This window comes from Bos indicus x Bos taurus, chromosome 22 (genome assembly GCF_003369695.1).
Source record: "Bos indicus x Bos taurus breed Angus x Brahman F1 hybrid chromosome 22, Bos_hybrid_MaternalHap_v2.0, whole genome shotgun sequence".
In the NCBI taxonomy this organism is placed as follows: Eukaryota; Metazoa; Chordata; class Mammalia; order Artiodactyla; family Bovidae; genus Bos; species Bos indicus x Bos taurus.
This window is the reverse complement of record NC_040097.1, coordinates 37,572,930-37,640,405: the sequence shown is the minus strand read 5'-3', so window position 1 is coordinate 37,640,405 and position 67,476 is coordinate 37,572,930. Positions and strand designations below refer to the sequence as shown.

The 67,476-nt window shown below is 42.0% G+C and overlaps 1 protein-coding gene across 1 annotated transcript; it reads left to right on the top strand.

Annotated features, from left to right (window-relative positions):
• Positions 1-16,351: 16,351 nt before the first annotated feature.
• Positions 16,352-53,908, top strand: IL5RA (interleukin 5 receptor subunit alpha). Its single transcript, XM_027523555.1, has 11 exons — positions 16,352-16,496; positions 20,489-20,573; positions 22,294-22,439; positions 23,409-23,547; positions 27,427-27,580; positions 27,655-27,842; positions 30,326-30,471; positions 33,571-33,709; positions 47,928-48,024; positions 49,356-49,440; positions 52,846-53,908. Exons 1-11 carry the CDS (start codon positions 16,458-16,460, stop codon positions 52,924-52,926), a joined length of 1,299 nt encoding a protein of 432 aa, XP_027379356.1. The 5' UTR covers positions 16,352-16,457; the 3' UTR covers positions 52,927-53,908.
• The last annotated feature ends 13,568 nt before the right edge of the window (positions 53,909-67,476 follow it).

Below are 67,476 nucleotides of genomic sequence, written 5' to 3'. Positions count from 1 at the left end.
AGAGAGAAAAATATCATATATCACTTATATGAGAAATGTAAAACAAAAATGGTACAAATGAACCTATTTACAAAGCAGAAATTGAGTCACAGATGTAGATAACAAACTTAAAGTTACCAAGGGAAAAAGGGGCTGGGATAAACTGGGAAATTGGGATGAACATATATACAGTATTGTATTTAAAACAGATAACTAATAGGAACCTACGTATAGCACGGGGAACTCTACTGAATACTCTTTAATAATCTGTTAGGAACAGAATCTTAAAAAGAGTGAATATATGTGTATGTATAACTGATTCACTTCACTGCAAAGTAAAAATGAAAATAAAACTAACTCAACTATACTCCAATTAAAAAAAATAAACAGAAGAACTAAAACAGGATAGATAGTAAAGCTGCAGGATATAAAATCAACACACAGAAATCCCTTGCATTCCTATACACTAATAATGAGAAAACAGAAAGAGAAATTAAGGAAACAATTCCATTCACCATTGCAATGGAAAGAATAAAATACTTAGGAATATATCTACCTAAAGAAACTAAAGACCTATATATAGAAAACTATAAAACACTGGTGAAAGAAATCAAAGAGGACACTAATAGATGGAGAAATATACCATGTTCATGGATTGGAAGAACCAATATAGTGAAAATGAGTATACTACCCAAAGCAATTTATAGATTCAATGCAATCCCTATCAAGCTACCAACAGTATTCTTCACAGAGCTAGAACAAATAATTTCACAATTTGTATGGAAATACAAAAAACCTCGAATAGCCAAAGCTACCTTGAGAAAGAAGAATGGAACTGGGGGAATCAACCTACCTGACTTCAGGCTCTACTACAAAGCCACAGTTATCAAGACAGTATGGTACTGGCACAAAGACAGAAATACAGATCAATGGAACAAAATAGAAAGCCCAGAGATAAATCCACGCACATATGGACACCTTATCTTTGACAAAGGAGGCAAGAATATACAATGGATTAAAGACAATCTCTTTAACAAGTGGTGCTGGGAAATCTGGTCAACCACTTGTAAAAGAATGAAACTAGACCACTTTCTAACACCATACACAAAAATAAACTCAAAATGGATTAAAGATCTCAATGTAAGACCAGAAACTATAAAACTCCTAGAGGAGAACATAGGCAAAACACTCTCTGACATACATCACAGCAGGATCCTCTATGACCCACCTCCCAGAATATTGGAAATAAAAGCAAAAATAAACAAATGGGGCCTAATTAACCTTAAAAGCTTCTGCACATCAAAGGAAACTATTAGCAAGGTGAAAAGACAGCCTTCAGAATGGGAGAAAATAATAGCAAATGAAGCAACTGACAAACAATTAATCTCAAAAATATACAAGCAACTCCTGCAGGTCAACTCCAGAAAAATAAATGACCCAATCAAAAAATGGGCCAAAGAACTAAATAGACATTTCTCCAAAGAAGACATACAGATGGCTAACAAACACATGAAAAGATGCTCAACATCACTCATTATCAGAGAAATGCAAATCAAAACCACTATGAGGTACCATTTCACACCAGTCAGAATGGCTGCGATCCAAAAGTCTACAAGCAATAAATGCTGGAGAGGGTGTGGAGAAAAGGGAACCCTCTTACACTGTTGGTGGGAATGCAAACTAGTATAGCCACTATGGAGAACACCAGAAGGGAAAGAGACACGTGTACCCCAATGTTCATCGCAGCACTGTTTATAATAGCCAGGACATGGAAGCAACCTAGATGTCCATCAGCAGATGAATGGATAAGAAAGCAGTGGTACATATACACAATGGAGTATTACTCAGCCATTAATAAGAATACATTTGAATCAATTCTAATGAGGTGGATGAAACTGGAGCCTATTATACAGAGTGAAGTAAGCCAGAAGGAAAAACACCAATACAGTATACTAACGCATATATATGGAATTTAGAAAGATGGTAACTATAACCCGGTGTACGAGACAGCAAAAGAGACACTGGTGTATAGAACAGTCTTGTGGACTCTGTGGGAGAGGGAGAGGGTGAAAAGATTTGGGAGAATGGCATTGAAACATGTAAAATATCATGTATGAAACGAGATGCTGCACCATACTGGATGCTTGGGGCTAGAGCACTGGGACGACCCAGAGGGATGGTATGGGGAGGGAGGAGGGAGGAGGGTTCAGGATGGGGAACACATGTTTACCTGTGGTGGATTCATTTTGATATTTGGCAAAACTAATACAATTATGTAAAGTTTAAAAATAAAATAAAATTAAAAAAATAATAAAAAATAAAATAAAATAAAACAGGATAGAAAACTATTGAGACAGAAAACAGGTCAGCTGTTTTCTGGAGATGGAGGGAGGGAGTTACTACAAAGGAGCAGGAGAGAATCTGGGAGGGCAGGTTACGGAAGGGTTCTGTGTCTTGATAATGATGGCAATCGCATGACTATGTCTTTGTCAAAACTCAGAACAGTACACTAAAAAGGGTAAACTGTATGTAAGTTATACCTTAATAAACTCAACCAAAATATTCTCTTCCCACAAATTAGCAAAAAACAGCTAGACCATGAAGTTTTTTAAGTATATATTTTAAAAGACTCTCAAGTAATGCTTAGTCAAACGAATTCAATTATTAAAGCATTTACATGTAAAGGTAGAAGAAAGAACTTTGAGGCTAAAACTAGAAGGGGAAGAACTTTATACATGAAATGCCCCTCCTTGGTACAGTGAAGATGACCATAGGCCTACAGAATTCCTTCCTCTTCCACACAGTATGTTTGCTACTATCTCGTAATATAAGCTGGTCCTAAGAGACGTCAAACTTCAGCTGCCAAGGAACTGACATTTACCATTCTGCAACCCGTAGGAAATTTTCTCTTTGTGTAGTATATCGCGCAGTCATGTTTGTGTGTGCTCAGTCGTGTCCTACTCTTTGCAACCCTATGGACTGCAGCCTGCCAGGCTCCTCTCTGCATAAGATTTTACAAGCAAGAATACTGGAATGGGTTGCCATTTTCTTCTCCAAGGGATCCTCCCGACCCAGTGATCAAACTCACATCTCCCATACTGCCTGCACTGCAATGGATTCTTTACCACTGAGCCACCAGAGAAACTGCAATATAACCGAAAGCAAATATTATGAACAGAGAGTATTGTTAGAGGAGGGCAGGTTTCTATCATATTTATAAAAGCACCACATCCACGAGTAGGCAACATATTATTAAAAGTAAATGTTAAGAATATGAGATAAGAACAAATATGTATCAGTAATTATCATATGTACCAACATTAGGTCTTAACAGTTAGCAATTCTTGTCTGAAAACTCACTAATGCTGGTTAGACTATAAGTTTAGTGTTGTTAAAGATTCCCTCAAAAGTGGACAGCTTCCATCTTTCTTCACAAGAAATCACATCTTTGATCCAGTTTATATATTTCAGTGCCAAAATTTGGCTCCCAAGTGTGTAGCTGTCTCTTCACTCATCTAAGTTATGATTGTGTTCTTCTGAAACTAGAGATTCATTTCTGCAAAGTAGAGAAAGAAGCAATTGAGTATGTATAGCACGTGATGGAATTCCAACTGAGTTATTTCAAATCCTGAAAGATGATGTTGTTAAAGTGCTGCACTCAGCAAATTTGGAAAACTCAGCAGTTGGCCACAGGACTGGAAAAGGTCAGTACTCATTCCAATCCCAAAGAAAGGCAATGCCAAAGAATGCTCAAACTACCGCACAATTGCACTCATCTCACATGCTAGCCAAGTAATGCTCAAGAGTCTCCAAGCTAGGCTTCAGCAGTATGTGAACCAAGAACTTCCAGATGTTCAAGCTGGATTTCAAAAAGGCAGAGATCAAATTGCCAACATCCACTGGATCATAGGAAAAACAAAATAATTTGTTGGGAAAGGAGTATGTCAAGGCTGTATATTGTCACCCTGCTTATTTAACTTATATGCAGAGTACATCATGAGAAATGCTGGACTGGATGAAGCTCAAGCTGCAATCAAGATTGCAGGGAGAAATATCAATAACCTCAGATATGCAGATGACACATTCCTTATGGCAGAAAGTGAAGAGGAACTAAAGAGTCTCTTGGAAGGTGAAAGAGGAGAGTGAAAAAGTTGGCTTAAAGCTCAACATTCAGAAAACGAAGATCATGGCATCCGGTCCCATCACTTCATGGGAAATAGATGGGGAAACAGTGGAAATAGTGTCAGACTTTGTTTTTTTGGGCTCCAAAATCACTGCAGATGGTTACTGCAGCCATGAAATTAAGAGACGCTTACTCCTTGGAAGGAAAGTTATGACCAACCTAGATAGCATATTCAAAAGCAGAGACATTACTTTGCCAACAAAGGTTCGTCTAGTCAAGGCTATGGTTTTTCCTGTGGTCACGTATGGATGTGAGAGTTGGACTGTGAAGAAGGCTGAGTGCCGAAGAATTGATGCTTTTGAACTGTGGTGTTGGAGAAGATTCTTGAGAGTCCCTTGGACGGCAAGGAGATCCAACCAGTCCATTCTGAAGAGATCAGCCCTGGGATTTCTTTGGAAGGAATGATGCTAAAGCTGAAACTCCAGTTCTTTGGCCACCTCATGCGAAGAATTGACTCACTGGAAAAGATTCGGATGCTGGGAGGGACTGGGGGCAGGAGGAGAAGGGGACGACAGAGGATGAGATGGCTGGATGGCATCACTGACTCGGTGGACGTGAGTCTGAGTGAACTCCGGGAGTTGGTGATGGACAGGGAGGCCTGGCCTGCTGCGATTCATGGGGTCGCAAAGAGTCGGACACGACTGAGCGACTAAATTGAACTGAACTGATGAGCCAATGACTCATCCTATCTGTGAGCCGGCTGGGGATGCTGCAGTGAACAGCGAGGTGTTAAGAGATTTAGAGGCATGCAGACACACACAGGGAAGAAGGCCATATAATGATGAAGCTAAGAGACTGGACTGATGCTGCTATGAGCCAAAGCATGCTAAGGATCACTGGCAACAACCAGAAGCTAGGAAATGATGGCAAATGGATCCACTTTTTGGAGAGCGAACCTGACCCCGCCCTACCGGAAGTTGTCATGCAAAGGAAAGCTCTGGCCACGCCTAGAGTTCAGCACCATCGACACGAACAGCGACACCACCCAATTTAGTCCCCTGACTCCGCTGCAGAGATTTTCACCTGACAAAGGAATTAGCCAATCCCAACTGGTTCCAATGGAGAAGGCAATGGCACCTCACTCCGGTACTCATGCCTGGAAAATCCCATGGATGTATATGTACCACAGCTTTCTTATCCATTCATCTGCTGATGGACATCTAGGTTGCTTCCATGTCTTGGCTATTATAAACAGTGCTGCGATGAACATTGGGGTACACGTGTCTCTTTCCCTTCTGGTTTCCTCAGTGTGTATGCCCAGCAGTGGGGTTGCTGGATCATAAGGCAGTTCCATTTCCAGGTTTTTAAGGAATCTCCACACTGTTCTCCATAGTGGCTGTACTAGTTTGCATTCCCACCAACAGTGTAAGAGGGTTCCCTTTTCTCCACACCCTCTCCAGCATTTATTATTTGTAGACTTTTGGATCGCAGCCATTCTGACTGGTGTGAAATGGTACCTCATAGTGGTTTTGATTTGCATTTCTCTGATAATGAGTGATGTTGAGCATCTTTTCATGTGTTTGTTAGCCATCTGTATGTCTTTTTTGGAGAAATGTCTATTTAGTTCTTTGGCCCATTTTTTGATTGGGTCGTTTATTTTTCTGGAGTTGAGCTGTAGGAGTTGCTTGTATATTTTTGAGATTAGTTGTTTGTCGGTTGCTTCATTTGCTATTATTTTCTCCCATTCTGAAGGCTGTCTTTTCACCTTGCTAATAGTTTCCTTTGATGTGCAGAAGCTTTTAAGGTTAATTAGGTCCCATTTGTTTATTTTTGCTTTTATTTCCAATATTCTGGGAGGTGGGTCATAGAGGATCCTGCTGTGATGTATGTCGGAGAGTGTTTTGCCTATGTTCTCCTCTAGGAGTTTTATAGTTTCTGGTCTTACGTTTAGATCTTTAATCCATTTTGAGTTTATTTTTGTGTATGGTGTTAGAAAGTGGTCCAGTTTCATTCTTTTACAAGTGGTTGACCAGATTTCCCAGCGGATGAAACTGGAGCCTATTATACAGAGTGAAGTAAGCCAGAAGGAAAAACATAAATACAGTATTCTAACGCATATATATGGAATTTAGAAAGATGGTAACAATAACCCTGTGTACGAGACAGCAAAAGAGACACTGATGTACAGAACAGTCTTATGGACTCTGTGGGAGAGGGAGAGGGTGGGAAGATTTGGGAGAATGACATTGTAACATGTAAAATATCATGTAAGAAACGAGTTGCCAGTCCAGGTTCGATGCACGATACTGGATGCTTGGGGCTAGTGCACTGGGACGACCCAGAGGGATGGTATGGGGAGGGAGGAGGGAGGAGGGTTCAGGATGGGGAACACATGTATACCTGTGGTGGATTCATTTTGATGTTTGGCAAAACTAATACAATTATGTAAAGTTTAAAAATAAAATAAAATTTAAAAAAAAAAAAAAAAAAGAAAATCCCATGGATGGAGGAGCCTGGTGGGCTGTACTCCATGGGGTCGCTAAGAGTCGGGCACGACTGAGCGACTTCCCTTTCCCTTTATGAGCCAATGACATTTGTGAATACTCACAATAATAAGTTCATCTAATGATTTATATTGTGCTTAGGACAGTGTTAGGCATTGTATTAATATATCAACCTTTACAAACTGCTAATGAGGACACTGAAGCACAGAGAGGTTAATTTGGCCAAGGTCACACAGGTGGTAAGTGGCAGAAGCAGAATGCGAACCCAGACATCTGACCTTGAAACCACCACTGTCTTCTGATAAACCTGGGAAAACAGACAGGGACCAGGTCCAGCACAAGGCTGGGACCTGACAGGATGACATTTGGATTTCTTTTAGAAGGTAATACAAAGAAATTAGGGGTTTTCTCCATAGGGCTTTTTATAGCCCCATTTGTGTTTTCACGTGATGCGTCTTGCAGCAACATGGAGAATGGCAGGAAGGGCCTGATGCATAAATTTATTACCTCATGGTTCTAGAGGTCGGAAGTATAACACGGGTGCACAGGGCTAAATTCCTTCTGGAGACATTCCAACTGCTAGTGGTGCCCTCCCTCCATCTTTACAGCACACCAACATAATGCAGTCTTTCCCCTCTCTGCTCCTGCCACCTTACGAAAGCCCTGTGATGACACTGGCCCCTGGATGGCCCAGGATCAGCTTCCTATCAAATACCCTCACCCTATTCTTACCCGCCATGTAAGGTGGTGCACCGATGGGCTCTGGGAACATCTGCGGACATCTTCAGGGCACCATGTATCACAGCCTACTGCAACCCCACATGCGTGCTTTAGTGACTGGGGGATGGGAAGATGCAGGAAACCCAGGGATTGTTATGTCACAAAACAACTGACTGGCCAACATGTGACGTTAGTGGCATGGACCTCAATGTTGAATATATTCCCCTCCCCCCTTTTTTTTTCCTTTCCTGGATTTTAGGCAGGTGGTTTGATTTCAAGTAAAAACACAAGGTTTAATGGAGGCAGAACTATTAAATGGCACCATGACGCCCTTCAGATCACAGTTCTGTTATTTCCCCTGCCAGGACCTTTTAGCAAAAGCCTTCCTAAACAGATCACAGCTCCCAGGAGCATTTGCATTTTATATTAGAACAGAGAAGGGAGACTAAGAATTCACATAAAGATATGAATTTATAATGACAGCAGACTCGACCTCCTTGGGGAGATATCTGAAGCAATATTTAGACAAAGTCAGATAATTATGACAAAATTTTAATATTCTGCAACTTTGGGGTGGTAGTGATTATCTTACTCAAACCTGTCCCTCATATTTTTACTTTTTTGTTTTTGAGTAATTTGTTTAAAAGAACACGTTCTGTTTCAAGTATGTATTCTTTCTTTTAAACAACAAAAAGTACCTGTTTGAATAAAAAGCCATTCACCCATTTTGTTCTCATAAAAGTTTAATAGAAGCCAACTAAAGTTTAAGATCTCCCAGAGGACAAATAAAGATATTTCTCAGCAAATGTAGAATTGCGATTTTCTCTGGTGCTGGGGGATTTTACACACAAACACAATTTTATTTTACATTTAAAAGAGGTGAGTAAATAGACAAATCAATTTTAACTGTTCTGAAATTTCATACTGGGTCATTAATTTTAAAAGATGGGACTTTGGTAATAGTTAAAAGAACAGAGGCCCAAGGGTAAAGACTGAGAATGTGAAGTGAAAGTCACTCAGTCGTGTCTGACTCTTTGCCACCCCATGGACTATACAGTCCATGGAATTCTCTAGGCCAGAATACTGGAGTGGGCAGCCTTTCCCTTCTCCAGGGGATGTTCCCAACCCAGGGATCGAACTCAGGTCTCCCGCATTACAGGCGGATTCTTTACTAACTGAGCTATCAGTTCAGTTCAGTTCAGTCTCTCAGTCGTGTCCGACTTTGCAATCCCCATCGCAGCACGCCAGGCCTCCCTGTCTATCACCAACTTCCGGAGTTCACTCAAACTCACGTCCATCGAGTCGGTGATGCCATCCAGCCATCTCATCCTGTCGTCCCCTTCTCCTCCTGCCCCCAATCCCTCCCAGCATCAGAGTCTTTTCCAATGAGTCAACTCTTCGCATGAGGTGGCCAAAGTACTGGAGTTTCAGCTTTAGCATCATTCCTTCCAAAGAACTGAGCTATCAGGGAAGCCCTAAAGACTGAGAATAATCACCTTCAAAATTCTGACTTATCAGTAGCCTCAGATGAGAACCAAGACGGATCTAAACCAGGTTCCTTCGGATATTCTACACTATATTCTTCATAGGAATTCATCTGGAATTCCCTGCTGTAATAACACCAACCCCCTCTTCTTCTTTCCTTAACACTGCTTACCCTAATGGATTCTGATAAAACCAAGCCAGATAAAATAAAGACCCGTCCTCACATCTAGTTGTAGAAACAAAGATGTAATACTCTGTACAAAAATAAAATTGGCACGTGAATGCAGCACTTAAACATACACTCAGAATAGAGTAGAATCAGAGACAGGTTTTCCCATAGGAGTTCAGACAACCTCAAATAATTAAAAGTTTCTCAAGGGGAATCTTCCCTTCATACCTTCCGCGCCTGCCAACATTCAATAAAATATTTACCCCCAGTAAAGTATGTATTTTACTGTTTCTTTTAAGATAACTATCAATTATAAAGCTCTGCCATCCTGGGAAAAATGGCTTTGGAAAACATTATAAAGAAACTCTGCTAAGTAAGGTCTTTAAGCCTCAGTTTACTCACATATAAAATAAGTTTATGGGTTATTGTATGACAATGTATATCAAGCAATTGACAGTTTCAAGCACAAAGGAGGTTCCTTCCAGGCTAAAACAGAATGCTGATTTACATTAATGAATTAATGAAGTAAGTTTAGCTTTTAGTTAGTTTTTTTACACTCTAGTTAATTTCCTGTATCTGGCTTTGAGAGCAAAGAACTGGTCCCTGCAAAATCTTTTTGCACTATATACTTACAGTAAATGATTGCATTGTTTACTTTCAACTTATACACTGTTAAATGTCAATTATATCTCAGTAAAACTGGAAACAATAAATTAATAAAATAAAACTGATCACTGAGTAGAGAAATGAAAAAGCTTAAGTTACTCAGACTCCTTGCTGAATAAACACATGCTTTTAATTTTAGCTATAGACAGTAAGGGGCTTCCCTGGTGGCTCAGCTGGTAAAGAATCTGCCTGCAATACAGGAAACCTGGGTTGGGAAGATACCCTGGAGGGCATGGCAACCCACTCTAGTATTTTTGCCTGGAGAATCCCAATGGACAGAGGAGCCTGGCAAACTGCAGTTCGCAAAGAGTCGGACACAACTGAGCAACTAAGCACAGCAGCACAGACTGTAAACTGATTGATCTTATACTGGGGTTGTTCAATTAATACCTGGGATACTATTTAAATCCTGTTGGCTCATTTATTTTTTTTTAAATAGCAGCTTTACTGAGACATAGTTCACATGTCATAAAATATACCTACCACTTTTAGTATAGTCACTGAATTGGCAATCATCAATATAATCAATATTAGAACATTTTATCACATTCATTACCTCAAAAGAACCCTCAAACAGAAGTAGAGAACAATTGCAGGGGAAAGTGGAAGCAGGTGGGAGGAATTGAGAGCATGGGATTGACATATATACACTGCTGAAGCTATGTAGAAAACAGACAATTAATGAGCACATACTGCACAGCTCAGGGAACCCTACCAAATTATCTACGGTGACAGGCATGAATGGGAAGGCAATCCGAAAGGGAGAGGATATGTGTATACATACGACTGATTCATTGTGCTGCACGGTAGAAACTAACACAGCAGTGTAATACAACTATGCTCCAATCAAAAATAATGTTAACAGAAACCTCAAACCCATTAGCAATCACTTACCATTTTGCCCAAATTCTCACCATCCAGCCCTAGGAAACCACTAATCCACTTTCTATTCCCATAGATCTGCCTATTCTAAATGTTTAATATAAGTGGAACTATACAAAGTCAGTTTTGTGAACTGGTTGTTTTCACTTAGCTTTATGTTTTCATGACTCATCCATGTTATACCATGCCTAAGAACTTCATTCCTTTTTAAGGTTTCATAACATTCCTCACGGAGATTCTCAATCCATTCATCAGTTGACGGGTATCTTCTGTTGTTTCACTTTTTGGCTGTTATGAAGAATACTGCTATGAACAGTCATGTAAACATTTCTGTGTGGCTGTCTGTTTTCAGTTCTCTTGGGTGTTTGCTAAAGACTGGAATTGCTGGGTCATATAGCAACTCTGTGTTTAACATTTTTGAGAAACCACTAGACTCTTTTTCAAAGTGATTGCACCATTTTACGTTCCCACCGACAGTCTCTGAGGGTTCCAACTTCTCCACATCCTCACCAATACTACTTACTGCCTTTCTTTTTCATTTTAGCCACCCCAGTGGGTATGAAGAGGTATTTCATTGTGGTTTTAATTTGTGATAATGATGTCAAGCAGTTTTTCATGTGCATATTGGCTTTTGGTATCTACTTTGATTTGGGTATGTGTATGTACATAAATATGTGTGTGTGTATGTAAATATGTGTGTGTATGTAAATATGTGTGTGTATGTAAATATGTGTGTGTATATATATATATATATATATATATATATATGTTACTTTCTGCTATACAGCAAAGTGAGCATATATATTACTTCTCAGGTTCTTTTCCATTATAGGTTATTACAAGATACTGAATATAGTTCCCTGTGCTACATAGTAGGACCTTCCTGTTTATCTATTTATCCCAAACTCTTAATTTATCCCTCCTTCCCTTCCTCTTTGGTAGCCATAAGTTTGTTTTCTATATCTTTGAGTTTATTCCTGTTTTGTAAATACGATCATTTGTATTATTTTTTTTTAGATTCCATACACAAGTGATATCATGTGACATTGTCTTTCTGTCTGACATAGTATGTCATCTAATATGCTAATCTCTACATCCATCCATGTCGAGTTAATTTTTGTATATGCTGTGAGCTATAACGGTTGAATATAATTCTTTTGCATATGTTTCTGCATTATTTATTGAACAGTGATTTTTTTTTCCTCCACTGAATTGTCTTGACTCCTGTGTCAAAAAATCAGTTGACCATAAATGTGAGGGTTTATTTCTGGACTCTCAATTCGATTCCATTTATCTCTATTTCTCTAATATTAAAAAAAAAAAATTATTCCTGCATTTGTGTAGAGTAAACATTTGCATAAATAGAAGCATAAGAAGAAATTAAAGGACCTCCCTGGTGGTCCAGTGGCTAAGACTCCAAGCTCCCAATGCAGGAGGCCTGTGTTCGATCCCTGGTCAAAGAACTAGATGCTATATGTCAAAACTAAGAACTTGTATACCCCAAGTAAAGATGCCGCTGGCTTCAACTAAAAGATTCTGCATGCCACAACTAAAGATTGAAGATTCCAAGTGCCACAGCAAAGATCCAGCACGGCCAAATAAATTAAACCAACAACAAATATTTTAGAAAAAGAAATGTAAAGGAAAGATCAATCCCACTGTGGTAGAACAAGCTACTGGTTCCAATTTGCACTCCTCTCCTGTGGTTATAAACGTGCACACCCTTGTCTTATCAAGATGGGGGGAGTGACTCAGGGCTTGGCCACGCAATGTGTCCTGACTCTTGGGATGTCAGTGAATGTGACACAAGTGGACCCTTCAAATGCTCGTGTCCAGTTCATCTTACTTTCTTACACTTTTGGGATCACATGAAAAGAATATACCTTCTGTGTCCACTGGTTTCAAGTGAACAACAGATGCTTGGAATAAACCTGAACCCACTCCGTGATCTGGAATCCAGCCAAATTAGGCAGACCCTGGACAAAACTCTGAAGCTTGGGCAAGAAATAAATGCTTATCACTGTTTCCCACTATGGTGTTTGTGGTTGGTTGCTCTATAGCGATAGCTAACTAAAACACCTACCACTTAGAGATAACCATGCCTATCATTTTGGTCTTTTATAGAATATGAGATTATGAAAAAAAAAAGTATGTATACATACATACACACAAATATGTGTGTATATATATTTGCACTCCTGTTGTTTTTATTTAGCATTTTTCCATAGTACTCTGTGTTTAACAGTTCTTGATAAACACTCCTTTTATTATCAACCTATTTCAATCTTGAAAAAATTATATATTCCTCTTAACCATTTCCACACTACTTTTACTATTTTAAGTCAAAGTACAATGCATTGTGTTTACTTCCCCTCTCTCAGATAAATCTTGGTCTGTATTTCACATTTTCCACAGAATGGATTCCTACAGGTAAAATCTTTAGCAAGTGCCTTTAAAAAGGGTTCAAGGAAGAACCACATAATCCTAATTTCCATGGCATTACTATTCAAATTTTCAACTATACTCTGGCTAAACCTGGATTATTTTGCTGCTTAGGAAATACAGGTCAAGAAGGAAGGGACATATGCACATCTATGGCTGATTCATGTTGTTGTGTGGCAGAAACCAACACAACATTGTAAAGCAAGTATCCTCCAATTAAAACTAAACAGCAAAAAAAAAAAAAAATTCAGGCCAATTTTTGTTTCACTTTTTGAAAAACCATTTATGTGAATTCTTCCAACATGTTCCATTATACTATCTTTGGACATCGGCAGTTTATTCTAAAGAAGACTGTTCTTGCCACAAAAAATAAACTACGCAAAGCTGTGCCTCTTACTTTCCTTGGATTTATTTGGAAATAGGGCATGGGAACAAAATGCAAGCTTATTTCTTTGGGTTTTTAATATTGGCATGGCTGATAAAGTGTCATATACCTTGAAAGATGGTATCCAGGGGAAGAGCCAGGTCTGATTTCCTCTATATCTGTAACAGCTTCTGGCATGTTGCATAGATGGATTTAATAAATATTTCTTGAATAAATGCATGTAAGAAACATAGAAAATGTTAAAACAGCCTTTCTGGCCAGCAATTATTGCCCTCACAATGATTGGTAACTAGTTTTCAGGTTTCGAGGATGACAAATACGCTGCAACCAAAATTAGATGCAGGACTCTAAAAAGTAGGTCAGACGGCTGATACTGTATCTAAACTTCTCTGGGTCCATCTTAGCAAATAAATGGATCTCTCTCAGTTCCCAGTTCAACTTTTCCTTTCCCCAAGGAAAATCACGTTTATTCAGATCATCTAGTAACAACTGATCCGGTTCTTTTTTGGCAACTGCTAAAATGATTACTTTGGGAGTCCCAGTGGCTGTCCTTGCAGAAGACATTCACTGACTTGCAGGAAGTCTCACTGGGGTGCCTGTTATTTTTCATCTTGTAAACTGAACCCCTCATCTCACCTGGCCATTGCCTCTCTCGCATCAGTTCTGTGGGGACCTGGGCCCCTCTGTTCCCACTTCTCAGGGGCTACTCTCACCCCCATGGGCTAAGCCTGGAGATACCCTTTAAAAGAGAAAGACTTCCACCTGCCTCAGGCACTTAATAACGTTAAGTGACATTTTCATCTATTCAAACCCTGGGAAACATATTTTTAAAAGTCGGGTTTGCAAGTCACTCACCTGGAAATTCCCTAGACAGAAATGGAACAAAGGACAGGAGAACCCAACTAGGTTTACTTAAATTGAAGGTACTGAGGGGAGGCCAGCTAGGTGCTGCACGAGGAACCGGGAGATGAGAGACAGCAGGTCTTGGGTGTGCACAGAAAAACACGGCCACTGTCCCCACGTGCAGGGAGATCCAGACTCGCCAAGGCCAGCAATCGTGACACCGAAACTGCGTCTCCCTCCTCTGCCCCGCCCCCAGCACACACCCATCTATCTGAGGGCGCAGGACCTGCTAATACAGCAGAGAAGGTTTAAGGAACCTCTGAAAACTAAAAATTGCTGCTCAGCTTGTAGGGAGCGGTAGATTCCCCATTTTTCTGTTACATCGTGTGTCTGGTACTGTATGACAGTGGCACAAAAAATCCTCCAGCTGAACAAAGCACATGAAGAAAACAGAAATTCTGGAAAGTACCCAGGAAAAATGTATTACCTTGCCACCCAGGAGCCAGTGTTCACTGAAACTCCTGAACAGAGCAAAGCATCTAGAAAGACAGTGAAAATGCAGATGAGACAGTTATCAGATAGTGGCTATCAGGAACAGAGAGGGCCTTCACTCAACAGCAGTTTAGTCCTCAGGAGTTTCGTTATAGGATTAAGGCTCATCCAGAACTACCTGCTCACAGATGCTCCTTGATATTTGCTTAGAGGAGCCCTGCTGCCCTCCCATCGTCAAGGGAACTGGCTGTGAGTTTGTAACCATTATAGCTGCGATGATGAAACAGTGAAGAAGATCTGCCTCTAAGTCAAAAGTATACAGAGATAAGGTTCATTTTCAGTGCCCTGCAGCAGCTTCTGATGGCAAGGCCACTGCACTTCTCCGTAAGTGGGGATCCAGAACTGATTCATCTCAGAGTGAGCAGATGCCTCTTTTTTCTCTCTAATACCACCCTGGGCTCCACCTCCTAATAATTTCATTACATGGCAGGGATGGGGGCAGGTGGGGAATAGAAAAAATGAGAGAATGACTGGTAAATATATGGCAAACTTTTACATGAAGAAATGGGGAAAACAAAACCCCTTAGAACTCTATGATTAGCAGGAATGGAACTAATAACGTTACTATAGACATGTTATCAGGCCAGTCATGTCCACTCTGTGTATAATATTCTATTCCTTTGTGTTGGGCTACGTAACTGAGGTGTGTAGTCTGTGTGAAGGTGAGTCACACTGGAATAAAAGCTATGTTTTTTGCTGATTCTTGTTTAAGACGCTTGTTACCCGCTGTTGCAGATACTTCCGAGCTTAAAATTAGAACACAGACTCTGCCAAGTTTTCTGGGGAAATATATGAGTTTAAAAAATAGGGTACAGGATAAAATAACTTGATGAGGAAGTCTGAATTAATAAGAAAGTTACAAATGCAGAAACAAAAAGAGGAGATGGCTGCCCTGGCTCTAACTGAAGGCATTCTGCTTTCTGTTTCTTTTCAGGGTTCTGGGATTTTGAAAAAAAAATTGTTTGATTGTATATAAAATCTCCAAAAACTTGCTGAAATATCTCACTCGGTTTCAGGTTCACTATTTTATTAAATATTCACCCCAATCAGTGTAAACATGTTTCCATATATACAGAAAAATTGGATGGAATGAAAAAAAAAAAAGAGAAAGGAAGACATGGGAAAAAAATCAGATTCTCTTAATACTCTATGAGCCTACAACTCATTAACACATGAAAAGTGACTTTTTATAGCCATATTGATTAATGTATTTGATACCCAATTTAATGAATCATCAGGTTGAAAACTGAATTACCCGGTACAATTTCTAATATTTCTCGTGAAAGGGTATGCCTTCTTTCATAGTTACTGAAAAATATGTTAATATATGTAGCTATTTGTTAACTGTTTGCATTTCAAACATAATAAAGTTTGGCAAATCAAATCACCTCATTTGTTTCCATTACTTGAAATGCTGCTTGGGGAAATTTTTAGGCAAGGTACCAAGAGTATCACATCTCCCCCTAGACAGCCCAGGTTTGCTTCGTGCTCCCTGCCTGCTGTGCTCTAATCTAACTTGTCCCTCTGCTAGGTTTTTCCCTACAGAGCTCGACTTGTTAAGGGCTGTGCATTAATTTGCCTTTATTTTGTGTAGAGCCAGGCATATGCAGCATCTGCCCCGGGCCTGAAGCTGTGTTAGGTGCTGCGGCTGCAGCCAAGAGCACTGACAACATGGAGGTGGTCCTGGCTGTCGGCTGCTGAGCATGGATGGTCATCAGAAATGAGAGGATCAACCGAAGGAGACAGGTATGCCTGGGAACAGGGGAGTGTGGATGTGGGATGACATGGCATCAAGTGCAATTAGCTGGAAGACATTTAACCATTAGGAGATTTGGGCAGCAAACTCTTTCTGCCAGCATTTCCCAAATACTCAGGGTGGCAGCACCATTTCCACCTTGGCTAACAAGGCTTTATGATTGTGGCAACAGTTTGAATCACTGAGTTATATTTATGGACTATTTCAGAAAATTAATCAGAAGTCCTGTAGTAAGGCAGAAAAAAAGGTTGCATGCCTTATATATGCTCCTAATGACTCATATTTTTAGGACTATGCACAATTTTTCACTTGGGGGTAATGCAACATACCTAGCTAAACATGTTATTTGCATTTTACACCTTGGTTTATTTATTTATTCTTCATCCCCCAAGAGATATGTTTTATTGCTGATTACACTGTACAGGAAAAAAAAAGGAAGTAAAAAGTAAACTCTACTTTTGAGGGTTTAACGGACCATGAATCCTCTCAGTTGCTTTTCAATGTCTGTGCACTGAAGTTGAGTTTTAATTAGTTGTCACCACAGCTGACTCAAAAAGTTTCTTTAAAAAGGGTAAATACAACTTTGGTTATAAAACAAACGACCTCGGCAGCAAAATAATCTGGAAAGAGAGTGGGGAAAACGTTAAGTCTGAACTTCAGTAGAACTTGACCAATTCTCAGGAACACTGGGGAAATTCATCTACAATTGTCAGGACTTCACCCCGCTTTCTAGAAACATCTGTACTGTGAGCGATGGTGCTCCTGTTTACTCCCAAATTTCAAAGAATATAACAACTACCAGATGCCAGATTCTCAGAGAGCACTCGAGGAATTTTAGAGCAAGCCAATGAAATACGACAAGAACAGGTGGCCCATGGTCTTTCTAAGAGACTGAGCATGCATTTCTGATAATAGTATTGACAGGTAGGCAACCCATGTTTGCTTCATGCTGAATTTGAATCTACTTTAAACATTTAATGGTTTTCTGCTGGATTTTAGTATCCATGAGAAGAATGGATAACAAGTTATTCTGAACAAGTTATTTCTATACATTTTAATGTAGTGAAACAGCCTACTGTACAACAAAATATTACCCAGCTGACATCTATGTAACAGTATATCACTGCATCAAAGAGATGACCCCAAAAGATTCAAGTTCGTTTTCCAGAAGGAGTGACTGCTCTGCCACGGACCAGAAATATTAAGAAGACATGAGCAAAGGCTGAAGGTGCTTTCAGGGAATGAGCAGAGCAAACAGAATTATAGAAAAATACAGGGTCACCTGCTGAACCTTCAGTAATACCAGGCTTCTACTGAATTTATCTGGCTCACAAAAAAATGGTTATTCTTGCTAGGATTTGGACTCCTAGTTGAGTATTCTGTGTTGTCTATAGGACAACTTCTTTTATTCAAAGTTATCATCCTTTTAAACACAGAATATCACAGTAAAATGTGAAAAAAAAGTGCATGGCAGTTTTATGGCTGATAAATTGATCATCACAAATTTTTGGTCAAATTTGAGAAACAATTCTGTTTTCATCAGCTATAAAATCAGAACACATAAAAAATTCTAGGGCAGACTGCTTGGTTATGTGAAATATTCAATTATCTCCACATTGAGGCATGTGATAGTTTATTACTTCAAAATTTAATTGCAATTTATTATTTTTACAAGTACTATTTATAACACACTACTTACTTTGCCAGTAAAACTCACTTGGGAAAAATCAATTTTGCATTTTTTTCTGACTGAGAATTCCTCCTAGTAATAATGATTAGTGAAAACTTAGAACACGTGTAATATTATTTCTGGAAATACTGAAATTTTAAAGACATTGCCTTCTAAATTTGAAGAGGAAGCTATTAGGATTTTTTTTCACTTTTTTCTTTTTTTTGGCCATACTGCATAGCACATGAGATCTTAATTCCCAACCAGGGATCAAGCCCATGCCTGCCCCTGCAGTGGAAGCACAAGCGTCTTAACCATTGTACCACAAGGGAAGTCTCTAAGGAGTTCTTATCTTTGCTTCTTAGGCTTAGTAAATTACCAAGACGTGCCTTTAAATCCTTAATATTCTCACTTACTGAAACCTTTAAAAACTTTAGAACAGCTGCTTTTATCGTTACTGTTGTTTTAAAAATTCTTTTTCTACATGGTGTAAAATTAGAGAAAGAAACAGGATGATTCTTATCACACGGAGCAGAACTCTAGATGCAAGGAGGAATGTTGTATGACATCCCTTATATGCGGAATCTAAAAAGAAATGATACAAATGAACTTACAAAATAAAAAGCGACTCACAGACTTAACAGAACCAACTTTTGGTTATGGGAAGATGGTGGGAAGGGTGGGGAAAGAGACAGTTAGGGAGTCTGGGATGGACAGTACACACTGCTGTGTCCAAAATGGAAAACCAACAAGGACCTGCAGAGAGCACTCTGCTCAACACTATGTGGTCGCCTGGATAGGAGGGGGTTGGGGAGAGAAGGGCACATGGACAGAGAGCACTCTGCTCAACGCTATGTGGTCGCCTGGATAGGAGGGGGTTGGGGAGAGAAGGGCACATGGACATGTACGGCTGAGTCCCTTCTCTGTGCACCGGGAACCATCACAACATGTTCATCAACTATATCTCAATACAAAAGAAAACGTCTTTAAAAAGTGCAGAACTCTGATTAGCAATACTTGAGTTTATCTGAAAAAGAAATTAATTGATTTGTATGCTGTTTCTGTCTTCCTGCTGTGACATTTTACTAATTTCATTAGTAAGTAGTAAAAGTGAAGAAAGTGTGGTTTTTGGTTCTTCCTGAATGTATCCATTTAGCCAACACCTATCCTCTGTGGTTCTACCAGAATTATGTTTGAAAAATATCACATCACTTAAATAAAAGTTTAAATTAAAAATTGTGTCACTTAAGTGTAGAACATAGGTTTTACAGTTGGAGGAAGACCTGAGACTGGGTCTGTTTTTTAGCCATCTTTTCACCATTGTAAATTGGATAACTACACACCCTCATCATCTGGTGGGGGGAGGACAAAACTTAGCAGGCAGAATGTTATTTTTGTTAAGGTCATATGAAAAATGCCTTCCGAAATTTTCAAAGGAAACATTCAAGATTTCTAATCTACAATTCTCAACAAGAGATCTTTTCTTTCACATGTTAAAAAAAATGTTCCTGAAACAATCTAACTATTTTTTTCAGACCGCTACACTTGAGTTATGCTAATATTTCTACTCTAGATTCATTGTCTGCTTATTTTTTTTAATTTAAAATAAATATCAGTTTTATTTTCTTCAGGCCTATAACTATGTTTTCATTCCCTTTAATGGCCTATTTCTTTCTGGGTTCATCAAAAAACTCCGCCTCTACGAAGTCTGAAGTACTAAACACTTATTCCAGGTTTGTGATACAAAGCGTCTTTTATCCATGTAAACATTTTAGATTTAAATTCTTTGTCATGCTGGACATGTCATGCTCATATGTAAATTCTTATTAGTGAAACTGGTAATGATATTCATATTCAATTTGATTAACTCTGTCTTCTACTGTTCAAACATCTGCTGTCATCTCTCACAGAATATCAACCTTTTTCTATTTTCTTTTCTCTCTTCTGGCTTCGCATGGCTCCATGTGCCACCATGGATGCCTTTCCTCACTTGTGTGTGTGTAAGAACTCTAGTATATCCTTTAGGACTCAATTCAGAAGTCTCTCTGCTCCTTATACACATCTTTACTAGAGCAGTTTTGAAGCTGGAGTTACAATGATTGATTTACACTTCATTCTGTCTCTCAGATTATGGATCCATGTTGGCAAGACAAAATCCAAGATTTGTTCATATTTGTATTTCTAACACATAAAGTTCATAAATGTCTGTTAAATGGCCAAATGACTATACTTTTCTTTAGAAAGGAGCTACCAGCTTTTCTTAGAAATGGCAACAGGTGGCCATTTGGATTTTTCTCTTTCTGTTTTCCGTAGGTTGTGATCATCATGGCACCTGAATTACTGATTCTTTTGGGGGCAGCAGTAATACTGCAAGCAGACTTACTTCCTGATAAAAAATGTAAGTACCACCTATTAAATTCAATAATTAAAAAAAAAAATAAGTACATTACAAAAAAGGATAGTATTACTTTCTCCTAAATAAGACTCAATTAGGAAATCATGATTTTTTTAAAAAGGGATGGAACATTTATTCTTATCAGAATATCAGTTCTTTAAACATATTATATTTTAAGAAAGCAAAGTTGGCTGAAGCGGATATTTTATGTTGCAGTGGGAAATCGTATTCCACGTGTGTGTAAACGGGCACTCAGAATAAAGCTGCAGCCGGTTGGCCGTATTTGGACACCTTCCCAGACAAGCGTATAGTTCAAAGTCCTCTCCAAGTTCTCAGAACCAAAGAATAAGAAGCTTCCACTATGTTTGGTTCAGAAACTTATTGATCACTGGGTTTAGGGAAAAAAAACAAACAAACAAACAACCCATCACATGAGTCCCCCACTAGCACTCAGAGAACCTGCTACAATAATGACTATGTTCTCGTATCTGCACTGTCCAATGACACTTGACTATTGAGCACTGGATATATGGCTCACGTAACTAAGACAGTGAACTTTGATTTTATTTAAATAGCCACATGTGGCCAGTGGCTACCATAATGGTCGGTGAAGTACAGACAGAGCCCCAGAAGTCTGTATGCAGCAGGTGTGGAGGCAGAGTCATGGAAAGCTATTAAATATTAAATGTCAGTGGAAATGTGCTGACGAGTAAATTCATCAAAGGTTTCATAATTGTACAATACTATAAGCGAAAGAAGTGAATTCACTCAGTCACATCCGACTTTTTGCGACCGCATGGACTGTAGCCGACCAGGTTCCTCCGTCCATGGGATTTTCCACACAAGAATACAGAAGCGGGTTGCCATTTCCTTCTCCAGGGGATCTTCCTGATCCAGGGATTGAACCTGGGTCTTCTGCACTGTAGGCAGACTTTTTACCATCTGAGCCACCAGGGAAGCCCAACTTTAGCAAAAATTTTAAAAGTTGTATAAATGTATGCTCAAGAAAAAAAGACAATAAATGTATTACATGTTAATGCCACTCAGTGATAAAACTGTGGCTGTATTTTTTTTCTTTTTTTTTTTGATCATCTGTGCTTCCCAAGATTTCTAAGAACAGGCATTGATATTGTAATTTAAATGAAAGCTTTGATTTTGAAGACACTGTTAGAGAGTGGTTCATGAGGGCGGAAAAAACATTTTCTGTTTATAAATGCTGATTGAGTAATTTTGCTTACAAGTTTTTTGACCTTGAATCATAGTAAGAAACAAATCTTTACATCCTGAACCAGTATACAAATATGTGACTATATTTATGGAACAAATAAGAAGTTCATGAAATAGGACTTCTTATGTTTGATGCACCTGATATTTTCTATTCAATTTTATTCCATGTCATTAAACACATTGCTACCCACAAACGAACATATTATTTTAGTCCATTAATAGATAATGACCCTTTGAAAATTATTATATTGAATAATAATATAGTAAACTATTCATATTTCAATAAAACACCTGTAGGTGTTATAGGTAAATACCTGGGCAAAGTAAAAAAGATAATGAGCTAAAAACAGTTCTAAAGAACCTTTTCCTAAGATTATTTCAGTGTTATACAGTCTGATAGCATAATAAAATACTATACCACACAATAAAACATTTAGTGATTTTAAAATGTCCCATATAATTAAACATTGCATGGCTTTTTTCTTTTGATCAACAGTTTTACTTCTACCACCAGTCAATTTCACCATTAAAGCTGTCAATTTAGCTCAAGTTCTTTTACGTTGGGAACCAAATCCTGATCAAGAACAAAGCAATATCCAGCTAGGATATCATGTGAAAATAAATGCTCCACAAGAAGAAGATGTAAGTGTTTATTCTGATGGCAATGCTTACCTAGACTGAATTTTCCTTATTAAAGGAAATTTTAACTAAAAAGAGAGAAAATCACTACAGAGCTTTCTGTTAATGTTCCTAGGAGGGCAATGTCTCTATTGAAATGGCTGAGAACTAGTGCCATACCTGCACTAAAAGAGTGGCTCGGAACATTTTTAACTGTGGGACCAATTCTTCCACTTAACAATAAAGTTTAGTAACTTCTGAGCTACAATGGTTGAGATATTGATTTTATGTTGCCCCTAAAATATTCAAAAGAACAGAAGAAAATAACCAAGCAAAAGAGGACAGGGGCCATTGTACTTAACAGAAAAGGTCAAATTCAAATCCCAGTTCAGCCACTTCCTGCCTTTACTACCTCCATCAGTCACTTAAGATCCCAGAGCCCCAGGTTCACCGAAGGGATATAGTAAAGCACCAGGTACCGAGCGGATGTGCCATAAATCAAACAAAGGGAGAAGCAGTACTATGTCAGTCAATATGGAATTCTAGAGAATTCTCCATCAAAAATTTACCTCTGGGGAGGAGATTGGAGCCAGAGATGGTGGCCAAAGGAAACCGGAGTCTGAACTGTAGCATTTTGTTTGTTTTTATAAGAAGCAGTTAATTCAGGTATCCTTGAATAATTATTTTCTATATTTCATTATGTATTTTTAAACCATGTACCAATCTAAACTGGACAATTTGTTTATTCATTTTAAAAACCTCTTTGTTTTTGGTAAAAAGCTGCACCTATTTAACGTGTACAACTTGATTGATGAGTTTAGGGATAAGAACATAACCTTGAAACACTGGGTTTGATTTTTTTCTAGCAGAATGATTGCATTGCATTGTGTTTACATGCCATTTAAAAAGTGGAAGAAAACTCCTATTTGATTAAATAGTTCTCTGAAGGTCATTTCCCCTTTACGTATCATGACTTGTGGGTTTTATTTTTAGTACGAAACCAGGAACACTGAAAGAAACCTCATAACCATCCTTCACAAAGGCTTTTCAGCGAGTGTGCGGACAGTGCCCTGGAACGACCACTCCCTACAAGCCAGCAGCTGGGTTTCTGCAGAACTTAAAGCCCCAATAGGTAAGGCAGGTCTCTGAGGGCCTGGTTTTCAATTCCAGACCTTTGTAAACATGGGGAAGTCAGGAGAGGAACACGCCTCGCTTTTCTCTGTAAGTCAGTCACTCATCCCTACAGTGTTCTTTTACCTCATCCGCGTCCTCTCCGAGACAGAGATCACTGGTTAGTGTGTGTGACCCAGTCAATCCCATCCAGCGGCTCCCTGCAAACATTGAGAATTCTTCTTCCTCCCCGGCTCAGAAGACAGGGAGTCGTAAACAAAAGCTGAGCTCTCTCATAACTGGATTCTAGGACATCTTTCCACTCGCTCCCCACATGAATCCTCTGCTCTTCTCAGATGACTTCCAACCATGACCCCTCCACACCAGCACAGTCCTGCCTCTGAGCCCTCACTGCCCTGAGCTTACCTCTTTGGCCTGCTTTTCTGAATTCTTCCTATACTTCAAAGCCCAAATCAAATCGTATCTGCTCTGGGAAGCCCCTTTTTTTCCATCTGATGCACAGAGGGTTGCTGTTCCTTTCAGAACTCATTCAGGGATGCTGTGCTACTCATGTGGCACAACATACAACATTACATTCTTTATCTTTCACAGTAAATAGATGTTAACCCTGCCATCCTATTGCCCTGTGCACAGGGCGGAGTCTCCTGCTTTCCTGCACCAGCATACAAACAGCATGTGCTTCAGGCTTCACACATAGTGTTCCCTGTCACACTGGTGGATGTTTACGATTGTATGACCTCTCAAATGAAACTGAAGAAAACTGTGCTGACAGTTCATAGAAGCCATGAGACTGGATAGCCTGAGTGCCATGAGCAAAGAGATTAACACCTACTATGTCTATATGGTCCTTCTGTGGAAAGCTGGGGTTTCTAATACTTAGAACCAGTGACACTTATGATTCAAACCTTGAAGACAAACAGACACACACACACACACAGAACAGAGAAAGAAAAAGGGAGAACGGGCCACCAAGTCTTGGGATGTGTGTACTTGCACATAACAACCATGGCCTGGGCCAGTCTGGCTGTGGCCAACAGTCAAACTATCCTCTCATCACATCACTGCATGAAAAGGCCATGCCTCCCACATCGTGTGTATGACCGAGAGCAGCATCATGAAGATCTTCCCATTCACTCAGTAGAACATGATGTCTGGACCACACAGCGGCCAGTTCACAGTAGGCTTGATGTCACACGCGGAGACAGAATCTAAGGTAGACAGAAGACCACAAATACAAGTCGTCATCTGCTGTACACTAAAGCACGTTTCCACGTCCCTGCAGTGAGTAACCGGAGTGTACCTTAACAAGCCTTTCATACTCTTCTGCAACCTCGACTGCTCTCTGAGCACACTGATGTGGGGTGACAATAATGAAAATGTCATTATTTCTGCCTTGAATCAGACTGAATTCACACCACATCATTCCTTGGAAGGAAACTAGGAGAGAAGCAGACCTCAGAAACTCTAAACTATACTTGGCACAGATTATCTGGTCATTTAGTGCCTGGAGAGAGTATACACACACACACACACACACACGTATACACATACATATATATATATATATATATATATATGAAAATGTGTGTATACATGTGTGTGTGTGTGTATATGCATATGTATACATATATAAGGACTTCCCAGGTGGCTCAGTGGTAAAGAATCTGCTTGCCAATGCAGGAGCCACAGGAGACTCGGGTTGGATCACTGGGTCTGGAAGATCCCCTCGAGGAAGGCATGGCAACCCACTCCAGTATTCTTGCCTGAAAAATTCCATGGACAGAGGAGAGAAGTCTGGTGGGCTATAGTCCATGGGGGTCACAAAGAGTCAGACATGATTGAGCAACCAAGCATGCATGCACACGTGTATGTATATGCACACACATCATATATATACATATTCACATATACACACATGCATATATACCTGCATATACACTGCTGTAGAGCAGAAACACAATATTGTACGGCAAAGTGAATCAGCCACACACACACATATAGCCCCCAAATAAATTCAAAGTGGATTAAAGACCTAAATGTAAAGTCAGACACTAAAAAGTTCTTAGACCAGAACACAGGCAGAATACTCTTTGACATAAATTGCAGCAAGGTCTTTTTTGACCCATCTCCCAGAGTGATGAAAATTAAAACAAAATTAAACAAATGGGATCCAATGAACTTCAAAGCTTTTGCATAGCAAAGGAAACCATAAACAAGTTGAAAAGACAATACTCAGAATGGGGAAAATATCTGCCCACACAGCAACTGACAGGGATTAATCTCCAAAATATACAAACAGCTCACGAGGCTCAATATCAAAAAGACAAACAACCCAATCAAAAAAGGAGCAGAAGATATAAATAGAAATTTCTCCAAAGACCTACAGATGGCCAACAAACATATGAAAAGATGCTCAACATCACTAATTATAAAGAGAAATGCAACTCAAATGATACAACGAGGTATCATCTCACACTGGCCGTAACACTCATCATCAAAAAATATATACATAAATGCTGGAGAGAATGTGGAGAAAAGGGAACCCTCCTACTCTACTGGTGGGAATATAAATTAATACAACCACTATGGAGAACAGTATGGAGGTTCCTCAAAACACTAAAAATAGAATTCCCATATGACCCAGCAATTCTATTCCTGAATATATACTTGGAAAAAAACATATTTCAAAAAGATACATGAAACCCAATGTTCACTGCAGCACTATTTACAATAGCCAGGGCATGGATGCCACCTAAATGTCCATCAATAGAGAAACGGATAAAGATGTGGTACATATATACAATGGAATATTAGCCATAAAAAGGAGCCAAACTGTGCCATTTGCAGTGATGTGGATGGACCTACTGTCAAAGAGAGTGAAGTAAGTCAGAAAGAGAAAAACAAGTATCATATATTAAGAAGGAAATGGCAATTCACTTCAGTATTCTTGCCTGGAGAATTCCATGGAAAAGGATCGTGGAGGGCTAAAGTCCATGGGGTCACAAAGAGTTCGATACAACTGAGCGACTAAGCACCGCACATGTGGACTCTACAAAGATGGTACAGATGAACTTATCTGCAAAGCAGAATAGAGACACAAATATTGAGAACAAACATACCAAAGGGGAAGAGGGAGTAGGGTGGCTTGGGAGACTGGGATTGACATACATACACCACTACGTATAAAACAGACAACTAATGAGAACGGAGTCTATAGCCCAGGGAGCTCTACTCAGTGCTCTATGGTGACCTAAAGTAGACTTTAACACACTAGTCTGTGTACTGAGTCTCTAAAGAGGCAGTGTTCTTTTGCGATGTTGCCAAAACTACTTTCCTTTTGAGCGGCAACCTCTGTCCCTCATGAACCATTTGGATACTACCTAATGAATCACTTCGTTCTCTGATGCAAAGTGGCGTTGGAGACCTTCCCCAATTAGCTCTCTCAGTCATAACTAGTTATTGACAATGGAGCATCAGAACCCTGAGGCTGCTGTATACCAAGCTCAGAATGACAATTTATCACACTGCTCTTGAATTCTAATATCTATCACATATAAACCCTCCCTGCAAAGAAGCTGTAAAACTTTGAAGTCAGAAAGTAGGGCTTAGTCATTTTAGTTCATCCCCCAGAAAGATGACCTTTTGCAAATAGGTTTCTATAACTGTGTGGTGACAATTACTTTTTGATGTCCCCAATCCCTATGAGTTTAAAAGAAACTATCAAAAACTGTCGTGGCAATGCTTTGTTCTTTAAAAAAAAATTTTTTTGTTGGAATAGAATTAACTTACAATGTTGTGTTACTTTCCACTGTACAGCAAAATGTGAAACAATTCATGTATATGTATATCTGCTATTTTTTTCCAATTTTTGACCACCTAGGGTCTCCTGGAACTGAGATTGTGAATTTAACTTGCACCACAAACACGAAAGCAGATAATTACACACACTTACGACCATACCAAGTTTCTCTTCACTGCACCTGGCTTGTTGGCAAGGATGCCCCTGATGATACACAGTACTTCCTCTACTACAGGTTAGTACCAATTTTCACTTATGCGAATGGGGTGTTTCCTCTAGCCTTAAAAACTTACGAGTGTTCCAATACAGGTATCGCTCTTGGATTGAAGAATGTCAGGAATACAGCAAAGACGTCCTGCAGAGAAATGTTGCCTGCTGGTTTCCCAGGACTTTCATCAATAGCAAAGGGCGAGACTACCTTGCAGTGTATGTTAACGGCTCTAGCAAGGGAGCTGCGATCAAGCCTTTTGATCAGCTCTTTGCCCTTCATGCCATTGGTAAGACAGCCTTGACACAAAACCAGAATAACTGAATTGCAGAATCTCAGCACTGGGAGGGTTTATAAATATCACCTAGTTTTGCAGAATCTCAGCACTGGGAGGGTTTATAAATATCACCTAGTTTGGCTACTCATCTAATACTGAACGACCACATGGCTCCTGCTTAAAAACCACAGGGTCAAGGTTTCTCAGCCTCGGCGCTACTCATATTATCTGGCCAAAGAAGTCTCTGGGGCTGTCTGTGCTTTACAAGGTGTCCAGGAGCAGCCCTGGTCTCCAACTGCTAGACGCCAACAGCACTTCACCCCATTCTCAAGTTGTGACAATAAGAATGTCCCTAGACTTTTTTTTAACCTCAATGCCTAATGATTTTTATTTTTTAAATTTTAGTTTTATTGAGGTAAGAGAGGTAAGAGGTAACATGAGATGTATCCTCCAAATCTTTGGTGCACAATACAGTACTGGTGACTATCCGGACAATGTTGAACAGCAGATCTCTAAAACTTAGTCTTCTCTTTTTTTAACTTTTGATTTTATATTCGAGTATAGCCAATTAACAATGCTGTGATAATTTCATGGCATGGCAGTGACTCAGCCATACATATACCTGTATCTGTTCCCCAAACTCCTCTCCCACGCAGGCTGCCACATAACACTGAGCAGAGTTCTGTGTGCTATACAGTAGGTCCTTGTTGGCCCTAGTAATTCCCCAGACATTTCAAAATGCCCCCTAGGGGATAAAATCTCCGCTAGTTGAGAACCCAGGGAAAGTGAGCTCCCTGCTGAAAGAAGCCCAGACCACCACTCAGCAGCTCTGGCTGGGCTTGTGAAATGTCTGCCCACGGATCCTGTGAGGGGTTGGCATCACCCCCAAACAAGTCTGATTCCTTCCCCACCAGAAGGTCCCTCAGCTACACAAAGGCAGCCAGGTTTCTCATCCTGAGCTCTCTCTGCCCCCGGCTTCTCGTGCATCCCTCTCACAGTCCTCTGCCCTCTGGACTCTCTCCTCTGGGTGTTCTTAAGTTACCAGATCTCCCTCACCATGTGATTCTCTGACTGAAGCATACGAGCTAAGCTTTCACTTGTTCAGTCTGCAAAACTGAAGACCTTCTCCCTCATCCTAAATACTTGTATTAATGAAACTCATCGGGAGCCCTTCACAGAGCATTTCTGGTGCTTCATGTTCAAGGTTTCCGTGATGGCGTGGCTATTAGTGTGGACTATGGGGCCAGGCTGCCTGGCCCTGGATCCTGGCTTCTCCACTCACTCGCTGAGCGACCTTAGACAAGCTGGCCATTTCTCTGTGCCTCAGGCTTTGCACCTGAAATATGGGGAGAAATCAATTCTTCCTACAAGGTCTTTGTGACAATTAAGTACGTTAATAATTATAAAGTGCTTAGAATGGTGCCTGGCCTAAGTATCCAATAAATACGCAAAATGTTATTATTTAAAGGATGTGGTTTGTGACATATGTATCTGTTTCTACTTTTCCATCATCCATATGTGTATGGATGTATAACTTTTTGAGTACTTGCTAAAGAGGTTATACAATTCTCTTCAACAGCATATTTTAGGTCATATTAAATGACCTAAAAATGTCACGTTCATGAAAACAGGTAATAAAAAATACTGAGAGAGACCTATGAAACAATGATATTAATATGAAAATGGACACAGCCTGGGACAGACTATGGACATTTATTTTCTTGTATGATTTTCATTTTACTGAGACCAACTCCTCATATTACTAAAAGAAATAAATGTTCTCTTGGTGAAAAACATTTCGGCTTAAGGGATGGCAGGCTCTGGAGCCAGAGGGCCCCATTTTTAGCTTGTTCCTATGATTCAGTAATTGTGAGATCCAAGTCACATAACTTTAGACAAGTTCACTCAATTAGAAATAATTGCCACCCATATCAAACGGCCATAAAACAATCAAGTGAGATTTCAGGGTAAAGAACTATGGAGTTATAAGCAAAGACAAATTTAGCCCAACCCGTTCTTTTTCTGTAAGAAAAAACCAAATCCTCACAACAAACGAAAACAAGACATACAAACCAAAATGAAATAAAAACTGAGGCCCAGAAAGGGGAAGTGACCAGCCCAGCCACACACCTGTCCCATAGCACAGGGCTTAGTTGGGTCCCCAGGACACCGCTCCAGGAGCAGGTTTATCTTCAGGTTGGCCCAATTTGGGAAGTAAAAATGGATGGTGGGGTGGGCCTTAATAAGCTGAAGGAAAGGGCATTCAACCATTTGAGACTGTTTAAGTAGGAAGTTTTGAGGTTTACAGAAGAGATCTCTCCTGTAGCTGTAAGATGGGAGTCAGATGCGGGCTGCCAGAGTTCTGCGGCTTGCAGATTTGTTGGTTAAATGCGGGAGGAAAATACTTGAGAATATGTAGCTTAGAAATACCTTGAGAAATGTGGGTGGACTGCACTTATCAACCATGATCACCAAACCCTTGTTCTCTAACACAGATCGAGTAAATTCTCCAGCGAACGTCACGGCAGAGATCAAAGGAACCTGTCTCTCTATCCACTGGGAAAAACCAGTTTCTGCTTTTCCAAGCCACTGCTTCGATTATGAGGTGAAAATTTACAATGCAAAGAAAGGATATTTTCAGGTGATTATTCCAATCATTCCATTATTTGATGACAGATTTCTTTAAAAAAAAAATTCTTGTCCATTTGACAGCTCTGGTTATAGCCTGGAACTAACAAAGTCGAAGGTAACTATCTCAGTTTATCAAGATAAATCAAACCTTACTGGTTTTTTGTCTTGCAAGGACCTATTTTGGGTTGTAAATAATGTGAAGGATTAGATAAAAGTTCATTAGCACTGTTGGGGAAATGGTGCAGCTGCTATGGAAAACAGTACGGGGATTTCTCAAAAATTAAAAATAGAATTATCATATGACCCAACAATTCTACTTCTGGGTACATATCCAAAAGAATTGAAAGCAGGGTCTCAAAGACCTTTGAACAACCATGTTCATAGCAGTATTATTCACAACGGATAAAAGGAGGAGATGGGTGCACAATGTGAATGTCGAGCCGCACACTTAAAAATGGTTAAGATGGTAACTTTTTGTTTTGTGTGTTTTACCACAACTTAAAAAAAAATGCCACTTCATTAGCCCTAATGGACAAAAAAGTCAAGGGGAAAGGAGCTAAATTAAAGTCAATATTTATTAAGCATCAACTATAAGTTAAGCTTTGTCAATACTTGGTTTAATTGCTGAGTCATATATGACTTTTGTGACCCCAAGGACTGTAGCCTGCCTGGCTCCTCTGTCCATGGAATTTTCCAGGCAAGAATACTGGAGAGGGTGGCTATTTCCTTCTCCAGGGGATCTTCCTGACCCAGGGATGGAAAATAGGGTCTCCTGCATTGCAGGCAGATTCTTTATCAACTGAGCCAGGGAAGGCCCTTGTTATACTTACAGTTTCTCTATTATGTAACTATACAATGATCATTCCCTTACAGGAAAGTGAGGCACAGAGAGATTAAGTAAGTTGCCTAACATCACAAAGCAAAGGAAAAAATTGGAGAAGTCAGGATTCAAACTCCTGCCTTGCAAACTCAATTTGGTTTAACAAAGATGTTTATAAGCTGGCTTCTTAGTGGGAGATAGACAAATAGGTGCCATTTCTGCTCTCAAGGGGCCTGGTCTGCAGGATGCACTCACCCAGTCTCAGAGCTGCCTGACCAAGAGGCCAGGTGGATAAGCAGGGAGTCAACAAAGCTGCCAGGGCCTCCACCAAGGGAGAGGAATTGAACAGAATCTTGAAGGATGAATAGAAACCTGCCTAGTGGGAGAAGCAGAGAAGGACCTTTTTTAGCCAGCGTGCCCAAGTAAATATGGCAAAAAAACTGGCTTTCTTTTTAAAATGTCTAATCCACCATATACTGGTATGATTTGCTAGAAAAATCAAGTATAGCCAAAGACAAACCCAGTGATCCTGAGCTTGGATGCCATGGCTATTTCAACTTGCTATGAAAGCTCCCAAATTGTCTCCATTTGTGTATTTCCTCCTTGAGGACCACAGTAAACAGCCCTCACTCACGCCAGTCCTCCAGTACACTTGGAGTGGCCAGGGCCCTAGGCGGAAGGATTAACCAAGGCTTGAGAGAACACGGCTCCTTCAGCCAAGCGGCAGTAACTCAGTCAGCTGGACCGAAGACCAACACTGGAATTGTAACTCTGGCTCTGACATGAGCACCTCTCCCAGAATGCCTCTAAGATTTTGCTTGGAATAAGTAGTTTCTCTTTTTAAAACCATGGCCATTAGCAATGGAAGCCGCTGGAGTGTTTCATAGAGAAATGTGAAAACATCTGGAGAAATGTAGAATTATTTTGGTAGCAGCATAAAAGCTGGGTATGGGGAGAGGGAACATGTGGAAATAGAAATAGCAGTCTCATGGCTACTGCAATGGTCCAAGCAAAAATTGATGAGACCTAAAATGGCAGTGTTTTTGGAGTAGAGACAAGGAAAGGAGAACTATATCCAGGAGTATGTAACGTGGAGGCCCCAGGGACATAAACTTGGTTTGGGGCAGAGGGAATTAGCTGCATGGTGAAGACACTGACCAGGAGAGAGAATATATAAGGCTTTGTGAGAAAACAGGGTCAATTCAACACTATAGAATATCAGTCTATGTTGCCTATGACAAACTGGAATTTACTGAGTGTATATTACTAGGTTGAAATACCCCAAATGGTTGTTTTTGCAGATCAAAAATGGATTGCTGAATATTAGAAGTTTTAATGTGATGCGACCCAAAATATATTTAAGCATGGCTTTTACAAAGTTAGGGCTTCTTTATTTGATAATCCATTGGTTTGATGGTATTATTCCTATTTTACAGATGAGAAAACTGAGGCTCAGAGAGGTTAAGCAACTTGCCCTGCATTTAGTTAGAGGTTAGAGCTAGGATTCAAACCCCTCTTCCCTAGATTCAAGGGCCCTGCTCTTTTCTACTTCCTTATGCACCCTCCACCCCTCACTTCTCCCCACCCCCGGCTGGGAGTGACACATTGAAACAGGGATAAGCAAGCTTTTACAGTAAAAGGTCACAGAGGAGATATTTTAGGCTTTGCAGACCATGCTGTTTTTGCCAAAATTACTCAGCTCTGCCACAGATACAAGCAAATAGGCATAACTGCATTCCAGTAAAACTGTTTGTGGATACTGACATTTCAATTTCATGTAATTTTCGTGTGTCACAAAATACTCTTTTTATATTTTTCAATTGTTGAAAATATGTAAGTCATTCTTAGCTTGCAGTTTCTATAAAAACAGGCAGCAGGCCAGATATGTCATAGACTGCACTTTGCTGGCACCTGTTGAGTATGATGGAAGCCATGGCATGTTGTTAGGTGATTACAGAATATCTTGGGACAAGATGGTGGGAGTTACACATCCTGCTATGGGCCCCTCCAGTCTTTCACTCTGGAAATATCAGTTGGACCGAGATGGATCACTGAGATCTTACAATTGCCTATTTTATTTATTTTGGTTGCTATTAGCTTTCCATCGAAGGATGACTGCCAACGCATCCATACTGAAGTGATCTAGAAGACCCTAGTTGACGTGTGTCTTACTGATTTTAAACGGGCCGCTGAACACTGAGTCACTTGCATATGACCTTCCAGTCTAGTCACTGGCATAATTTAAATAGCATGTTCCGGAGTCTTATCATGTTATTTTTTTCCATTTAGACAGAAAAAATGACAACCAATACACTCATCACCATAATTGATGATGTTTCTAAGTATTACATTCAAGTGAGAGCAGCAGTGAGCCCTGTGTGCAGAGCGACGGGGCTCTGGAGCGAGTGGAGTCGGCCCATTTACGTGGGTGAGTACCTCTTGTTTATTTTAAGGCACGTGGCCTTACTCGTGGTTGTAGCAGATCCTCCTGGAAAGTGGACATGTTCACTTCTGAGTCTTGAAATGCTCTCGTTGTCTCTACTATGCCTTACCCTGTCAGTTGGCTTGCTGCCTTTCTGACCAGAGGTGGATTTACCATAAGAACGGTGAAGTTTAAACCTTCAAGCTTCTCAAGAGCACAAGGTCTTCCCAAGTCTGGTGCCTATTCATTTTTTTCAGATTACCTAATTCCACTTCTATCCAATTTTTCCAAAATATGTCTTTTTAATTTTGATATAAATTCATATGCAGTGGCAAAGAAACATGGTGAAAGAACTCATGTAGACTTCATTTGGTTTCTTTCAGGAGGAACCTCTTAAAAACCTGCACTGCAATATGCTACCCAAAAACAGTGGCAAGGAATCCACCCATCAATCTTACTCAGATTTAACTGGTTCTATATGTACTCATTTGTGTATTTAGTTCTACGCAATTTTATTCCATGCATAGGTTCACGTATGTATTACCACAAGGGTTCTTCTTTGCGCCCTTTTATACGCACATCCATCTCTCTCTCCTCCTTCATTCCTAACCCCTCTCAACTACTAATCTGGTCTCCATTTCTGTAATGTTTCCATACTTAATTTTGAATTCTTACTTTTGTTTCACTTCATAAAGAAGATTTCAAAACTGAATAAGGTATGGCAAAACCAATACAATATTGTAAAGTAATTAGCCTCTAATTAAAATAAATAAATGTAATTAAAAAAAAAAACTTAATAAGGTCAGGGTCCACAAAATCTGGATTCAGACCCAGGCCTTCAGCAAAAACAGACCTCAGTTCAGTTCAGTTGCTCAGTCGTGTCCAACTCTTTGCGGCCCCATGGACTGCAGCATGCCAAGCCTCGCTGTCCATCAACAACTCCCAGAGCTTACTCAAACTCATGTCCATTGAGTTGGTGATGCCATCAACCATCTCATCCTGTCATCCACTTCTCCTCCCACCTTCTATCTTTCCCAGCATCAGGGTCTTTTCAAAAGAGTCAGTTCTTCCCATCAGGTGGCCAAAGTATTGGAGTTTCAGCATCAGTCCTTCCAATGAATATGCAGGACTGATTTCCTTTAGGATGGACTGGGTGGATCTCCCTGCTGTCCAAGGGACTCTCAAGAATGTTCTCCAACACCACAGTTCAGAAGCATCAATTGTTCGACGCTCAGCTTTCTTTATAGTCCAACTCTCACATCCATACCTGACTACTGGAAAAACCATAGCCTTGACTAGACGGACCTTTGTTGGCAAAGTAATGTCTCTGCTTTTGAATACGCTATCTAGGTTGGTCATAACTTTCCTTCCAAGGAGTAAGCGTCTTTTACTTTCATGGCTGCAGTCACCATCTGCAGTGATTTTGGAGCCCCCCAAAAATAAAGTCTGTCATTGTTTCCCCATCTATTTGTCATGAACTGATGGGACCAGATGCCATGATCTTAGTTTTCTGAATGTTGAGTTTTAAGCCAATTTTTTCACTCTCCTATTCTACTTTCATCATTAGAGGCTCTTTAGTTCTTCTTCACTTTCTGCCATAAGTGCAGCATCATGCATATCTGAGGTTATTGATATTTCTCCCAGCAATCTTGATTCCAGATTGTGCTTCATCCAGCCCGGCATTTTGCATGATTTATTCTGCATATAAGTTAAATAGCAGGGTGATAATATACAGACTTGATGTATTCTTTTCCTGATTTGGAACCAGTCTGTTGTTTCATGTCTAGGATTGGGCACCACCTGGGCTCCTATATTGGTTCTGCAGATGTTTTTGTTTATGATTAAACTGACTAGCTTACTAGGCAAATGAGGTGATCACTGTATCTCTCTGTGGGATCGGAGAAGGGTGATGACGGTGGCTCTGAATGAAGGGGCAGATTCCCACTCGTCCTCTGTGTCAGATGGTAACTCTTTAAGTTGGAGAGGCGGTCCTGCACCATGGAGCTAGAACATGCATTCCCTGTGTTTGCTGCCACCTGTGTATCTTGGCCATGCAGGGGGCACTGTGTGAGAGAAGAGGACAGTTAACAAAAACAACTACTGTTTCTCAAAACTCTAGAGTCTTCCATAGCAAGCTCAGGTTTCATACTAGCCTTGTGACATGCTAACTACTTGTTCAGCCTAGAAGAGATCACTTCTCTCTGCCCATCCTTGGAGGCTCCCAGAACTAAGGAGACAAAATCCACTTCTCCTGCCTCACAGGTTATTGTGAAATAGAAACAACAATGTCAATAGATAAGATTTATTGTTGACTACCTGCTCCCCTCTAAGCACTGAGCCAAAGGCTTTACAGGCACCCTTTCACCAATCCTATCCACAAAACTGTTTTGTACATGAGAAAAAAAGGTTTTGAACATTTAGACAGTTTGCTTAATTCTGCATGGCCAGTAAGTGGCAGAGATGGAATTCAAACCCAGGCTGACTGACTCCAACGCCTGAGCTCTTAGCCCTACAGCACCGTGGCTGGGTGCTACAAGCTAAAACCCTGAACAAATTAAAGACTCATTTAAGAGATCCTGGTAGCTAACTTTGTGGTTACAGGTGGTCAAGAGATCCTGGTAGCTAACTGTGTGGTTATGGCTTGTCAAGCATGTGCATGTCATATACCTCATCCTATGAGGTAGCTAATGACAGGTACTAAAGGACAGATTTCTTTCTTTCAGCACATGCTATGATTTCCTATTTAGAAATAAGACACTTAGGCTAACAAGTGTTTCTGCAGGACATTCCTGGGCAGTGCCCACTGGCCCATGTGCATGTTAGGCCAGATCAAAGACACAGCAGGGAGATTTCCAAGGAAGGCTGGGGAAGACAAGCAAAGGCCCAAGGGATGGAACATGGTTCTGAGTCTGCAAGGCCTTGGGGAGCTGGGTTTCCCAAGGGGAAAGGCGCCCCTAAAGTTGCACCACAGGATCAGCACAGCCTTGTAGCTCTGCCCCCATATGACCCTACTGGGACTCAGAGGAGCAGCAAGACCCTTCCTGAGAGAGGGAAGAGAAAGGAAAAGAGGAACTGAGAAAACAGGCCAGAAACCCCTACTTCATGGTTTGGCCAAGGCCAGTCTTTCCCCCTCCCCCAACACCCTCCTTCCCAGGTTGAGGCCCCAACCTGAGAAAGCAGACCCAGCACACACAGCTCCCCACCCCCCAACCCACCAACATTGCTTCAACTGCGCAATCGAGATCCACTCTTCTCCCCAAGAGGGGACCCAACAGAAGAAACACAAACCCATCGCAGGGAATTTTCAACAAGGTTATGAATTTCATCAAATGCGCACCAGTTCAGTTCAGTCACTCAGTCGTGTCCAACTCTGTGACCCCATGAATTGCATGCAGCATGCCAGGCCTCCCTGTCCATCATCAACTCCCAGAGTTCACTCAGACTCACGTCCATCGAGTCGGTGATGCCATCCAGCCATCTCATCCTCTGTCTTCCCCTTCTCCTCCTGCCCCCAATCCCTCCCAGCATCAGAGTCTTTTCCAATGAGTCAACTCTTCACATGAGGTGGCCAAAGTACTGGAGTTTCAGCTTCAGCATCATTCCTTCCAATGAACACCCAGGGCTGATCTCCTTTAGAATGGACTGGTTGGATCTCCTTGCAGTCCAAGGGACTCTCAACACCACAGTGCAAAAGCATCAATTCTTCAGTGCTCAGCTTTCTTCACAGTCCAACTCTCACATCCATACATGACCAGTGGAAAAGCCATAGCCTTGACTAGACGGACCTTTGTTAGCAAAGTAATGTCTCTGCTTTTCAATATGCTATCTAGGTTGGTCATAACTTTTCTCCCAAGGAGTAAGCGTCTTTTAATTTGATGGCTGTAGTCACCATCTGCAGTGATTTTGGAGCCCCCCCCCCCCCCCCAAAAAAGTCTGACACTGTTTCCACTGTTTCCCCATCTATTTCCCATGAAGTGAAGGGACCAGATGCCATGATCTTAGTTTTCTGAATGTTGAGTTTTAAGCCAACTTTTTCACTCTCCTCTTTCACCTTCATCAAGAGGCTTTTTAGTTCCTCTTCACTTTCTGCCATAAGGGTGGTATCATCTGCATATCTGAGGTTATTGATATTTCTCCCGGCAATCTTGATTCCAGCTTGTGCTTCTTCCAGCCCAGCGTTTCTCATGATGTACTCTGCGCATAGTGGAAGCTTAATTTTGATTACCTGCATTTGGTGGGATTTTGTCTTAATGCTTTGTTATTCCCCAAAGGTACAAAAATCACTGGCCCCAAAGTACTGATATTTCCAGGTGTCTTCCCAACATTACTGCACACACAGTTTCAGACATTTTTATTTTTTCTCAGTGCTGTTGGAGGACCTCAAACTAACTTGGAGACCATGGTGGGTACCTTGGCTGTGGAGCCAGTTCTGATGTTTTAGCCTTTGTGTTCTGAATTCTCATCAGTGTTGACTGTGAAGAGTTTAGAACTTAGAGAGGAAGAAAGCGAGACACAAATCAGGAGATCTAGGTTTTCGCCGTGGCTGTGGCAGCGTCTAGCTCTCTGACTGAAGTTAGAGATGCAGAGATAACATTTCATGAGCCAAGTAATCAGAGACTGTAAGCAGAGACAGACTACCTTAGTCCTCCGAAGGCAGGGCCATCTGCTGTCACCCTGCAGGGGACAGAGTGGCTGCCCCTGACCTAGTCAGTCAGCCCTAACCTCCCCAGGTCTCAGCTTCCTCCCTGTAACAGGTGAATTTCCTCCTTTGTAAGTTCTTTCCAATCTGCCTTTCACTTTCAGGTTCCCCTACCCCCTGCCATGACAGCCCCCTACCAAAGTGCTGAGAGAGAGCCTGACCTAGAATGAGAGTTTATTTTAAGCTTGTTTTTAATTTATTATTCACTCTGCACTTTAGAACTGGCACCCCGTTATTATTTTCTAAACAACAGCTTCCCGGTTTGGAACTGGGTTCATTATCCTTTGCCCTCAGGTATGCCTCCCTGCCATCATCATGGCAAATCTTATTTCATTTACTGCCACCCTGGTCATGAAGATGCACTGATTAATATTACCACTAACCTTATAAATCCATCCTTTCTGGAATTTACTCCCCTGCTCAGTTTAGGATCATTAGTGAATTTAATCAATGCAGGCTCTCCATCGCCATCAAGATGATTAATAAACTAATAGGAAGCCCAGGCTCCTCTGAGACATTTCACAAGGCTCTTCCTTACCCCGCGAGGATGCAGCAATAATTATGCTCTGCTTGCAGCCCACCAGGCAGTGTTCCCACTCCATTCATTTCCTCCAACATTCTTCCTCCTCTCCTACCTTGTCTCATAAATGGCACTCTGGAGCCCTCCCCTTCCATTTTCATGCCAAGACCCAACTCAAATACCACCTCTCTGTTAGATATTATTAAGTCCACCTCCCTTATTTGAGGGAAATGGAGACCCAGAGATATTTAATAATTCAGTAGTTATCAAAAAGCCAAGAAGTGGCTATTAATGGATAATTTTCTCAAATAGGTGACATATGAGTCAATTAGTAAATTGCAATAAATTCGATTGACTAGTTAACCCATGAGAGCCCAAGGATCTTGATCAAGAGAGGGACACCAGATGAATACATTTTGATTGAAGAAAAGGGAGGATGGAGGAGTCAGGACTGCTGGCCAGCTCGGTTGGCAAGGTCACTGCACAGTCAAGAGACACAGGGCACAGTGGTCAGGGGTCCGCCAGCCTCTGGGCACTCTCGGTCTACCTTGAAACTCTGTCCTCCCATGCTGGGATTTCCAGGGTATGGAATACTTTTTATTTATTCTTCAGATGGAAGAAGCAGTTTCATTTTATCTGCCCTTGTTATCAGCTGCCCTTCCTCAAGTGGCTTCTCTGCCTTATCTGAAGAGCTAACTTCCCACTTTTCACACTTCTTTCTCCTTTTGTAACTTTCTTAACTTCCGGATTGTTCTGTTCCTTTATTATCTCTGCCATCTCCTGTTTACCAAAACCCTCTGTCTCCTGAGGGGTTTGTGGTCTGAGCGAGGCTTTTCCTTTTCTAAAGTCCATCATGTTCTCCCTCCCTTCCCAGAAGCTCAAATGTCATGCATGAAACAAGCAATAACCAAAGCAGTTTCCTACAGTAATGCCTTCACCATGGAAAAGTGTTACGTGCATCCACCCAGCCACGTCGCTGGTCAGGCTCAGTGGATCTGAGTCTTGCACATCAGTGATGGGTCTTCTCCACAGTCACAGGCGTTGCCTCTCAAACGAACAACTGGGCCCTTGATGAAATCAGTATCTAAAAGCCAGGGTCTATCAGACGAAGGTACCAAGTACCAATTAAAATGTAGTTAAAAATAAAAATATTGCTTTAGGCCTGAGATGTGCAGCGCTTACACCCAGAGGAGGAGGAGAAAGTTCATTGCACTTCTTAGATGGCTCAGCTGCATGGTCAAGGTAAACACGGATGGCAGCTGTCTTTCAGGGCACCTTCTACAACAAGACCTATTACTCACAGGACTCTAAGGACTTCATGAAAATAGCTGGAAGCAGAAAATCAGGGAGGGAAGTAAGATTTGGTGGGGGCGGGGGCGGGGAATGGAAGCCAGGCTCTTGCAGGGAAACTCTAGTGCCTTTTTCCTTGAACCTGACATTCATGGGCTGTGAATGAGTGAGGGAGCCCGGCACAGCAGCCCCAGGGCACATGAAATCGCTCCCAGGCCCTCCAATCCACCTCCTTAACTTTACACTTTGCTGGCTCCACCCTCAGCACTCAGAAAAGAAAAAAACTATGGCCCAGTCTATTTGTCAGTCTTTCTTTAAATCCTCACACTGTGCTGGAACAGGGAGCGAACCAGGCAGGAGAAAGGTGAAGGGGAGACACTGGTAGAGGGCTCAGGTTCACTCTCCACCGGAAATGAATTCTGCAAATTCCAAAGCTTTCAGGAAGAAATGGTGGGCTTCTGGGTCAACAGTGACAAAAACTGGTAGAAGAATACAAAGCTGACCCAATAAAATGAAAAACCCACCCTCAGTATTCCCTGAGGGTGATATAACTTGTGGCAATTTCGGGTTTTCTTTGCAATGGGGGATTTGGGGTTGGTAAATGTGGTGGCTGATTTGGGCCATTGCTTCCTTTCACCCAGGCTCCTGTGGTTTCCAGGCTGACACCCCACTGCTTACTTGTTCCCAGTGGGGGCACAGGACAATTCAGCCCTGTGGCCTGAAGGAGGGCCAGCAGGAGCTTTCTCATTGTCCCCAGATGTCAGGAGCAGAGAGCTCCCACTTAGCTTTCAAGTCCAGCCCCCCAAAGCTGGACTTGCCCCCCAGGCCTTCTGTGCGTGACCTCTGTCTCATGATGCGCCCGCCAGCTGTTAGAAGGGAGGTGGGGCCCTGCTCTGGGGACAGGCACTGTGCCCGGCACGTTCACTTATTTTATCTTACGTAGCTTCACAAACACGGGATTTTCCTAATTTAGAGGCAAGAAAAGAGATGCAGAGGGGTTAAGGAATTGGCCCAAGTGAGAGCTAGGAAGTGATGGACTAGGACCTGGAATGCAGCCACAGGGCTGGGTCCATGCCCTGCTTTTTTTGTGATGTGGTCACAGTGCCAGCACAGAAGATGGAGGCGGGCGGGGGTGGCACAGGGGCTAGCGGCAGTAAAAGGGCCACCCTGTCAGCTCGTGAGCTGTCAGCCTCTATGCAAACCAAGCAATGGGGATTTCATCAACCTCTTCAGGATCCTCTAGTCTAAATACCTCCTATGAGCTGTCCATGGTGTTCATTTTCACACAGACCTTCTGGAGGGTGAGAGCCATCACACCTGATGCCCTCTCCTACTCTCCAGTATCCTGAATATTCAGTGTTTTCTTTCCCTTCAGGCCTGAGCTTATGACTCAATCTTTTGAGGATTCTGACAGGACTTGATTTTTAGCCTGGCTTTGACGATTTAGGGAAATTATCTTGGTGCCTTACTGCTGAACACGATGTATTCACTCACAATCACAGTTATAAGAAGATTCATTGAACACCTACTGTGAACTAGCACTGTGATGATCACTTTACAGCAATCAACTCAATCAGTTCTTATCCCTATTGAGCAAAGCAGGTGATGGATCCTCCCGAGGGCTCCCTGCTCAGGGACACCTCTCGTGGCAAGTGGGAGAACCCAGATCAAAGTGCTTCACTTATGTTTCTTAAGTCTCTGTGAGGACAGCTCTCAGTTGCTTTAGCAGGTGGACAGAGAAAGCCCAGAAAACCCCTTACAGGGAAGAAAGTTCTGGGTTGCCTGGAGCCCTATAAGACACACAGCCCTTGGTGCTGTGTGGAAAAGTCTGCAAAGAAGAAGATGGCAAAAAGGAGTTTTCCACTCAGCTTCAAGTCCTGCTGGAGACCAACAGTCTGGCAGCAATCCCTCTAGGGAATCCAGAGTGCATACAAGTATACACACACACACACACACACACACACACACACACACGCGCGCGCATGCACTTGCCCACACCCCCAAGGCATGTCCTTTCCATATTTGGGGTCACTGAGCCCCGTTTCCCCAGATGAACATAGTACAAGTTTTCTGCATTTTGCTCTGGGTCCTGCACTATCTACATTCTGTCCACAAGGCTGGATTGGTTCCCTCTTTTTGTCTCCCTAAACCAGGTGAAGCTCAAAATCCACTTGACAGCTGTCTCAGAAAGCTCATCCACCTGAAAGGCATGCTTATGACTTCAGCTTGCATCGTGAGTCTGTGACCCCTCTTGGGGGCCCCTTCACAAACGATGCCAGTCTCCCCCTCCAATGAGGAGCAAGCACAGGAGGCTTCATACACTAACAAATCTGCATCCTCTCAGTTATCCAGCCCCGTCCATGTCCTGAGAACTCCTTCCAGTGCCTTTTGGCTTAACAGACAACGAATATGGCTGCTTCACTGGAAGAGCCCCATCAATCTACTAATCAGTCTTTTCCCTTAGAACCTATGGTTGAGACTGAAATCAGATTCAAAATCAGTATGGGATCCCTGAAAGTCATGCTCACACAAAGAGCTTAAGGGTGGAACAGGCCTCCAAATCAAACTGACTGTCTAAGAGTTATCAGTCTGAACCATAAAGATCATAGAATTTAAGAACAAGTGGGGCTACAGCACCAGCAGGGGGAAGATTTGACAAAGCTCTGAGAGCAGCCAGAGGCTGAGCTGGGACTTGTGGGTCCAGGGTCTGGGTATCTTCAACCACCATCATATCTATCCCCCTCTCTCCCTTTCCCACCGTACACTCCCAGATCATACAACATGTGAAGAGATTTCTTTAGCTCCCTTATTCTCAAGGCTGAATGGCTGAGATGTCAGCAACTAAAGATGCCAAGGTCACCAGAAACCAGGCAGCTTGAGCTCCCAAACGCTCCAAGTTGCCAATATTGGGAGAACGTCCTAGGATAAGGTGCAGAGCCTAAACTGCTTCTCCTCCTGAGCAGGACAGGCTTTGCGACTTCCTCTTTGTAAAGCTCACCTCTGCATAACCAAACAGTGCTCATCAATTTCTTGAAAAGAAACATTTGTGGCTTCCGCTTCAATGGCACAAAAGTCATTCTTGAGTCAGAGAAATGATTCAAGTTACCTGGAAATACTTGTTCCTCAGAGAATTTCCAATGTCAGAGACCTCAAATTCAAATGAATGATGTACTGAGGGGCCTCTGAACTTTTACAGAAGTAAAATTCTTCATTTTCACCTGAAGGATATATACTGTGAGTGGGGACTATTCCCCTACTCAACTTTCAGTGAAGTCAGAGTAGGTGCTGTCTTTTATTCATTTAGTCACATAGCTGATTCTCAACTCATTTTTGCATGAAGAAATCATGTAACATTAGATAATCCCCAGGCAGTGTTCATTTGGTAGTGAATATGTGAACGCTTTTTCCTGAATATATGAACGCTTTTTCCTGCACTAAATTTATCTGCCAGTTCAGGTTTTCTTTGAAGAAAAGCTGACCTCAGTTCTGCTGTCTGGGTTAGTTCTGTCCTCAGGTGATGGTAAGGGATTGGTTCTAAAACAAAACTGGGACACTGCAGAAGCCAGGAGGGGAGAAATGACTCAAGTGCCACCTCTTCCAGACAGGAATCATGACTGCTTCTCACCTTGCAGGCATCACCAACTTTTATATCAAAAGAAATAAAATCAGTTGTGTCTCTAAATTTTGCTAATTCATAGAGCATCTTCACTTATTAATGCAAGTACTGAAGTGAAGAGCAAGACAGTAGTTTAACTGAAAAGATTTGTGTAACCACATTCACAAGTAAACGGCACTCTTATCGGGGCCTGACACACTGCTTGCAGTGAATTGCACAATTTTAGACACCAATGGGACCCAGTGTACCACGCTGATAATGTTTACAACACTGCTCATTCTTCCTGCAGGACTCAAGTTTCACCTGTCTAAACCACTGAAAACAGGAAGAAGTCTGCTCCTGACATAACCCTTGCTAAATTTATATCCCATGTGGACTAATGTGGAATTTCTGAATGTGCTTGTCAGGGAACTTGTGTAACGGCTCACTGTGTGGAAGGGTGAGCTTCAGAAATGGGGCAGTGAGGCAGGCAGGGTCCCTTATTCATGAAATCAGAGTGGGAAATAAAGTGAGACACTATTTGATTTGATGGTATTCTAGTTCATCCCAGTTGCTCTTTATAGTAGCCATGTGCAGTAAAAACTAAGTTTAACAGGACACTTGGTGACAACCCAGCGAACTGAATACTAATCCTAGAACAACTGAGTCTCCGTGGTACTTGGGAAAACAAAAGGTTTGTCTTTCTGAGCCTCTGTTTTTCATCATTTTGCAAACTGTGGCTACCGCCGGTGTTTAAAATAGCTGTAAACACATGAAACTTCTTTTTACATGCCATGGTCAGAGTGAATCACTTAAAGTGATTCGGTCCCGACTAAAGCCTAGGGAACCACAGGAGTAGTGGCATGCAAGGCAACCTCCTTCTCCTGGAGACACAGCCTGAAAACACAGCCACCTCCGGCAGCTAAGAAGCAGCACAGCAAGGCTGCCCTGCAGGGAAGTGGTCTCCGGCGGGAAGAGGACGCTGAGGACAGTGCTGCACATCTCGGGGATGTTTAGGATCTGTTCTGTGAAGCGCCAGCCGGTGCAGTGTATTCTGGGTCTGGGGGGCGGGGCCCCTGCACTGTGGTTAAGAGCACAGCTGCTCAGCATGTCCTGGCTCCTCCCCCGGCTCCGCCCGTCTCTGCTGCAGCTCCTCCATCCATCAGATGTGGATGGCAGTGCCCACCCTGAAGTGCTGCTTTGAGAATTCAACTGAGATTACACAGGAAGCCCTTTGCAGAATGTCCGGTACCTAAAAAGTGAATGTAAAAATGTGTATAGAAAATAACCTATTGGTGACTGCTGGTTACTGCTGACTTTTCTCTTTTATTCTCTTCTACTACTTTCACCAGTGAAAATATACTAAAATTAATCATGTGAGAGATCAGGATACACAGAATGATGGTGCCCTACTGAGTCAGGGTACTAGAAAATGTGCTGGATTGAGAGCATTCTTACGGGTCCTATTTCAACTCCCTTGTTTTTACAAATGAGGAAGCTGAGGTCCGGAATGGCCACCTTCACAACAAGACTAGGCAAAGGCATAGACAAAGCATGACTCGCACAATTATGGTTAGTGTGATCCACTGGTGTAAACTGCGCCATAGACAAGAGCATGCCTCGCTCGCATTTACGGTTGGCTGTGAGGCACTGATGTAAACAGAACCAGTGAGGAAAGGAGGTGGGGTCTACAGTGGTTGAGGAGAATCAAAGTAACTTTCAAGGACTCCAGTTTGGGAACTTGGAAGAGTGAAGACCAAAAGGGAGAGGTCATGAGGGAAGCTGCTTTGATGCGAAGAAGGGTTTGAGTTTAGTTTTGAATGTTGTCAGCTTTGAGGCACATCCCAGTGGGTTCCACCTATGGGCAATCTCAGATCCAGACCAAGAGATGGGCAGGAATAAAGGTGCAGGAGAAGAAGCCACGGAATTAAAAGACGAAGCTGTGCTCAACAAACTTTTCAAAGTTCAAAGAACAGATTACGGTGGAAAAACACCAAGACATCACGGTTGAGCTGAGAGGGCCAGCTGAAATTAAGGAGGAGGGAAGGAAATTATATTGAAGCAGAGGAAGATCTGAGTGGAGGATTCAGTGGCTTGGTTTCCAGGTGGGCATAACCATCAAGTCTGAAATTCAGAGGAAGGTCAGGGAATATAAAGTTGCAAAAAGAAACCAACCATCCTTTGGCTTCAACCAGGAGGAAGTCATCTGGGATTTTAAAAAGTGGTTTCTGAGATGGGAAAATGAAGCTGCCTGAATTTCTCATTCAACAAATGAGTCTAGGAAATAAAGTAAGATGGTATTTGATGATCACTGAGAGAGAGATGGCAAAGTAAAATAATGCCTTAAAGATAAAGGGTTCTATGAATATCTGAAAGCAGAAGGGGAAAGACGAAGGAGGAGAGATTAAAGCTTTTGGGAGGTAGAGGATCAACCCCAAGTAAGAGTTCTCAGGAGGCAAAAAAAAAAAATAGTGCAAGAGATCAAAGCAACACTGGAATCACGAGCATTAAATCCTCAAGACATCTCTCCATCCTGACACCTTGAAAGATTTGAGTTTTATGTATTTGGGGTTTTTTCCCAAGTCTTAAGATATTTACAAGGACTTGAAAATTGCACTTACATTTACTCCTCATTTTATAGAAGCAACTATTAATGGCAAACTGAGTATTAGGACCTCCTGGTGAGCTGTGTCTGTCTCACCCCTGCATTTAGAGCTGCTGTCACTGAATTACCTGTGTCTTTATTTACTTAGCAAGTTCTTCCCTCAACTGCAGGAAGAGAAGTCTCAAATGGGTTCTTTTAACGCTGTCTCCCGGCAAGCTGTATAGAGTCCAATACACAATCAGATTAGATCAGATCAGTCGCTCAGTTGTGTCCGACTCTTTGCGACCCCAAGAATCGCAGCATGCCAGGCCTCCCTGTCCATCACCAACTCCCGGAGTTCACTCAGACTCACATCCATCGAGTTAGCGATGCCATCCAGCCATCTCATCCTCTGTCGTCCCCTTCTCCTCCTGCCCCCAATCCCTCCCAGCATCACAGTCTTTTCCAATGAGTCAACTCTAGGAGCTCAATAAATATTGACTAGATGGGTGAATAAAGGAATAAACAAACACAGAAAGGCCAGTATATTCAAGAGATAATGTGATATTTTCATCTTCTCTAAAAATGAATCAGGAAGTTTAGTAAGCAGATTATTCCCTAACCACCATTTGGTTTTTCTTGAATGCATTTCCAGTACCTTAAATGAAAACACACACACACACACCCAAAGCTATCATTAAAGCCCATAGAAAGATCTACCCCCTGAATGTAGATTAGAAGGAAATTTAACTTGAGTCGGACGGCATTTACACTTTCTGTACTGAATCAGGGCAGTTAGCATCTAAGTCCCTATCTGTGAAATGGACATGATTCCAAGACCTGCTTTGAGGACAATTAAGATTGTAAATTGTAAGACTATAAATGCTGGGAAAGATTGAGGACTAGAGGGTGGCAGAGGATAAGATGGTTAGATAACATCACTGACTCAATGGACATGAATATGAGCAAACTCTGGGAGATAGTGGAGGTCAGGGAAGCCTGGTGTGATGCAGTCCACGGGATCACAGACAGTCAGACATGACTTGGCAACTAAACAACAAGATTGTAAAGTACTTTCAACAGAGTTTGATACCTTTGTTGTTACCTACCAGTATTATTCCATACTGTACTTCCTCTAAAAGTCCAACTTTGTAAGATATTTTGATTGCAACACAATTAGGTTACTGATTAGGCTTACATTTTTACAGCTTTTTCATCTAAAATCCTCATGACTCACCCAAAGCGCTAAACGCCAAGATCCAGGTGGCATATTACCTAGAATATATCCCATAAATACCTGTTCAGTGATTAAATAGTGTTTCAAGATTAAAAATAGTCTCATTGCCATTGTTGCATTTCACTCTCCTATCAGCTCTGTGAGATGCCTGTTACCCTTTACAGATAAGAAATCTAAGACTCAGGAAAGTTAAGCATCACGCAGCACCTGCAACTCAGACCCAAGCCTCTTGATGCCCTACTGTCGTCATTTCTCTCAATGCTAATTCTAGTTCTGATTTTTCTTTCTTTTTTCATTAGGGAAAGATGATCAGAAGCCCTGGACAGAGTGGTTTCTTATTGCAGTTATGATGACCATCTGCTTCATCTTGTTAATTTTCTCACTCATCTGCAGAATGTAGGTATTCCTTTTATTTTGGGTGCTTTCACTGGGATCTGAATATTGAATTACATTCTTGCCAGGCGCCCACTGGATGGAGGGCTCTTGTTATCAGGTGGAATCTACAGTATTTTTGTGTCTTCCTGGACAGCCTTTCCAAGATGAGTGTGGACTAAATAAAAAACTGGGAAACAGGTGATTTACAGAAACTGGACAGAGCTCAATATAGCCTCAGTCACTGGATGTCCCCTTCTTGAATTTGCCAACAGTCTGCTAATTTCTGTGAAGGTTTCACATTTGTGTTCTTTTGCTTCCTTGACTGTCTTCCACTCAGTTCTTAGGTGCTTCTGTTGAGCCCCCAGGGCACGTCTGTTACATCTAAGGGAAAGGAAGGCAGCCTCTGGGTGCTGAAGTCACCACAGTGCCTCCTGTGTTATCATCCCCAGTTATGAGGTATCGAGTCCTAGCCTGGCCCTTCTGTCATCTAGCCCCCGAGTAGCCCATCGTTCCCAGATTCTACAGTATCTTGCAGATTTGGCAACCAATCCTAGAGCCTGCCAAAGCCTAAAAGTTCCAAAGTAGGAACTTCTCAACCCTCTGGCGTCCAGGAAGGTCAAGTGCCACTTAGGAGGCTGCAGAACATATTCTATCTTAGCTTTTTCATAGTTTAGAAAATGACTTTTAGGGGACTTCCCTGGAGGTCCAGTGGTTAAGACTTTGCCTTCCAGTGCAGGGGGTGTGGTTCTGATTCCTGATGAGTGAGCTAAGATCCCACATGCCTCACAGTCAGAAAACTAAAACTTTTTTTTTTTAAATAAGCAATATTGTAACAAGTTAAAGACTTAAAAAATGGTCCACATCAAAAAAAAAAAAAAAAAAAACCTTAATAAAGAAAATGACTTATCTTAAACAGCTTCACTATTTTAAATGTTATATAAGATGGTATCTATACCAGGGGGTGGTGGTGGTGGTGGCGGCAATTTAGAAAAGAGAAAAAAAGTAGACCGAGAGCCAACACAGAGGAGGAAGGGCGCATGAGCACCATAGGTGACCTGGAACCCCACACATCTGATGTCCCTCACCGTCAGAAACCAGGTCTGACCACACGTACCAACACGAAGCAGTTGCCATTTTGCCGTTCTTGGATCAGAAGTCACATCAAAGCCTTGCAGTACCCCTATATCTTCAACTATTGTTACAAAGTAGGTACTTGGAAGTCTTTGTGGATGAAGATTTTGAATTTACTGATTGGCAGGTTTGGGGATTAACCAGGTCACTGTTTAGAGCAGCTACTGAAGCACAAGAAAGGCTGCTTCTGCTCATCTCTCCCTCCTTCACTCTGTTTTCAGATGCCACGTATGGACCAAGTTGTTTCCGCCTGTTCCAGGGCCGAAGAGTAATATTAACGATTTCTTTGTAATCATCAACAATGAGGTAATACTGAAGGTTCTCTAATGTCCTATCTGCCCAGGGACAGGGTCCTGTCACTGAGCCACTTGTTTTCCATGTTACAAGAAAGGGCTTTTACCCAGGAGGCCAGATGTCTTCAAATTGCTTTAGTCACCCTGCTCTCTGGCTGATTGTTTTAATACATGTTCACTACAATCTCTGAATATTGCAAAGGTCCTACTCAATTATGAGCATCCTCACCAGTCAGAAAAGCTGAATTTTTATTTTCTATCAGCCATGTTTTAACTGACCTTGGGCAATTCCTTCAACCCCATGAGATATGACTTCCTCTTCTGTACAGTAACAGGCATAGATGCGTCCACTGACCTGTTTAACTCTGACATTTTAAGAATTCATGTTTCTGCCCCTGAGTACCCCTAAGTTTTTCAGAGGAATTTTCCCTAGTATCTAAATATAAAGAACCATAGAGCAGGCAAACGACTTCCCCAAATATGTTTTTGTAGGTGCCATTTATGCACTCAGAGCACTTAGGTGTAACCACTCACTCACTTATTAACATGTGTTCAATTGTTCTAGCATCAAGTGGGAGAAGTAATCCTTTGAAGTAATCCTTTCTCTAGTGAGTTGCCTTGGTGTCTTTGCTGACAGTAAGCAACGACATGCATGTGTGTCTATTTCTCGATTACTGTCTATCTGTATGCCAATACAACACTGTCTTGAAACTGAAGCTTTATTGTAAACCTGGAGACCAGGTAGTTTAAAACTTCCAAACATGACTGTTCAAAGTTGTTTTGGTTATTCCAAGTCCTTTTTATTTTCATATGGCATGGCAACACACACCAGTATTCTTGCCTGGAGAATCCAATGGACAAAGGAGCCTGGCAGGCCACAATCCATGGGGTCACACAGAGTTAGACACAAATGAAGTGACTTAGCACAAACTTCAGAGACAGTTTATCGATTTCAACAAAAAAGGCTGCTGGGATCCTGATCAGGTGATTTTAGAGAGAAGGAACATCTTACCAGTAATGAGTCTTTCAATCTGTAAACACAACATCTCACCTTATTTATTTAGATTTTAACTTCTGTCACCAAGGTCTTGTGCTGTTCAGTGTATTGATGTTCAGTTGCTTGTCAAATCTGTCCTTAAACTGAATGGATATTTACATCAGGGGCCAGGGGGCTTTCTATAAAGAGCAAGATAGTATACGTTTAAGGGCCAAATGTTTATTATGCAGTCATACTGTGAAATCAACCACAGACATTATACAAATAGCTCTGGACAATAAAACTTTATTTACAAAAGCAGGCAACGAGCAGGGAGAACTGGGAAATGAAGCGTCATCTTCTGCTGTTAGTTCTACGGCCCACACCCTCCACCTGGGGAGGCAAGTGACCCAGGACAGAGCTGACCATGGCTCGGGGCCCAGGCAGCAGCGTCCCAGCCTCGACCTCTCAAAGCATCGCCTGGCCAGTCCACTTTGGGGGCCTCTGCTACAATGACGATGAGGGGGCCCTTTAGAGCTATTGACAAACCAACAGGAAGCCTTCCGCTGATGGGAAAGAAAACCCTCCACTTTTCATCACTGCTGGCTCCTCTGAACTTGATGCTGGTACCCAGAGTCCTGGGATTCAGAGGGTGGCTACCATCCCAGAGAGGCCATTACACACATTTTTGCTTGTCCAGGCTTGAGTCAGAAATTATTTTTTTACACTCAAGAGACTTAGGGAAGGAGAGGGAGGGAGCAAGGAGGGGAATGAGTTGGCTGAACAATAAAAACGGCTCACTTAAAAAAAAAAAAAAACACTTATTCTAAGTTTCCATTTGTTAAAGACTGGTTTCCAGCCATTCTTTGTTTCAATACTGGCAACTGGAGAGAGTTCCTTCCAAGATTAAGTAGATCACAAACCACTCAAAATACATAGGCAGAGAGCATGGCTGCTTGGTCATCACTGCACATTCAGTGCATCACGTGGTGCCCAGTGCAGAGTTGTGCTAAGTCGTTTCAGTTGTGTTCAACAATTTGTGATCCTATGGATCACAGCCCACCAGGCTCCTTTGCCAGTGCAGAGTAGGTATTAGAAACATACTGAATGACTTCTACATTGTTGGCGGGACTTGTAGGTTGGTACAGACACTGTCAAAAGTATGGAGGTTCCTTAGAAAACTAAACACAGAATTACCACGTGATCTAGCAATCTCGCTCCTGGGCATTTATCCAGACAAAATTCTTAATCCAAAATGATACATGCACCCCTATGTTCATAGCAGCATGATTTACAATAGCCAAGACATGGGAGCAACCTAAATGCCCATCGACAGATGAATGGATAAAGAAGATGTGGTACATATATACAATGGAATACTATCCAGCCATAAAAAAGAATGAAATAATGCCATTTGCGGTGACATGGATGCAATCAGAGATTAACATACTAAGTGAAGTAAGAAACAGAGAAATCTCATATGATGTTACTTACACATGGAATCTAGAATATGGCACATATAAACCTATCTACAAGACAGAAACAGTCTCATATACATAGAGAAAAGACTTTAGGGAGAGGGAGGAGATGAGGGAGATGGATGGGCTGGGAGACTGGTGTTGGTAGATACAAACGGTTCCATTTAGAATGGATAAACAAGACCCTAACATACAGCACAGGGAACTATATTCAATATCCTGTAATAAGCATAATGGAAAACAATATAAAAAACAACATATATATTTTACAACTGAGTCACTTTGCTGTGAAGCAGAAATTAGCACTACATTGTAAATCAAATATACTTCAATTAAAAATATGGAAAAAAATACACTGAATGAGTAAAGAAGGTGAAGGAATATGATTTCTTACAGGAAGTTTATTTTTGGTCACGAATTTTATAATTAATATTAGCATTATTTATAATAGCCAAAATAGGACACAATACACCAATTTAGGGGAAGACTTTAGTGAACTGTGGACAGTGTACTATGAAGCTATTCAAAATGATACAGCCAAAAAACATACAGTCGTGCTTCAGCATCTGCAGGGGGAATGGCTCCAGGAGATCCTGGGGGGCACCAGTGTCCGCAGGTGCTAGAGTCCCTTATATAAAAGAGTGAAACCAGTGGATACAAAGGGCTGGCTGTACGTAACTTAAAATATGATATGATGCTGCACAAAAAGCAATCAACTTATAAAGCTCTTCATGTAACTGTAAAGATAACAGCTAGAGAAAAGGGCTGAAGAGATAGTGGATTGTGCTTGGGAGGTAAGTTTATGGGTGTTTTTTGGTCTTTTCTTCCTACTTCATTTCCATATTTTCTTCAGTGAACATTTACTATTTTTAAGAGCAAAATGACTTGAAACCAACTGTAAAGAAATTCAAAGAATGGAAAAGTTCTCTAGAAAATATCTAAGGAAGGATTATTTGTTTTGCAGAAAACTGGTTCCAGTGAAACTGAAGTCATAAGTTATGTGGAGGAGGCTGGATTTGAGACCCTGGAAGACTCCGTGTTTTGACTGTCCCTGGAACATTCTCAAAATCAGCTCATGCTCACGAGCCTCCGTGATGACAATGCAAAGGCTGTTTCCCGGCTTTGAGCAGTCTGGAGTCTACAGGACACTCAATTTAGCTGTAAGGTGATGCAACCTGACAAGTGTGGACGCCTCGTCACACTCTCCTAACACACACTGGGTGACTGATGCGTCCATCCTGCCAGGTCTGATCTCTGCACGGGCCGCACCTCCTCACCCTCCAGTCACCTGATCTGCATTACTCACCTCACACATTTTTGTGCGAGAGAGATGGTTATTAAGGCTAATGTCAGTTGTTTTTACTCTGGTAGTCAGCCACCAACAGTAATAATCAACTAAAATCTCAGGAAGAGAGCATTTTGTACCTTTCTGGAATGAACAGTGAACTTGTATTCAAGACTGTCTTTCCTACAGCACGTGGGAGCCATGGTGCTTTTATTCTGAGTTCAGGAATACTTTTTCAAGTAATGTGTGGGTGGGGGTGTGTGTGGTGGAGGGAGATGGAGAGACAGGAGAGAGGAGGGAGGCAGAGAGGTACAATCAAGTTAGCATCACTGCAGACAAACTCATTTCAAACCATACAGAGCTAACGAATCAGTCTATGCCCAATGAGGGGACAGGATTTTGTTTGAAGATTGTATTCTCGAAGGCAGCCTTGATATTTCAGGAATACACTGAGAAAGGCACTGGGTGGAATCGTGCTGGAAGAGGATCACTCTACCAAGAATGACTTTTCTGAAGAGATGTCTGCTCGCAAAGACTTCAGGCAACTTGCTGGGCATCTGGTCAGGGAGGGCTGCATCAACCCTGGCGCCAGAGGTTTGGAATGGGTCCTACACAGTCCTCATCACACACCCCGATCTAGACAGGAATCCCTCCCGTGACACCCTCACGTGCTGCTGGTGGTTTAGTCACTCAGTTGTGTCCTTGCTATCCCATGGACTGTAGACTGCCAGGCTCCTCTGTCCATGGGATTTTCCAGGCAAGAAGACTGGAGTGGGTTGTCATTTCCTTCTCCAGGGGATCTTCCCGGGTCTCCTGCATTGCAGAAAGATTCTTTACTGCTGAGGCACCAGGGAAGCTTGACATCTTCCTGTATTGTTCGCAACTAGCTCCTGGGCAGAGGAAGGGTAGGATGGGCAGCTGGAAACTGAAGGGACCCAACAGTGCTGACTGTACAGGGCCCTGGAACAGGAAGCTTAGGACTGGGAAAGGCCACAGTGCTCAGAATGGCCTCTGCCAGGGCCCACTTTTTACATGCTTGTCATACTTGATTTAGCCAGTCAGTTTGATCCAAGAATGGGGAAGGTTGACTACCAAATCGTTCCAGGGGTTGTTCTCCTGATAAACATCCACTGCACCTAGCAGGAACTGGGTCCAGGATAACAGGCACAGGGATCTGGCAGCTATCAGTTACTGCCCACTTCCAAGTGTCAGGGAACAAATGTGCCCCACTCCCCATTCATATGTTAAAACTCTACACCCTACTGTGATGGCATTTGGAGGTGAGGCTTTGGGGGAAAATGAGGCTGGAATGCTCAGGAATGGGATTAGTGCTCTACAAGGGGACCCCAAAGAATTTCTCCCCCATGTGATGATATGAGAAGTTGCCATTCTGCAGCCAGGAAGAAGACTCTCATGAGAATCCCAGCACGCTGACACAATGATCTGGGACTTCCAGTCTCCAAAACTGTGATAAATAAATTTCTGTTGTTTATAAGCCCCCTAGACTGTATGCTTTGTTAAGGCAGCCAGGTGTCAGGAGCTGCACCAGACTCTATGCACAGAAATGCAAAAAAGCAAAAGGTTGTCTGAGGAAGCCTAACAAATAGTTGGGAAAGGAAGAGAAACTAAAGGCAAAGGAGAAAAGGAAAGATACACCCATTTGAATACAGAGTTCCAAAGAATAGCAAGGAGAGATAACAAAGCCTCCTCAGTGATCAGTGCAAAGAAATAGAGGAAAACAATAGAATGGGAAAGACTAGAGATCTCTTCAAGATAATTAGAGATACCAAGGGAACATTTCAGGCAAAGATGGGCTCGATAAAGGACAGAAATGGTATAGACCTAACAGAAGCAGAAGATAAAAGGAAGAGGTGGCGGGAATACACAGAAGAACTATACAAAAATCTTCATGACCCAGATAACAATGATTGTGTGATCACTGACCTAGAGCCAGGACATCCTTGAATGCAAAGTCAACTGGGCCTTAGGAAGCATCACTACGAACAAAGCTAGTGGAGGTGATGGAATTCCCGTTGAGCTACTTCAAATCCTGATGATGCTATGAAAGTGCTGCATTCAATATGCCAGCAAATTTGGAAAACTCAGCAGTGGCCACAGGACTGGAAAAGGTCAGTTTTCATTCCAATTCCGAAGAAAGGCAATGCCAAAGAATGTTCAAACTACCTCACAATTGCACTCATCTCACATGCTAGCAAAGTAATGCTCAAAATTCTCCAAGCCAGGCTTCAACAGTATGTGAACCATGAACTTCCAGATGTTCAAGGTGGATTTAGAAAAGATCAAACTGCCAACATCCATTGGATCATCGAAAAATAAGAGTTGCAGAAAAACATCCACTTCTGCTTTATTGACTACGCCAAAGCCTTTGATTGTATGGATCACAACAAACTGTGGAAAATTCTTAAAGAGACAGGAATAACAGACCACCTTACCTGCATCCTGAGAAATCTGTATACAGGTCAAGAAGCAACAGATAGAACTGGACATGGAACAAAAGACTGGTTCCAAATCGGGAAAGGAGTATGTCAAGGCTGTGTATTGTCACCGTGCTTATTTAAATTATATGCAGAGTACATCATGAGAAATGCCAAACTGGATGAAGCACAAGCTGGAATCAAGATTTCCAGGAGAAATATCAATAACCTCAGATATGCAGATGACATCACACTTATGGCAGAAAGCAAAGAAGAACTAAAGAGCGTCTTGATGAAAGTGAAACAGGAGAGTGAAAAAGCTGGCTTGAAACTCAACATTCAGAAAACTAAGATCGTGGCATCTGGTCCCATCACTTCAGGGCCAACAGATGGGGAAACAATGGAAACAGTGAGAGACGTTATTTTTTCGGTCTCCAAAATCACTGCAGATGGTGACTGCAGTCATGAAATTAAAAGACGCTTGCTTCTTGGAAGAAAAGCTATGACCAACCTGCTACTGCTGCTGCTAAGTCGCTTCAGTCATGTCTGACTCTGTGCGACCCCACAGACGGCAGCCCACCAGGCTCCTCCGTCCCTGGGATTCTCCAGGCAAGAACACTGGAGTGGGTTGCCATTTCCTTCTCCAATGCATGAAAGTGAAAAGTGAAAGTGAAGTCGCTTAGTCGTGCCCAAGTCTTCGCGACCCCATGGACTACAGCCTACCAGGCTCCTCCATCCATGGGATTTTCCAGGCAAGAGTACTGGAGTGGGGTGCCATTGCCTTCTCTGATGACCAACCTAGACAGCATACTAAAAAGCAAAGACATTGCTTTTCCAATAAAGGTCTGTCTAGTCAAAGCTATGGTTTTTTCAGTATTCATGTATGGATGTGAGAGTTGGACTGTAAAGAAAGCTGAGCACCAATGAATGGATGCTTTTGAACTGTGTTGTTGGAGAAGACTCTTGAGAGTCCCTTGAACTGCAAGGAGATTCAACCAGTCCATCCTAAAGGAAATCAGTCCTGAATGTTCATTGGAAGGACTGATGTTGAAGCTGAAACTCCAATACTTTGGCCACCTGATGTGAAGAACTGACTCATCTGAAAAGACCCTGATACTGGGAAAGATTTACAGTAGGAGGAGAAGGGGACGAAGGAGGATGAGATGGTTGGATGGCATCACTGACCCGATGGACATGAGTTTGAGTAAGCTCCAGGAGTTCGTGATGGACAGGGAACTCTGGCATGCTGCAGTCCATGAGGTGGCAAAGAGTCAGACACGACTGAGTGACTGAACTGAACTGAAGGTTGACCACAAGCCCGGGTGAACCCAATAAGGTAGAGGGGATGATCAGGAAACAAGCTTAAGCCTGGATGGGACCAAGAGGGCAGAAGCTGCAAAGATGGGCAAAATATTTGATCATTCTGATTGATCTAGAATCTCTGTGAATGGTGTTCAGGAACCTGTACTATTCTTATGTTAGGCACACCCAAACGAGCATATCAGAATCACCTAGAGGGGTTATTAAAGTGAATCAGAGTTTGTGATTGAGCAGTTCTGGGTAGTGTCTGAGAATCTGTGTTTCTCATAAGTTCTCAGGTGATGCCAATGCTGGTTTCCCAGCCACAGTTTGAGAACAATTGCCCTGGGTAGTTCTGACGAATATCAATATTTGACATCCCTCCAAAAAATAACAAAATAAAAATGAAGGACATCCCTGGGAGTACAGTGGTTGAGACTCCGAATTCCCAATGCAGGGGACACTGGCATGCAGAGTGGCAAAAATGAACACATACACCTGAAATGAAAACCAACAGCTGAAGGAGTGGAAAAGACTGGAGGGGCGGGGTGTCGGGGGACCAAAACTACCCCCTTGTCAACTGATTTCTTGATGACTGATCTCTTTCAAGCGGTGTGTATGTGTGTGTGTGTGTGTGTTTTGGAAACCTAGGACTGTGAAAACTGTCTCTGCCTAAGAGGCTAGATGAGAAGAAAGCCACCCCAAGTATGGCTAGTCCTCTGGAGAGACGCTGGCCTCAGACCTGCCTCCCTTGACCTCGGCAATAGCATTATCCGGGTACTGAGCCTGTTTCAATCCTGTATCCAATATCAAGCCTGTATCCAATCCCAAAGAAAGGCAATGCCAAAGAACGCTCAAACTACCGCACAGTTGCACTCATCTCACACGCTAGTAAAGTAATACTCAAAATTATCCAAGCCAGGCTTCAGCAATATGTGAACCGTAAACTTCCTGATGTTCAAGCTGGTTTTAGAAAAGGCAGATGAATCAGAGATCAAATTGCCAACATCCGCTGGATCATGGAAAAAGCAAGAGAGTTCCAGAAAAGCATCTATTTCTGCTTTATTGACTATGCCAAAGCCTTTGACTGTGTGGATCACAATTAAATGTGGAAAATTCTTCAAGAGATGGGAATACCAGACCACCTGACCTGCCTCTTGAGAAATCTGTATGCAGGTCAGGAAGCAACAGTTAGAACTGGACATGGAACAACAGACTGGTTCCAAATAGGAAAAGGAGTATGTCAAGGGTGTATATTGTCACCCTGCTTATTTAACTTATATGCAGAGTACATCATGACAAATGCTGGACTGGAAGAAGCACAACTGGAATCAAGATTTCCGGGAGAAATATCAATAACCTCAGATATGCAGATGACACCACTCTTATGGCAGAAAGTGAAGAGGAACTAAAAAGCCTCTTGATGAAGGTGAAAGTACAGAGTGAAAAAGTTGGCTTAAAGCTCAACATTCAGAAAACAAAGATCATGGCATCCGGTCCCATCACTTCATGGGAAATAGATGGGCAAACAGTGGAAACAGTGTCAGACTTTATTTTTTTGGCTCCAAAATCACTGCAGATGGTGACTGCAGCCATGAAATTAAAAGATGCTCCTTACTCCTTGGAAGGAAAGTTATGACCAACCTAGATAGCAGAGAAGGCAATGGCACCCCACTCCAGTACTCTTGCCTGGAAAATCCCATGGATGGAGGAGGCTGGTAGGCTGCAGTCCATGGGGTCGCTGGGAGTCAGGCACAACTGAGCGACTTCACTTTCACTTTTCACTTTCATGCATTGGAGAAGGAAATGGCAACCCATTGCAGTGTTCTTGCCTGGAGAATCCCAGGGACGGGGAAGCCTGGTAGGCTGTAGTCTATGGGGTCGCACAGAGTCAGACACGACTGAAGCGACTTAGCAGCAGCAGCAGCAGATAGCATATTCAAAAGCAGAGACATTACTTTGCCAACAAAGGTTCGTCTAGTCAAGGCTATGGTTTTTCCTGTGGTCATGTATGGATGTGAGAGTTGGACTGTGAAGAAGGCTGAACGCCGAAGAATTGATGCTTTTGAACTGTGGTGTTGGAGAAGACTCTTGAGAATCCCTTGGACTGCAAGGAGATCCAACCAGTCCATTCTGAAGGAGATCAGCCCTGGGATTTCTTTGGAAGGAATGATGCTAAAGCTGAAACTCCAGTAGTTTGGCCACCTCATGCAAAGAGTTGACTCATTGGAAAAGACTCTGATGCTGGGAGGGATTGGGGGCAGGAGGAGAAGGGGACGTCAGAGGATGAGATGGCTGGATGGCATCACTGACTCGATGGACGCGAGTCTGAGTGAACTCCGGGAGTTGATGATGGACAGGGAGGCCTGGCGTGCTGCGATGTATGTGGTTGCAAAGAGTTGGACACGACTGAGTGACTGAACTGAACTGAACTGAGCCTGTATCACTGTCTGATATCAGGGTATGAGTGGCTGGGGTAGCAGAGAGTAAACCATGTGTCTCCACAGTGGGTTTGACCCTTCCTCCTCCAGCTTGTGGAACTCACACTCAGTCTTTGCGGACCTGTACCCCTCTTCCCTCCGCCAAGCCTTCAAAGGCAGATTTGGGTTGATCCTGTCTCTGGGGCTGCATTCTGGGTCTCAGCCCCTCTTTCAGAGTGATTGACAGTGGTCCCTAAGTTTTTTGGCACTAGAGACTGGTTTTATGGAAGAACAATTTTTCCACAGATTGGGGCTGGGGATGGCGAGGGATAGTTTTAGGATGATTCAAGCACATAACACTCATTGTGCACTTTATTTATATTATTATTACATCAGCACCACCTTAGATCATTAGGAATTAGATCCCAGAGGTTGCGAACCCTTGCTATAGGATGTACCATCCAAGATGATGGGGCTCATATGAAATGTATTTTTTATCTGCAGCATCTGGGACAGTCCCTGACTCTTAGAAGGGTAAGTGTTTACTGGATCCTCTTAAGCCCTCTTGCCACCCTGGCACAGATCCTTGCAGATAGCTGGTACTAAATGCTATTTGGCAGAGATCATCAAGGCCTAAAATAAAAGCATGGAGAAGAGACAGGTGTCTAATATGAACCTGATTGGAAATAACCAGGAGACCCGTGTGTGCCTGGCCACCTGGCTGATGTTGCCTGGGTCTCTCTCTGCTGACGATGTGGCTATGTTGTAATGTGTAAGTTGCCATAGAAAGGACTTGGGTTTTTAGTGGTGTGTTCTGTTTTTACTACCATGTCATGGCAAATCAGTGTGAGCACTTCACAGTAAACACCCTCATCAGCAGGTGGATTAGCCGTGGGCACTCATCTCTTTCTGTCAATTGCCAGGAGGGTGGACAGCTACCTTCCTCCCAAGAGGCTTTACAGTCACAGGCTCAGAACAAACAGTGGTTCTGCATGACAGCCTTTCCAATACGGATTTCAGCCCATCTCTTCAGTATTTGGGATGCACTGGGGAGACTGGAGGGGGAAGGGCAGTTTGCCAGCAGCTCGGCAACCTGGGCCTTACTGAAATGCCTCAAGGACTGCTGCTATTGATGCAGCCTGGGGAGGAACTGTGTGGGCAGAAAACATCCTGATTAAAAATCCAAACGTTTTCACAGGGAGGCCTGTATGTGTCAGGACCATCTGCTGGTGGAATTAATAAACCTTAGGTGCTAATTTGTTAAGGAAAAAAGTAGATATGTGGAAGTGAGAACAGAGAACCGAAAACAGTCTTTGATGGCACGAGTGAAGGTGGAAAATCTGATTAGAATAGGACTTTGTGTCAGCCCCAGGGTCTCCACCTGTTGCAGGTATTCCTGCTTTCACCAACAACAAACCACGTTCCAGAGTTCAAACTTTTCGAAAACCATTATCTTTTAAAGACTGACCCTTATTTCTCCCGCCAGTATCCCTCTTTTTAAGGCAACAGATGTCAATGTAAACGCGGTTCAGAACGAGCAACCTGTAACTTAATTGATAGTGAATTGTCCATCTGCAAACTGAACACGAGCACATCTCATTTCCACCCCCAAATCTTGGCATTCTGTGTTCTCACCCTTGTCTGCATCATCTCTGAGCTAGGACCAACGCCGCAGCCTCTCAATATCCTGGCCTCCAGTACTGCCTTTCTTTGAAGCATCTAAGCAAAAGGGCATCTGCAGAGCTCAGCCCCCGTCCAAAACACTTAAATAACTCCAGCACCTTCAAGTTGAAGCTCCTTTTAAAACAAAGCCCCCTCTGACTTGGCTCCTCCATCATCTCTCCACCCACATCACCAGGGAGCACCCCTCTATCACAAGCACCATGTCCCTCAAATACCTCCGAGCGTCCGCCAAAGCTTTCTCCGACAGAAAAGCCTTTTCCATTACGTCCCCCCCCCCCCACCCCCATCTTGTTGACAGTTTATTTTCTAAGTTTCGGCTCTTTGCCACCAGGAAGTCTCTGTTCCCCAGGTACCTTCTGTTGGATGCTACTTTTATCACTTATATTATTTAAACTTCTCCTGTCTCGTTTAAAGTCGAAACATGCCGAGGTTGAGAACACGGCCCTGTTTATCACCGTGTGCCTAACAGCAGGGTAGGAACTGGCAGAACTTAGACAATGAAAAAAGAAAGGTAGTTTCTTAAACGTAATCCGGAAGAGAAAGCTATATTCACATCAGACCAAACGAACCAAACTCAAAGCAGCAGACTCACTTTATTAAAGCTGCGTGGGGACGGGAGAAATTAAATCATCTCTAGATTTTAATAAAGAAGTAACCACCTCCTCAGCGGTCCAGTGGTTAAGAGTCCAGCCAATGCAAGCCACACAGGCTCCATTCCTGCTTCGGGAATATTCCACATGCCTTGGAGCAACTACTGAGCCGGGGCACTAGGGTCCGAGCCCCACAACCAGAGACGCCAGCGCGAGAGGCCCGCTAGCCGCAACTGCAGAAAGCGCCAGCAGCAACAGACCCAGCGAAGCCAAAAATAAAAACAATCTAATGAACGGGAAAAAAAAGAATAGGAACTCACAGTTGGCGTCACTCTCCCTTCAGGAACGCCTGCCCCAACCTCGTGGGCCTACCTTCACCTGGGCAGCTTGAGCCCCTGCTGAGAACCGAGCTTCCGGGAGCCGGAACCACCCCTTCGGCTCACGTGATCCACGTGCCTTATTTTAATGTTCCAATGGCCTCTTTTCCCCATAAAGGTGGGTTATCAGTTTTGTTTCATTTATTAAAATAAAAACCCAAGATTTGCCCCTGCTAGGTGATAAAAATGAAGGAAAATGCATCAGCCTGAGGGAAAACTGTGAGAAAGAAATCAACACTTAAGTCACTGACGTCACAGTTCAGAGGTCAGCCAGATTCTTCTTAAAGAGCTGGATCCTTAGCCCTTTTCAGCTGTGAGAGCCAGTAGCTCTAGTTCCTTGGACACACACATACTATCCTCGGTTAAGGGGTCAGGGACTTCAACAAACCAACAGAACTTTAAACAGCAAAGCTTGCGCTTCCACCCTCAGTGACATCACCCTTCAAAGAATTGATCACACTCAGCAAGACCCTGGAATTTTGCACTAGGAATGAATTACCTCAATAAGCAGACGACTTTCCTGCATAAGCTTGCCAGATATAGCAAGAAAAAAGAAGAGGCCCAGTTAACTTTGAATTGCCAATAAATATTGCAAAAACAACTCTGAGACACTGGAAGCCAAGTAAAACAAACAAGCAAAGAGACCATTTGTAGGTGAAGAAATCCAAGAAATAGAGGGAGACCACCGTGGAGCAGAAAACTCACCATATCTTAGCTGCATGAGCTCTCCTTGCAGAAACCCTATGCTGCTGCTGAAGCTTTCTCCAACAGAAAAGCCTTTTCAATTCTTCCCCCATCTCGTTGACAATTTATTTTCTAAGCCTTGGCTCTTGCCACCAGGAAGTCTGTGTTCCCCGGTTACTTTCTGTTGGATGCTACTTTAATCACTTATTATATTATTTAAACTTTTCCTGTCTCATTTAAAGTTAAAACTCTGAGGTTGAGAACAGCAGGGTAGAAACTGATTGAACTTAGACAATGAAAAGGAAAGGCAGTTTCTCAAGCATAAGCCAGAACAGAAACTATATTCATCTCAGGCCAAACAAACCAAATTGAACCCTGCCCGTCCGTGCCCAGGTCACCTTTCAACAACCTGTGTACAACTTCCTGGGAAGCTCACTACCCTTCTTGTTGGGAAGCAGTATCTGTATCTATCTAGCTATCCGGCTATTTACCTGTCAACCTATTGGTATAAATATCTAATGGTTTAGAATAAGGCTTAGAGTCATAAGTGACCAGCATCTGAATTCCTGGCCTCCCCAGTCAGCTGTGTGACCTGGAACAAACCTATGAACCTCTCAGCCTTGGTCCCTCCTGTACCAAATAGGAATAATGCATGGTAACTACAGGTTTGCAGAGACTGGCACATGTTTAAAGCATTATTGTTGTCAGCTATTAAAATTACCAATGCATTTCTCTGTGGTATTGTGACAAAACACTGTGACTGGTCCCCTGGCTTCCCCACCCAGTCTAACTCCAAATGAGGAGATTTCACACCAGCCTCAGAGTGTCTCTATCTCCTTCATCCTGTGGCCCTTGTGGGGTCTCTCTTCCTGACCCCCTGCTGCTCCTCTGTGCCTAGAACAGGGCCTGGTACACAGATGGCACAGGTTCCTCTGAATGGCTGTCCTGGGCCTGGTCGGATAAAGAACCCCTCCACCTCCCAACCTCAACCTCAGACATCTCCCCTCCCACCTCGCCACTGTCTTCTCACCAACTCAGTGTCCTGGCTGCCTTTTGGTTGAATTTAACAGACCAGCTTCTTACCCTCTCTTGTCTTTCCTCTGAGTAAATCGTTATTTCTAGGTTTTGAAATGCACAGAATTAAGAGTTCTAAATTCTTTTGTTTTTTATTATTACTTTTTGGCCATCCCGCATGGCATGTGGGCTCTTAGTTCTCCGACCAGGAATTGAACCAGTGCCCCCTGCTCTGAAAGCACAAAATCTTAACCACTGGGCCACCAGAGAAGTCCTGAGAGTACTAAATTCTTGTCCCAACTTTCTAATTGTCTGTCTTACCATGGACTTACCATGTCACCTCTTTCCCTCCATTACATAAATACAAAGGGATAAAACCTGCATATCCTGCTTCTTAGTGTGAAGAGCACTTTGAAAATTATTTTTAAAAATTCAAATGCAAGTCATTACACTTTGTTAGTTAAAATCCTAAGGTATATACATTTCCTGGAATGGTTTGTGTGATTCCTAACAATCAGTAAGAATATATAGAAAAAGTCCAATTTTCAGAGATTGGGGAATAAAAGGATGGTAGCTGATTTTGTCTAAATTGTGAGCTCTGTTGAGTGTCATGGTTTACACGTGGGTTGTGGAATTGGAACATTTAGTCTGTATGGCCCATTCGGCATGAGGGGAAAGGGGACCCCTTTTGGAACAAGCAGCCTGACTATAGATGGTGATCAGGAGGGCAGAGCCTGGTGACGTCACCCCAAATGCTGCCCTAGGCTCTCCACCCTCCAGCTTTGTCAGGGTCAGAGATGGGGGTGGGCGGGTAGGGATAAAAGCCTGGCACTTTGGGACAGCAGTCAAGAATCACAGCCAAACTTTAAGCCTGGGCTATGCTCTGATTATTTAAATACCACATCATATGTACTGTATAGCACAGGGAACTCTACTCAATGCTCTGTAGTTACCTAAATGGGAAGAAGTTCCCTAAAAGTGGGAATATATGTATACATATGGCTGACTCACTTTGTTGTACAGTACAAACTAACATAACACTGTAAAGCAACTATACTCCCATAAAAATTAATTTTTAAAAAGATACTTAGAATGCAAATCTATAGGCATTGCATGTAGTCTCACGAGGCCCTATTTTGATTAATAATATGCTTGGGGGTTTCTGAACTCACTTTTGTAAGTATGATCTGCTGACAATAAAACTAAAAGCTGAAAATGGTTCAAGAAAAAGTGACACCATGTAATGAACTGATACATATGTGTGAGTACTCATGATGTTCTGGAATCAGAGAAATGAAAGGTCAATGCCAGAGAGGGAAACTGAGGGAGGATTTGGCATCTGACTGAGAACCCTACTGCCTGACTTATTTTATTAACATAATTACACAGTTTTATTTTATTAATTGTATTATTGAAAGTATTAAATATTAAAATTTATACTAAGAATTGAAAATATTTAAGAAAAAAGTGATAATGAAAGAAACAAATTTAAGAAAAAAAGTGAACTCTCAGGTGAGTTCAACATTCATTCTGGTTAGGGACTGCACCAGGGAAGGCATTGGTTAGGGAATGTACCCACATTCTTTGTCCGTTTTTTGATGACCATCTCAAGTGACTTGGGAGAAAGAACAATGACTTACTTATTTACAGAACAATTTGCTAGTATTTGGAGAGCTGTGATTCTAGAACTTTACAAATGTTATCCTGTCAAATAAGTGGCAATTGTCTGAATGCACCCCTAGTGATCAGACTCCAGAATTCATATTCTTAGACACTGTACTAGGCTGCCTAGGTAAGGCCGCGGTGTCTGTCGTTTTGTCATAGAACACTTTGGGGGTAGATCCAGAGATTGAACATAAGTATTTGATTTTAAAAGGCTTTTTCCCGAAATCATTATGGTTGGCCAGAGAATTCTTCTAATTGTCATAAAGGAAAATATAGCCAACTCTTAAACTACAATGAGATACTACCTCACACCAGTCAAAATGACCATCATCAAAAAGCCTATAAACAATAAATGCTGGATAGAGTGTGGAGAAAAGGGAACCCTCCTACACTGTTGGTGGGAATGTAAACTGGTACAACTACTATGGAGAACAGCATGGAGGTTCCTTAAAAAAACTAAAAATAGAGCTGCCATATGATCCAGCAATCCCACTCCTGGGCATATATCTGGAGAAAACCATTGTTGGAAAGGATACATACACCCCAATGCTCATCACAGCACTGTTTACAATAGGCAAGACATGGAGACAACTTGAATGTCCATTATCAGAGGACTGGATAAAGAAGGTGTGGTATATATATACACAATGGAATATTATTCATCCATTAAAAAGAATGATAGAATGCCATTTGCAGAAACATGGATGTACCTGGAGATTATTATACTAAGGGAAGTAAGTCAGAGAAAGTCAAATACCTTATGATATTGCTTATATGCTGAATCTAGAAAAATGATACAAATGAACTTATTTACAAAACAAACACAGACTTAGAGAACCAACTTATGTGTTGAAAGTGTTGGGGTCGGGGGAGGGATAGATTGAGTTTGGGATTGACATGCATATACTGCTATATTTAAAATGGATAACTGACAAGGACCTACTGTTTAGCACAGGGAACTCAGCTCAGTATTCTGTAATAACCTAAATGGATAAAAATTTTGAAAAAGAACAGATAATTGGATGGATATAACTGAATCACTTTGTTATACACCTGTAGCTAACACATTGTTAATCAACTATACTCCAATATAAAATGAAAATTAAAAGAGGAAATATATCCAATTCTTGATTATCTATGTTAATGGAGGTGAACAGCAGCATTGATAATCCAATATAGTTTGCAAAAATCACCTGGTGGTTGATTACATTACATTGCTTTAAAAATTACATGACATTTTAAAAGCTAATTATTACTATTTATGGACTTTTTAGAATTCAACATTTCTGGAGCATATTTGCTGTAGGGTATGGGTGGTGGGAGAGACTGGAAAAAGATTCATCAGGATTGACTGTCGCTTCCCAGATGTAAATAACCAAACATTTGATGGGAGGAATAACTCAATCATTCTATCTTAAGATAAAAGCTTAAGGCAGCTCCCACCTCACAGGTTGGAAGAGATGCAAGCTCACCTGAGGATGAAATTTATTATCCACATCTTCCGCCCCGGTGGAAAGATGCTGTTTCATACTCAGGTTTTGTGAGCTGTATAAAAACTCTGGAATGCTGAGAGAATCCAACTATCGGGCAAAATAGAATCTTCTTTTGTACAGTTAAATCGCAGGTGAACCACCCATACACAAAATGAACATCAGAATAAGTGCTAGAAAAGATGAAATAACCAAAGCAAATATTCCTTTCTCTAGTGCTTCTCCTTTCTAGTCATTGTGCAACAACCCCAAGCAGCAATGCATTTCCCTGCACATATTAATTGGGACTAGGGTCTGGGGAATCTTGCATGGATGGCTAAGCATAGATAGTGTGCTATTTAGACATTTCCAGCACTTATTTTCCCATCTTCTAGAAACATCATCTCAATTCTCCTTTAACAAACTGTCTCTCCCCTATGAGTACATGATCAAGGTGCTCTTGTGGCTAACATAAATTGATCAGACTCTTCTAAGAATTTGGATATTGAACAGAGTGGCTTTGAAATCAGAAACAGAGCTAATTCAACCCAAAACAGCTCCCCCAAAAGACTGCAAATTTCCTGCAGGTTCACCCCCAGGGTGGCCTGCTCCTTAGTCTCACCAAGGCTTGGGCATTCAGTGTCTCCATGGCTCAGGTGATCTGACCTGCGTCA

Coding starts and splice junctions, on each gene's coding strand:
- IL5RA (XM_027523555.1), top strand. CDS start 16,458: ATGGTCATCAGAAATGAGAGGATCAACCGAAGGAGACAG. Junction 20,574..22,293: donor CTTACTTCCTGATAAAAAAT/GTAAGTACCACC, acceptor TTTGATCAACAG/TTTTACTTCTACCACCAGTC. Junction 30,472..33,570: donor CAAAGAAAGGATATTTTCAG/GTGATTATTCCA, acceptor TTTTCCATTTAG/ACAGAAAAAATGACAACCAA.